The sequence below is a fragment of the Macrobrachium rosenbergii genome, chromosome 43 (genome assembly GCF_040412425.1).
Source record: "Macrobrachium rosenbergii isolate ZJJX-2024 chromosome 43, ASM4041242v1, whole genome shotgun sequence".
NCBI classification, from domain to species: domain Eukaryota; kingdom Metazoa; phylum Arthropoda; class Malacostraca; order Decapoda; family Palaemonidae; genus Macrobrachium; species Macrobrachium rosenbergii.
In genome coordinates, this window is record NC_089783.1 from 28,921,517 (window position 1) to 28,993,605 (window position 72,089).

At 36.3% G+C, this 72,089-nt stretch overlaps 2 protein-coding genes and 1 long non-coding RNA gene across 4 annotated transcripts in view; 1 reads left to right on the top strand and 2 right to left on the bottom strand.

Moving 5' to 3' along the window:
* The first annotated feature begins 1,483 nt into the window (after nt 1-1,483).
* Nucleotides 1,484-25,406, top strand: LOC136828699 (organic cation transporter protein-like). Its single transcript, XM_067086830.1, has 14 exons — nt 1,484-1,642; nt 6,303-6,400; nt 6,751-6,868; nt 11,641-11,866; nt 12,582-12,685; nt 13,701-13,855; nt 14,283-14,454; nt 15,004-15,142; nt 15,707-15,915; nt 17,905-18,065; nt 20,954-21,018; nt 21,473-21,592; nt 23,824-24,059; nt 24,717-25,406. The coding sequence occupies exons 2-14, from the start codon at nt 6,313-6,315 to the stop codon at nt 24,760-24,762; spliced, it is 1,839 nt and encodes a 612-aa protein (XP_066942931.1). The 5' UTR covers nt 1,484-1,642; nt 6,303-6,312; the 3' UTR covers nt 24,763-25,406.
* A 26,877-nt stretch (nt 25,407-52,283) lies between these two features.
* On the bottom strand, nt 52,284-64,623 carry LOC136828700 (uncharacterized). Of its 2 annotated transcripts, none has more exons than XR_010850190.1 (4): nt 61,916-64,623; nt 54,345-54,495; nt 52,837-52,922; nt 52,284-52,637 (listed from the first exon to the last, which is right to left on the bottom strand). It is a non-coding gene; the product is annotated as an uncharacterized lncRNA (long non-coding RNA). The 2 variants fall into 2 exon arrangements; XR_010850188.1 differs by having other exon boundaries at nt 54,350-54,495; nt 61,916-62,166.
* A 4,456-nt stretch (nt 64,624-69,079) lies between these two features.
* Nucleotides 69,080-72,089, bottom strand: part of LOC136828701 (uncharacterized) — a 16,595-nt gene continuing 13,585 nt past the window's right edge. Inside the window, exons 4-5 of the mRNA XM_067086831.1 lie at nt 71,804-71,947; nt 69,080-70,252 (exon numbers count right to left, since the gene is read on the bottom strand). Of these exons, the coding sequence (XP_066942932.1) occupies nt 69,849-70,252; nt 71,804-71,947 (548 nt within the window). The 3' untranslated portion in view covers nt 69,080-69,848. The remainder of the gene's footprint in view (nt 70,253-71,803; nt 71,948-72,089) is intronic.

Here is a 72,089-nt window from a genome sequence, read left to right on the forward strand (position 1 = left end):
CATAACAGGCGAGTCGAGAAGATTCGGAATTTTCCGATGGCTTCTGGGACGAGGAAAAGAATGCAGGCGATTGCAAATACTGTCGAACTCACTAGAAAAGCCCTCCCCACCTTCTCTCTCTCTCTCTCTCTCTCTCTCTCTCTGTTTATATATATATATATATATATATATATATATATATATATATATATATATATATATATATATATATATATATATATATATACAGCATATATTTATATATATGTGCACACACACAAAATATATATATATATATATATATATATATATATATATATATATATATATATATATATATATATTATCTCTACACTTCTTTTCCTCCTGTCTTTATACCGCTATTTCCCCCCACAAAAACTCTCTCTCTCTCTCTCTCTCTCTCTCTCTCTCTCTCTCTCTCTCTCTCTCTCTCTCTCTCTCTCTCTCGCAAAAAATTACAATAAAATGAGGTGGGAAATATTAATTTTAAACTGCTGCCCCACAAGCCACCAACACACGGCTCCCAACAATTATTGTATACACAAAACATGCAAAGACACAGAAAAAAAACTGAATAAAAGATAAACTACATCAAAATAGGAAAACGTGAAGATATTAAGATAACCTAAATGGCTTGAGGGCTATCAAAATCAAGATAAAACAGCTTGGACGTTTTACAGCAGACATCACCATCAAGCATAAACCAGCAAGTGTGCTTGGAACTTGCAGGCAATACGTGGGACTGCCTCACACTGTTCGCCCTTGGTTGTACTGTCCTTTCCTGATTTATTACCTGATTTGAAATCAGCCGGGTGTCTAGGATATATATGTATGTGTGTATATATATATATATATATATATATATATATATATATATATATATATATATATATATATATATATATATATATATATATATATATATATATATAATATAAAATGAGAAGAATCACAAATAAGACTTATTGCATTTATTATTACTTCCATACACACATTATCTATCTAGCTATCTATCTATATATGCATATAATATAAAAGTGTATATATATATGTGTGTATATATATATATATATATATATTAACATATAAATTCATATAATTAATGCATAATTATCAATATATTTAAGCAGACAGGCTCAATTAAAACGAAACTACATATCAAGACGACCTCATCATCTTATTTCACGAGAAAGAAAGAAATCCACATTTCATTTAAAAAGGTTAACACTCATTAAATCATATCACCAACAGCATCAATGAACAAGAGTAACAAAAGAAAAACTTACCTTATTGGTTGACTCACTGATTTTCAGGTGACAGTAAACTTGCTTATTTCTTATTAACAATATTAAGCATGCGCCAGCTAGCCATTTACCTTTCGTCTCTCCTCCCCCCACCATTATCCCTTACCCCCATTTCCCTTCCCCTCCCCCTCTCTACACCAGTGCGAGGTTACCTTGGCAGAAGAAGACCAGTCCCATGTCAGTATTGCAGAGGCTGCGACACGGACCAGTATTGATTTGTGTCTGTGCACGCAGTAGTGAATGGTTTATCTGTGTACAATTTTACAAAATTGTGAATTCGCGAATCTACCTGATCTCACCTTCCAGTTAATTTAACCGCCGACCAATTAAGAGCTAAGGTAAGTGTGTGAGAGGGGGATACTGCCGTGTTTTTCTTTCGTTCTTTCGTGACGCTGTTGTGTCTTCTGGGACCACACGCAACCGGCATTTCCAGGTTAATTGTAATTGCCTCTCGTTGCAAGAATAGGTGCCATATGCATGGAGGGGGTAACGAGTGTTTTTTCCTGGTAGTGGATACTTTTCGTTCTTGATTTTGTTTAGATATTTCATCCGTGTGTAGGCCGTTGGTGTTTGGGAGAATGAAAACTAAGCTGAGAAGTTAAGTTTCTCTTCTGGATCAGAATTTTTTTTTTTATTTTCGTTATGTTATTTCTGTTGTTTTTGCTTTTATTATTAGCGCTATTATTTTGTAGGTATTTTCCTTTAACATTCATTGCATCAAACTAGTTTATAAAATTTTCAGTCTTCGAAAGAGTTTTAAATCATTCAGTTTACTGCTATTATTATTTTTTCCTTCTGTTAAAAACCTATGGCTTTAAGCCAATATGCAAAACTTTCATTTTTCAAAAGTATTTCACTCTTTAGTGAGACAAAAAGTCAAATCCTGGTGCAAATCATTCATGACAGTATCAGTCTGAAGGATCGTGTTAGGTCTTTCAAAACTAACAACTGTGAACGGTTAATTCCTCACATGGTCCAGGAAAAAGTTTTTTTTTAACATAGAAGCTAGTATTCTCTGCTTGTTGACACATACACATGCAGGAAACACAAATTTGCTTTCTGTCCCCCACCCACCAGCGACGTTATGTAGACTCATACATAAAAGAGCCAAACATTCCTTCAGTTATTTCATATAATGAAAATTGAAGTTATTCTCAAAAGTTTTCTGGTTGATTTATTTTCAGAAGAAATGGAACTGAAAGACATAGATATTCAAAAACAAGTTATGACAGGGAAGAACAAGTAAGAAAACTATAAACTGTAAATGACAAATGAACGAGGTTGGTCCGGTGGACCTAAGAGTGGGAGATAGGAGGTCCTCCAAAATATATACAAATGTAGTGATGGAAAAAAAGGGTGGGGGGAGGGGACGCGTTTGTTTTCCAAAATCTTATAGACAATGAAAATTAAAAATAATAAGCTGTTTTATGGCTAGTAGGCTTGTAAGGCAAGTCTTAGCCGGTCGACAGGGGAATTGGCAGCAGGTTCACAAGGAAGTTTAAAAGTTTACAGGAGATTCCATGAAACTTTGCATAGATTGCAAACTTGTGAAAACAAAATTGGATTAATAAAATCCTGTATATCGGCAGATACTACTACAGCCCTGACAACTGGGGAAAGTAGGTGAGTGAGGCCTTATATAGTATAAAAATTGTTGGGAGTAACAATTTTAGCATAACTATAAAGAAACACTCCGATCTGTGAGAAAAGAAGCCTACTGATCTAAACCCCATGATCCTGCGCCAGGCAGGGTCTGATGGACATATTGGTTGTAATTTGCTTAGCAGTAGGTCGTATGATAAACTTGTCTATGTGATCCGAATTCCAACGCCGCCTCGTCAGAATATGCATGAATTTTCACTTGGCTTACCATTATCTTGCCAAGCTGATGGACGAACTGGATTCAGAACGACTGCACGTTTTCTCTATTATAAACCTTAATAAATATTTTTGTCCAGTGTCATTAGTCTAGAGATACTCACTTCAAAGACACTCGGAACGTCTCTAGAAGTTTTTTTTTTTTTTAATGATTGTGGGATGTCTATGAAAAGAACTTTTTAAAAAATCCTTCATTGCCTAGTTTGATAGTTGAGGCTAACGTATCCTTGTTTTGTAATGCGCAATGGTTCTGTCTGGCTTTTACAATATAATTTTCAGTTCTGCCAAACTTAATTGGTAAAGGCAAATAATTGTAAATCTAGTTATTAGCTTATTTGCTTAAATATTTGTGAAAAATTAGTCCCTTGCGCACTTTTTTTACTTTTCTTACGTATTGCTTTGTTTGATAGAGAATTTTTAATCCACATCTGAATTTAAATGTTTTTATTAATGATTGAAAACTGAGCTATATAAGAATATTATGATAAACGTATATGATTATTTACGTTACTGATCGTAAAATTCAGTTACATGTGAAACATGATACATACAAACATTTATCTATAATATTTTGATGGAATAATATTTTTTTCAACCTTGCTCTTAGTAAAGAAAAATGTACCCGATGAGATCAAAGAATATTTATATGTTCATTAGAAATGCAAATAAATTTATCAGCAATTCGGAGCTGCCTGCTCTTTATTTTATGGCCATTGTAAAAGGAGCTATTTACCTCTAGAATTTACAGTAAATCTTGAATAGAAACTTGCAACCGACAAACAGACAAATCAGAAAACGTCTTCTGTTAATTCAGTTGAAAGATTTGGGAACTATTGCACCGATGGTCTGCAGATTCTTAGGGAAGTGTACTTAGAATCTTCAGGTCCAAAGTCCTGTTGACCTTTACACAACTTACGCTACTAAAGGTGATAATGTTTGTAGAAAGATTCAGGATGCAGCAGTTTTTCTGGAATCATTTTCAAATTTGGAGATTTTCTGATGCACCTACCTCAAACCCCCTAGGCCCCATATGGACTACTAATTAAAGACATGAAGTAATGCTAGCACAGGCATACATAGCAAAAATAAGATTAAGGTTTCTTGTGGTGAGTTTCCATAACCCACTCTCAAGTCTCTTTAGCTGTCGTTTTACCAAACAAAGATCCAAGCAGTGCTTGTCAGTTCACCATGATAACTTGAGAAACGGCGTATCAGTGTTATGAGGATACTTCAGTGTTATTATTTTAATTTTCAACATAAAAGCTTCAAATAAGACAAATCAAGGAATTTCAAATCGTCATGGGGAATCAGCCACCATAAAGGACTGACTAGAAACCTTCCATTATATTAATCTGTTTCTTTTGTAGAAGTTAAACTAACAATGTCTGCATGGCGATTAATTTAAAACCATCAATTATTCGCTAACTGTCTCTTATGCTGTGTAACAGTTCTTTAGTTAATCAATGCAGGATGTCAATGTTGCACACACACACACACATACGCATGCGTGCACGCGCATAAACACCAAAACACATACAATAACGCAAACCCATCTGGTGATCTGGCGTTTTACCTCGGGCAAATGACCTCATTCTTGAAAATCAGTTGTTTAGATGCAGAGAAGCACATTTTAAAGCCTTAGCAACGAGGTTACAAAAACTAACTTTTTTTAGAGACGTTAAAATAGAAATACCCTTGTGTTCATAAATATATATATATATATATATATATATATATATATATATATATATATATATATATATATATATGTGTGTGTGTGTGTGTGTGTGTGTGTGTGTATGTGTGTGTAGATATGTGTGTGAGTGAATGTGCTTGTGCATGTGTGTGCCTTATATTATACATTGTTTCTGAATAAATAAACAATGTTTAAAATGGTACTAACAAACATAATTACATTTTTCTTGTTTTCTGTGCTAGTGGAAAATGTATACATGTAAGAACATTTCCAATAATTAATTAATAACACATTAATAGCAATGGGTTTGCATGACAGGGGAGAGAGAGAGAGAGAGAGAGAGAGAGAGAGAGAGAGAGAGAGAGAAAGGAGTTGAGGTGGGGATAATTATCGCATAGCTGCATTATGCAGAAAAGTTTTCGGTCATTGATCTCTTCTTTTTATTACTAATGTGCCTTTCTCGTCAAAAATTATTACAGTATTTCAGTAACTTTCCACTTATTAGTTTAAGGTGCTGTGATAATTAAGTGTGGTGTTTGGTGCCCGTAAACTATCTGCGTTGTACATAAAAATGAATATATGGATACCTTTGGAGTTGTACTGTATATATTATTATTATTATTATTATTATTATTATTATTATTATTATTATTATTATTATTATCATTATTATTATTATTATTATTATTATCGGAAGTAATAGTTATTGTAGAATCATAGTAAACGACCACGTTCGACCAGCTTGGGATCGATCTACGCGGGAAACCTTTTCTAATCTGTTCCTGAAAACTCCCACGTGATCCTGTTACCCTAAACATTGAATTAAGTACTAGTTGGTTGGTAGACTGTGATGGGTTGCAGTCAATTTAGAGAGAGTATGAAGATAGTAACCCTATCCCAGAAATCTTGCTGTGGTACAAAAAACTAAAATCTCCTAGGAGGTATTGCCTCTAATTTATTATTTTTATTAATATTATGATGATGATGATGATTGTTGTTATTGTTATTGCTATTATACTTTCATCGTCCATGCAATAAATTTTCACTGTCAGTTGCATAAGAAATCAAGATTATATAAAAAAGTTTTTCTTTGCTAGCTAACAGTAAGGTGAATATTTATATAATTACGCTTAATTCAGTATCAATACCATACCCTTATTAGTTCCGTGAAAAAGTTTTCCTGGGCTATAAGAATCGAATATATATTTGGTTAATGACACCTTACTATCAATAATGTACATTTCACTGTCAACAATATACTCTTTGCAACACCCTCAGAAAAGATTTCACTAGTTATAATCCGAATGAATATTTGGGCGATTGTACCTTATTAGAAATACGAGATGTCTTTATTAATTATAAACAGATGAAAACGGGGGTAAAATAACACTGGTGACGACTTATTTCTACTTAATATTCTTCAGAATCGCAAAAATGGCATCTGACGCTTGTCTAGACGATATGCTGAGTTCCATTGGCTATGGCCAATGGCAAGTTCCCGTTTTGGTGTTGAATATTCTCAGTAAGTATGCGACTCTTTCTTTTCTGTATAAATTCTGTGACTGTATTCTTAAGAATGTGTGTGACTGTAAGTGCGACGATAGTAGGATAGTAAGTATTCTTTGGTAGGCATTTATATTGATTATAATCATAGTTATAGTAATCACCTCTGACGTCACTCAATTCACTTTAGAAAATGTATACATTGCAATTGAATGGTGCCAATAAAGTGAAAATTTTCTTCATATGTTCCTGATTTTCTCAGAGAGAGAGAGAGAGAGAGAGAGAGAGAGAGAGAGAGAGAGAGAGTTTGCATTATTTTCTGTTATTGTTCCTCAAACTAATTTTCAGCACCCTCTCTTTTTTTTCCAGCTCATTTGGTTATACCCATCCACATGATGGGGTCAGCACTACTAGGCGCTCCTGTTGCATTCAGGTGCGCGCCTGATTTCTCCTTTCTTCAGAACTCGTCAAATTTGTCTTCGTTAAGGTAAGTGCCTTCTGGTGACAAGACATGAAGATTTTGACGTTCATCCCATCCCCCGATTAAAAGGAACATTTATCCTTTTTCCTCTTCCTGGTTCGACTTATAAAATTATATTTTTAAGTGAGTATATGCCAGCACAAGCAAGTATGCCAAAGTAACCATGTTCACGAATAAACGTGTAGCCACACACGCCAACTTGTAATATAGCTGTCATTAACATCGTCATCGCTAATGCTTAGGATACAAACATTACCGCAACTGTTTTTTTTAACCCCTTTCGTTTCTCCACTTGTCTCTTCGTATCATTCCTCATTTTGTCGACGATTTTAATTCCTTTTTTAAAGCAACTTCATGTTTTAATTCCCTCATTTCAATTTAACCACTGCAGTTTCCAGGGTATTCCACAACTGGTCTTATTTGAGTCTGATGAGCATTTGTTTTCATTTCTCTTTTCTAGGCAAAAATTTCCCGTCAAGGACAAGTCAAGGAAGGTCTCTCTCTCTCTCTCTCTCTCTCTCTCTCTCTCTCTCTCTCTCTCTCTCTCTCTCCTTCAGTTTTATTATGCTTGTCTGTTCACCTCTTCGTCAGCCACTGATAACCACCATAGGGTCGCATGACAGAGATCAAGGAATGGCAATGAATTTGGCTCAGCAAAAAAAAAAAAACTTTCGTCCATTCTCTGAGGTTTTCCTAAGTTTGAGTCACCAAGTATCCATTTTTTTAACAAAACGGAGGCATACAAGACAATGCAGTTATTTTCCTTTGATTGCAACTAAAGCATTGACTTAGGAAATACTGCCAAAATTTCAAAAGCGGTAGGATAAGTGACGTGACGGCCTAACACAATAAAAACTCTAATCCTTTGAACGCTGTTGCAATAAAATAGAGTGCCGTATTTGTGTTCGTGACTGCAAACAGCCATTACAGAAATTATTGCGTTCAAGGTCATCACATTCTCTCCTCTTGTGCTTTCCTCTTCTTACCATAAAGAATATTCGTAACCTCTTAGGCGCCGCTTCTTTGTGCAATGATTTCTTGATTGTGTTAACCACATTTGTAAATTGGAAAGCAGAATGAAATCTCAGCAGCGAATCAACATTTCCTTGCGCAAATAGATCCCAGTTATAACAATGCATTTCGGATAAAAACTGGTCAGACTATATAAGACCACTATGATGATAAACTAAGTTACAAAACAACAAACTTATTCAAAATAGGTACAAGAAAATATATATATATATATATATATATATATATATATATATATATATATATATATATATATATATATATATATGTGTGTGTGTGTGTGTGTGTGTGTGTGTGTATATTTATTTATCTTTTTTATGAACGCAAGACTATCGTCATTACGAATCGATCTGTGCAGGGACACAGTAATTATAAATGTATCTATGCAGGGGCACCGGGATCACAAATCAATCCATGCAAAGGCACCACAAAAACAAAAACAAACAAATCTGCATAAGAACGACACAAAAGTAGGGCAGGTGTGTGTACGAACACGAAAATAACAGTTCGCTCTTCACGAGAAATTGATAATGAATGATACCTTGTTCTACTGAACGAATCGGTAACAGCAAATATGGAAACGGAGTAAAATCACATTTTCTGGCGCCCGTCAGCACTTTTGCCAGCATAACTAGCACCAAGTAACCAGAATTAATGAAACAATGGAAGTCTTGCATGGTTTCTTTGTGTGCGCGTGTGTGTATATGTACGAGTATGTGTGTGTCTGTGTGTGTATTTGACCCGCATTGCTGTACACGAGTAGCTTTAATTTTGCACCAGCATAGGACAAAGTAATGGCTAATTTGGTATAAGGTTTGATGGGGGTTTGATTGGAAGACATAGAAGACAAATTTTGTTCTTGTCGTAACTAACAGCATTAGGATTTAAAATCAACATAGAAAAGCCACATATATCATTTGGATATATGAATTTCCTGTTACTTTTATTTGTTGGACCCTTAAAATTCATGCTGAAAATTTCCAGACATTGCCATGTAGCCGAGTGCCTTTGTTACCCTCGACAGATTAACTTAATCGCAAGAAGCTTAAAATAGTTAAACGAGGAGATGCATCTGAGGTATTACAGTTCCCCCTCTTAATGGGTTCTTCGTCTAATGGATAGCAATTGCCTTTAGTGGGTCGGTAAGAATCAATGGTCGTGAAGTATTTTATGGATTAATCGTAAGAATAACCTTATATTAGTTTTGAAAAATCTACGCAGGGGGTGCATAAATTATATTTGTTCAAAGAATTCCTATAGAATTTAACGTATGTTGGCATTTGGAATTTGAACATAATAATATATCTATTGTTATTAGAAATGAAGATAAATTATCATTAAAAAATTATAATTCTTGCCAGTATTTTAGAAAGAACTACCTGGCCAAGCTTATCCTACCTCCTTCAGGTATATTTAGATTCGTCTGCGGGCGACCTATAATTACCTCAGCTGAAAGAAGGAAACTCGATCAATATGAACCAGATTTGCCCTGGAATCTTTTTCCTTTGTCTTGAAGATGAAAAATAAAAAAAATAAATTTTGGAGTTTTCTGAAAGAAAAGGCTGCATTTCAGAGAAGAAGTTAGAGCTTTCCATGCAAGAAATCAATGCCTACGAAAGTTAGCGCATTTCCTTACAAGAAATCAATGCAGACGAAAGGAAAATGCCGAAGAATGGTCTTGGCGAAAACATCGACATGTTATAGAAGGCGCTTGTGTATTTTCTTGTAAGACCTTAATGCATATAAGGGAAGAATTTTGACGAATTCTTTTGGAATAAGTCAATAGAAATTCAAGACTCCTGGGACAAGTAACACGTGTTGAGAGAGAGAGAGAGAGAGAGAGAGAGAGAGAGAGAGAGAGAGAGAGAGAGAGAGAGAGAGAGAGAGTTAAATATCAGAGAATTCACAAAAATAGAATAATTAATGGATGAATACCCCTGGGGAATTTGTTAATGATGGAGTGAACGAATTGGTATAACTCCCGTGAAGAAGCAAAACAATATTGAAATATGTTAATGATTATACAGTGGATCAGAGAAGGCTGTGGTGCTGATGAAGCTAGGCTCATACCATGAACAGTATCTCGATGGAGTCAGAATTAGTTAGATAGCAGTTACAAAGATAGATACTGATGAGTATTTAGATATTATAATGACAACTTCTATAAGATAATTAATGATGACAATAAGTGAGTCGTTATTATTACTATATTATATTTTATTACTCTTACGACTTATGTAACAAAACCATGTAATGATATCAGCATTCCTAATTATCCGAAGATATAGGAAATGCTTAACGAAACCCAAGTGCAGTATTATAAATCAGAGTTACAAAGTGAGTAGATAAAAATATATAAACAAAAATGGCAAATATATTGTAATTACTTATTTACAAACATACATCCCATTAGTAATTCTGTCTTTAACCATTTTGATGACGACCTTGGTTACAAGTTATTTCAATGACAATTACTATTTGTTAGAAATTCTCTCTCTCTCTCTCTCTCTCTCTCTCTCTCTCTCTCTCTCTCTCTCTCTCTCTCAAAGCATAACTGAGTCTTTCCCTCCCTTTCTTGCTACTCAACAGCAGAGGGAGGTCCCCCTGTATTTACATTGCTTGCTTACATTGCAGTCTCGCTAAGCCACGAAAAATCTTTAGAGACTGCTTGCTCCCTCTTCTTGCACATTGCACCCGGGAGAGATGGGTCATTCTTTATTCTATTGTGAGGGATACTTAGAAGTACAAGTGCGTTTTATTAATTATTTTTTGCTGGCATAATACTGAAGCTCTTAAAATAGAAAGAAAGAACGGCTGTACAAATTTATAAAAAAAAAAAAAAATATACAGTACAAGTTAATAAATAAAGTTGAAGTTTTACGTAAGCTAAATAAAAAAGGAAACATTTATTAAAGAGATTTCTATCGGTAGTTATAAATTTTCTTAGGATAACCCCCTACTATTAAAAAAAAGGTGTAAAGGATAAACTATGAAAAAGAATTGTTTCATTACCACGAATAACGTTTATCTTTGCACCAGTGTTATATTTCTTGGAAATGAAAACAAATTCGACAGAGTTTTCTGCTAGGTAATGGATTAAAACAGCTTTAATTTGGTTTTTGGAGAGCGTTCCTCTGAGAAAAATAAAGTCTTTCTGGGTGAATGTAGGTGAATATTTCTAATAGCAAAATATTAATTGAATTTAAAAGTAATCAATAAATCTACATAAAAAAAAGTGAATTGAGAAGTTTGAAAGAAAATACGAGAGTGATATTGGAATTTATTTTAGTTAGAAATTGATATTATATATATATATATATATATATATATATATATATATATATATATATATATATATATATATATATATATATATATATATATATTGGATATATGGAATCTATTTTAGTTAGAGAAATTATATATAAATATATATATATATATATATATATATATATATATATATATATATATATATATATATATATATATATATATATATATATTTCTCTAACTAAAATAGATTTCAGTATCCAAAAATACCCTCCTGTTTCCTTTCAAACTTATAAATTCGTCTTTTTTTTATGTACATTTTTTTATTACTTTTAAATGCTATTACTATTTTGCTACTAGAATTATATATACATACATACATACATCCTCATTAACATTAAATAATTTAATATTTATTTAGTACTACAAATCTTTCCCCGTTGAGAAAATTAATGGCAAATTCTACCCAACAGTTTCTGGCCGTCTAACTTAACATCTACCGACCCTACAATCAACCGGAGCTCCGCAGACCTCCTGTACGACAGCAAATGCTTGGATCCTGGCGCCCCCTCTCATAAAACGATTAGTCTTCCGGTCACTGTAGGGTCATCGGAGGTCACATGGCGTCCCACGGAATTGCCCTCTTGCCCTTGGGTGGCCTATGACGATTCCGTCTTTGTGTCGACTGTGATAACACAGGTAGGCTGTATGTGGGTTTGAGTTAATTACGATTACCTGCTGAGGTTATGGCTTAGATTTCTCTAATTATAGATGGCGTCTTAATTGCTTCCGTTTACTTGGACCTTCATCTTAATTGTTTCTGCTTACCTGGATCACATAATTTTATGCTATCGAATTTTATATTTACGGGTCAAGTCCTGATTGCTGTCGTTTACCTGTATCAGAAATGCTTTTTTATGTTCTAAAAGTTTCAGATTACTTTGTGTCCATTTCCGTTTGCCTGGATCTGATTTATGCTTTCAGTTACTATAGTCATACATTACTTTCAGATTACTTTACATAAATCACAATAATTTTATGCTCTGTGTTTTATTGGCTTCGTTACTTTCTTATTGGTTCGTCTTCCTCCATCAGATTCATGGCATATTTTTTTATAGTTCTGTGTCAATTACTGATTGTTCTATTAACCTAAATAGATATATATCTTATATTTTTTTATAGTTTTATATTTCCTTCAGATATTTTTATCAACTTGTACTAAAGTATTGCATCAGGTGATAACAGAGTCACCTTGGTAAACTTTCCTCTGCAATTACGGGCAACATCAACAATTCTACTTTTTAAAACTCTAAACAAAAACAAAACCTAAAACATATTCAGTCACCTCTGCAACTGTCATATTTTGAAATGTAGTATAAATAGATTTACCATTTTTTCTGTTCTGTATTTCCAGTGGGACTTGATCTGCGAGAAGGAGATGATGAGACCCTTGTTCCAGATGATGTACTCAATCGGGGCTTTGTTTGGGTCCTTGATAGGGGGCCAGATTAGTGACAGGTTTGTTTGTGTGTTTGGTTTTTGTTTCGTAGCTTTTTTCTTTACGATCTGATTTATTTTTGTAGGCACTTGTCGAGCATTAAATGCCAAATTCGAAGTTAACTTTCTGAGAAGACCTTGCTCATTACAGAAGGCGTCGTGTAATAAAAAAATTTGTTCCGTTTTTCCTGTATTTTTAGCTCTACCTTCCATTATTTTTCGAACGATTCATGAAACAGACACTCGCCTTGAGATATGTTGCATGAATTTCCTTTAGTTACTTTGATAGTTTCTTTATGATAAATGTCTAAGACAATGTGTAGCCTAAATTTTTGGTCTGTCTTAGATTTATTTTAATTAGCCTTTATTCGGGGAATAGGACAACCTTTCCTAGAGTGGCGATTCCCTGGATTTCGCTCTCGCTTCGTACAGTGTGCTGTTAAGTCTGAGAAGTTGCTTTTAGTAGCAAGGTTTTGAGTATTCAGAGAGAGAAAAAATAAAAATCCTTAATACAAAGGTAATCAATTCTGTTTTATCTCAGTATGATTTCCATAATTCAGTTATTACTCCTTGTCAAAATTTGGCACCAGCACCCCCGCCCCCTCGCCTTCCCACTCTGATTACACCCACGATCAGACAAATCCAGCTTCAGATTAACTGAATTTTTTTCTTCAGAAATTTTATTTGTTGAATCATACATACTGTATTTACAAAATACCCTACATTTCATCACACATGTATCCTCACCACATATATTTATTACAACGCGACAGTTGTCTTTTAGTACTAAACAAATGATCAAACACTTCTCCAAGAGTTTCAGATAGGAATTTGACATGAGACAAATTTTCTGAAAACTTTAAAATGACCCCAACAGAATCATGCTTCCCATAGCTACTAGCAATCTCAAGAAAACTAATTGACACAAACAGAATGAAGCATCCTATGGCTACTAAAAGACATACGAAACTCTTTTAATGACGTTAACAGAGTCAAGGTTCCTATAGCTCTTAAAAGCCACACGATTCTCCGACAGCTTCGGCCGTAAAATAGCCATCCAGGTGGGAGTGGTATTCAATGTGATTGGAGTCGTCGCCTTGTACACGGTGCCAGTGTACTCTGGAGCCCTCGTTGCCCGAGTTCTTTTAGGGGGCGCCTGCAACTTCATGGTTCTTCCGGCCTTTAGCTTGGGTAAGTGCTTACATCCAAGGGTTTAATCCTCTTCGTTCTAATCCTATCTTTCCTTTTGGGGAAAATCTGCACGTCTTATAGAAGTGGAAATAAATGCGGAAAACATTTGCAGGCATATAACGTAGTGCGTTCATGTATAAGCTTTTGTACATGCGTATATACAATAATTATTTTCAAGTGTATACAAGAGGCGTGTATGAATATGTGTGCTTACGTAAATTAGCACAAGCATTCAAATTCCAGCACGAGATAAATATAGTAACAGCTGATCGACTTTATGTAAACTCTAAGCTATATTTTTGTAAAGTAATTAATTAACCAGCATTTCCTGACTCGTCCATGCCTTATTGTGATATACATATAGTAATATTAACCGGAGAAAATGTCGTACTGAAAAATGCCTCTCTCTTGTCCTCTGTTTCTGCAGCCCTAGAAATCTCGTCTCCGAAGTATCGAACGGTCATTGGCATGTTACTGGGCACCTCCTTCTCCATCGCCATCATCCTCATGGCTGGACTGGGATTCTTCATCAGGATATGGGACCACCTGATGATCCTGACTGCTGGTGTGCCCCTCATCGTCTTGGTTCCTCTTTCGTTGTAAGATTGATGATTTTAATTCTTTGAAGTTTCACTTGGTCATCATCATTATTATCTCCATCCTTATTCATCTTTATTTTTGCGAGTTGTCTAATCGATACCTCATTTGGTCCATCAGAAGGCCCTTTGCATTTGTTAGTTATAGTTCTTGGTTTTCTAAAATAATTAGCTTTAAATGCCTCATATGTTTTTGTATCTTTTTGGCTCCTGGTTAAGCTTTCTGAAACTGTTGTCTTGAAAATTTCATAATCGGGCACTCTAAATCTCTTCGTTTCTGAATTGCTTTCAAAATTTGACCATTTCTGTTTCTTGTGATCATGCTCTCTCTCTCTCTCTCTCTCTCTCTCTCTCTCTCTCTCTCTCTCTCTCTCTCTCTCTCAAGAAGATGAAAAGTCTCAATATTTCTTTAAAAGCTCAGACTCGTGAAGAGCAATTCTGTGCCTCCTGCAGCTAAAAGACAAAAATTGCAAATTTCAGAAAACATCAGTTTTGCTTGAAAAACTCAAAATGACTAAACAAGATCAATGAAGGTTCTCTTTTTCCTTCCAGCTACATCAACGAGTCCCCAAGATGGCTGATTCACCACGGCCGAGGCGCAGAAGCTGCTGACATCATGACCAGAGCCGTGGCTGAAAACAAAGTGGCACTTACAGAGACACTGGCTGCAGACATTGAAGGGCTCAAAGAGGCAGGTTACCATTATATGAATATCCTGTATTTTAACATTTCAACCTTGAATATCCAGTATATTCAGGCTCCTGTAATAATTAATATCGCATATTTTCATAATGAAGACATGCTCTCATTCAATTCAAAGATCAGTAACAGAAATTTTCTATGGGAAAATTAGTTTCGTTTTGCAAATTTATTTTTTATTAAAAGTGATAATTTTATAACCATAATACATTAATTTTTTACATACACATTATATTTATATATAAATATATATATATATATATATATATATATATATATATATATATATATATATATATATATATATATATATATATATATATATCAAATAAAAACTACACAATTCAACACAGCTGAGCCAACATCCACCACAAATAGACAAGAGCTTTCGCGCACCACGTACACATCTCCAGGGTGAAAGTGTGTATAATACATGAACGAACTTGGTGCAAAGCATTTGATTTCAACTTTTTCTGTGCCTGTAACATTGCAAACGACCAGATGCAGTCTATCTAAGATTACTCTCTTGATCTCTCTTTCCCCAATGTACTTCCAGAGGTCAAACGACGACAAGAAGGAACTGAAGGAGGAGCAGCAGCATCCTAAAAAAGGTTTGTCTCTCTGGCTCAAAGAATCGTGTCAGGGGGCATCTGCCTACTGTCGGTCTGGTCCCCTGAGAATCATCTTATTCGTCACTCCACTCATTTGGATCCTGCAGGGATGCTTGTACCTTGGGATCATTCTCAACGCCAATAATTTCACCAGGTAAAGTATTAATAACTATTACAAAGTAGTTAATGAATTGATGTCATCTCTTGGGATCATACTTCATGTCACTACTTCACCAAGCTAAGAATAGTTGTTATAAATTAGTTAAAATAGATCACTGTAACGTAGTTATCTTTAGATTTTCAAAGTGCTCGCATAAAGAATTTCTTTTCAAATTTGGATAATAGAAAACTAAATTAAGGTAGCGTTAGAGAGGCTAAACAGCCGAACGACAAGTAGAAGGCAGCTCGTACGAGAGCATGGAATAAATTATTCTGTTCCCTTTCAAAGTGGTTTTGTTACAAGACCAATTTTACAATTTCAAGTTGATATCATCCATCTAAGAGAAATTAGATATTTTTGTAATCCTCTTACATTTCTAGATATGACTTTAATAACAGGTTATTTACAGTATGCATTCTTGAGAGAACTTTATCCTCTTATTTTACTATTTGGCATGTCGTCTGGCCTCAACATAACTGTCGTTGGTTGTGCTCTGAGCAGTGAATGCTTGTTATAAAATTTTTGAAATACTTAACACTGAATAACATTTCGTTTTGATATTTCGAGTTTTTATAAACATTTAAAAATACTGTCATCACTCCCTGTTCTCTCAAGCCTTGATCATTTTTTTTCACTTCTTACATGTAAATTTATTTGTGACATCAACAGATATTACATTGATAATATTAGTTAGCAGCAGTCAATCAAGGGCTTTCATTTATGTTATGGTCTTTGATGTAACTACTTGTCATTCACTCATTCTATTAATGTGATTGCAACCATGTTATTTCTTGGACAGTAAAGTATTCCTTGACATTAACAATCGTTAGGATTTGGGATTACGGGGTCGCTAGTAACTGCAATGCATAGCATCGAGTAGTCAATGGTCAATTCTCACTAAACAAATGAGAAGGCAAAGAAAAAACATAGTATGGTACGAAATCAAGTTTACATATTTGCCATGTCTTACTAAATGCATTAGGACCCATAAATATGATTTGGCAAATCAGTATAATTTCCACGTTTCACTCTATTCCGATTAAATAAGGAGGAATAGAACAAGGGCAACATGGCACATAAGAGTAGCTTTGCTCTACGTCCATTTAGTAAATAAGAATGAAAATTGTATTACAATACACCTGAAATTTCGTCATACTCGCACTTAATGAATAGTAAACAAAAATGGAAACGTAACATGAAACACCAGTTTTGTTTCCGGCTTTTGACAAACTCCTACTTGATAAATAGTAAGCAAGAAGAAAACGTGGCATGGCACCTTAGTTAAGTTTCCACCCTTTTGCCATGCTCCCACTCAATAAGTAACGAATAAAAGGGAAAATGTGTCATGGAACCTCAATTTAGCTTCCATGTTTTGCCATGTTTCCCCTTCATAAATAATAAGTAAAAGAGGAAAATGGAACATGGTATCCCAATGTAGTTTCCTCATTTTACCATGTTCCCATTTAATAAACAATGAGTAAAAAAGGAAAACAGGATATGACACCCTAATATAGCTTCCACAGTTTGCCATACTACCACTTAATAAATAATAACAAAAGAGGAAAACGTGACATGGCACCTCAATATAGTTTCCATGTTTTGCCAAACTCCCACTTGATAAAACTTAAGTAAAGATGAAAACATGACATGGCATCCCAATATAGTTTCCATGTTTTGCCAAACTCCCACTTCATAAAACTTAAGTAAAGATGAAAACATGACATGGCACCTCAATATAGTTTCCATGTTTTGCCAAACTCCCACTTGATAAAACTTAAGTAAGGATGAAAACATGACATGGCACCTCAATATAGTTTCCATGTTTCGCCAAACTCCCACTTGATAAAACTTAAGTAAGGATGAAAACATGACATGGCACCTCAATACAGTTTCCATGTTTTGCCAAAGTCCCACTTGACAAATCATAAGTAAAGACGAACACATGACATGGCACCTTAATATAGTTTCCACGTTTTTCCACAGCAACGATCCAATCATCTATATCACGATGTCGGGCGTCATGGACATCAGTGCGATTCTGCTGGCCACGCCCTTGAGTATGAGAATAGGGCGTCGTGTGCTCTGCTTATGCTGCTTCTTCTCGAGCGGCGTGTTCCTCATTACAGATCTTCTCGTACCTCAAGGTAAGTCCTTGTTCTCGCAAAGTAAATAGGTAAAAGTAGGTGCATTAGCAGCTGATTTTGACGTAGGGTGTTGATACAAGAAGAATATATGATATTGGTTGTACACAGATTGCATGTGGGGTACACAAACAGACAATGGTAAGATATATGAAGGATAAAGACATATGCTGAATATTGATACAGGTAGTGAAAAGATACAAAAAAGGATAAGTTAAAATGGTAATGATTTTTCAAGTCATGGGAAAGATAGGAATAAAAAGTTAGTTTGGTTAAGATACAAGAGGGGTAAACACGTAGGATTAGTCAAGGCCAGTTAGGGCCAAGATTAAGGGTTACAGACGTAATTTGGTAAACATATAGTTAGGACAAATATAAAAGAAGGATAAAATTATTTAACCGAACAAAGATGTATGGAGAGAAAAGATAGGGGAAGCATTAAAACAAATATGGGTTGTATATTTAGGTAAATACAAGAAAATGAAAACGGAAAATAGAAAATATTGCTAGGCGTAGGATTTTAAAGAAAAAATACAGGGAGTATAAATTTACCATTATAATCCTACATCATGTAAGGTTTGTTATGTTATAGAATTGTAATTTTTTCTCATTTTCTTCCTCCACCATTTATTCTAAAAAGGTTTCATTCATTCCATGAAAAAGCATTACATTTCATTCATAAACTTCTCATGGGTGAAAGCAAATAAAAATGGTTCAGTCGTTCATTCATAATCGATAATTCACGACGCTGGAAGATGACCATACACTCACTCAGTTTTTCGTGAATATACAGAGTATTCTAACTCATTTACAATAGAAAATAATTAGAACAATAACCTTTCGCTTATTAAGCCCCAGATCCAAAAAGATTACCAAGTGTAGCCAGATGCTCACGACAAATAAATACAGTTCCTAGTGCACGGTACATATTGGTGTTGATGCATGGTACGAGATCGCCCGCTCCGTTGCGAGTCTGATCGTGGCCACCGGTCTGATACCCTGCCGACCAAAACCGTTAGCCTGCTCACTCAAAATTTCCATGAAGACTCGTTCCTACTTCGTTACGAGTCAGGAGAGGTCAGGATTAATGAATTCACTAAGAATTGCACCATTTACACACTGCGTCATCTCATTTTCAAGCCAAATATTCGCGTCACAGGTGTGAGCTAATATAAATACAAATACCAAAGCAATATTCCGTTGAACACCAGAAATGGTAGATCTATTCTTAATAAAACCACACAAAAGAAAACTAACTTCAGTTTCAATTATTTATGCAGGTCATTTTAATTAATTATGGATAAGATTAAGGCTATCAGGAAACAAGGGTCTCTTAATTCGAGAATAGGCGACTTCTATACAAGTTGAAAATCAGGTTTTTGTCAGTCATATAATATGATTCTTGATGACCTCACTGAGTCACCGTTTTGGAAATAGTAGAGATTAAGTCAGGTTGAGGAGTAATGGAAAGATGCAAATTTGTCTGTAATTGTTACAGTCTTCACAAATAATAACTTGTGAAACCTGAAGGCTCCATTACTTCTATACTTTGTTGAAATTAAAAATTCTAAAATATACTGTTTGGAATTTTAGAATCCTGGCTGGCAGTTATTTTTTTAAATCTTTCAGTTACCTTTGAAAATGTCTGGAACCTTTAAAAAATTATAATCTCTCAATAATCATACTTATTTCTTCATTTTTTCGTCTGTGGGTATATTTGCCATTAATACTACAACTGCTGCTACAAAAAACAGACATTTTAAACGTTAGCCAAAACCAATCATCTATTCATAAGTAAACGCTGAAGAATATCTCCACCAGTTCATTTATTCACTCTCAATTTTCAGCGATAAAAAGTCCAGTTATTTCTATTTAATTAATTTTTTTTCAGTTTATCAAGAGTGCGTGGACCCATTTTTTTTATTTATTCTTTTACTCATTTGGTATAAATAACGCGTTATTTTTTCAAGTCTGTTAATTGAGTCCAATCATTAACTAATTCGTTAATCAACTCGCCTAAGTTTTGATATCATAATAATATTTAGTTAATAACTAATCCATAAATCCATGCATTCTGTCATGGACATTTATGCACACTATTCGCAAAGCTGCTCATTAATCTCTTCTTATCAGTTTATTTGCTAATTTTTTTTTTTTACATCTCAGTAATTCCCTTTATTCGTTTTTTGCTTATGTTATGAAACAAGATAACTTTCATTCATTTCATTCCAGTTGATCTGCATTTCTAGATAGTTATCCTTCTCCCATTCTGTCTTAAGAATGTACATTTGACAGATTATTGTTTATAGGTTCAGTCATGGAATCACATAGCATACATTTCAGTTTGCTCACTAAAGCGTAATTTTCACTCTACCGTGAATTGTCCTGTGCAAGGCCAAGAGAGACAAAGTCTACCCAGTTGGGTGGAGTCGCCTCCCACCTGGGATAACTACGTAGGCGATGACGTATCTTATAGAGGTACCCACTCATTACCGCAATTCACTTGCTGACGCAGTAAGGAGTCAGACAAAGTTCCGCCTACATGGGGGATTTTGGGGGAAGTGAGCTGACCTTCTCTTTCTCTCTTTCTCTTGGCCTTGGTCCTGTGTTTATCTTTCGTTTACTTAGATCATTCTAATTCTTTCATGCAAGCATTCCCTCATTTTCTGAAAATGAAAGATAACAGGTGATTTTGGATCCTATATTTAATCATTCTTTTAAATCATTCAATTATTACTGATTTTGTTCACATACTTGACAGATCTCAATTAATTATTTACTTTTTTCCTAAGTATGGTAATCATTTTGTTTTTACTGTTGACCTTGTCACTATTGACTGACTGAATAAAGGGAATGATGCTATGAGATTAATTTTTTCTCTACTGTTTCAGACCTTCTCTGGTTAAAGTTTACTTTAGTCATGGCAGCCTTGATGCTTCTTGCAGCCAGTTTTCAGGTACGTAATTAATTTCCCGGAGAGAGAGAGAGAGAGAGAGAGAGAGAGAGAGAGAGAGAGAGAGAGAGATTTTGCATTTTGCACTGTGATTTATGTTTTGAAGTGACAACTGCCAAATTGGCTGCAGACAAATTGTAAGACATTAATAGCTGGCAGGAATGAATCAAAAACATTTATATATTTTACTAATGTTAAGAGCTTGGACCCTTCGATTAATCCTAAATCCTACCCATTAAAAATATTAGTAAACTTTGATGTCCTGTTGTAGTTCTAGACAAAATAGTATATTGCCTTTGTTGTTTTACAAAATAAACTAATAAATAAAAAAAACTTTCATGGACTTTAACCTCACCACTAGCCTCCTGTGACGTCATAATCATATCCTCAATGTTGGACATTCCTTTTATCCTCTTTTATCACTTGTCCCTCTCACTCTTGTGCTTGTCTTTTCCAGGTAATCTTCCTGTACACAACAGAGCTATTTCCAACTGGGATGAGATCGCGAGGCTTTGCCCTGGCAAATCTCGCGGGCAACATAGGATTCTTGGTTGCTCCTATGATCACCGATTTGCTGGTAATTGTCACGTTTATGTTTTTTCGTCGTTATCCTTTAATTCGTTATAGATATTTTACTCTTACAAATGGCCAGGATCGATGGATATTCCGTTTTAAAAATGTCCAGGATGAATGGATATTTTATGAAAAATACTGGGTGGAGTAGTCAAATTAATAAACTGGCCAGGTAGAATAGGTATATTATGAAAATGGACAGGCAGAAGTTAGAATACGTATTTTATAAAAATTCCCATATAGAATAGGTATTTTATTTCAAAATAGCCAGGTAGGATGAATCGTTTATTAAACATGTCCAGTTAAAATAAATATTTTAATTAAAATGACCAGGTAGAAATTCTAATGTCCATTTGTATAGACATGTCTTGAATTTTTCTCATACATTATTTATAACTTCATTACCATACTTTGCTTTGTTTCATTAGTAGAGTTTGTTTAGTTTCAAGTGAAATGTTGTTCGTGAATATTACTGTTATTAGTAGAAATTTCCGTTAGCCTATTTGGCAGTTCATATTTATTAAGTTGTTTTTGCCTCTAAATGAATCTTGAAAACAATTGTTGTGGAAACTATTTAATAAAAAAATATCTGTGAAACTTGGGGATAATTGGTTCACAGAGCCAAAAAAAAAAGTAAATATAAAAATCATGGAAAAATTTAAATTAGACTGAAAAAAAATTTATGGTTTAGGTATTTAAGCACTTGAAAATCAATATGGATTCTAGTTAAAACTATATTTTAATATTTCCTATCGCTGATACGCTAATATGGTGACGTTGATGGAAGGGGGTAGCTAAATAAAAAATAAAAAAATAAAAGCCTATTTGACAGGTTTGGGATTTATTCAATTAATTATTTTTATTAAAAGGCACAGTGAACAAGTGTGAACATATGAACTCTATGGAACAGAGATTTTAAGAAGATTGATAACTTTCTTGTGTTAGTGTTACAGAGATTTAATTATTCGTTGTATGTTTTAATCTATTTTAGGACTTTTGTGCATACTGTTTATATTTTCTATTTGCAAGAATCTTGTAAAGATAAATTTTCCCTTTGTTGTTGTACTGTACAATACAAATTTCATTTTCTGTTTTCCCAGTGTTGTGCTGATTTAAATTTTCATTTTTAAGAGAACTGTGTCAATTTAATTTGTCTTTTGTGAGAGCACTGTACAGCTCCAATTTTCTTTATGGAAAAAACATAACTCGAATCTAATGATTTAATCGTTTTTAAGAGATTCTTCGAGATTAACTTACAAAACATTACTCTAATTTTCTACCCGGCTAACAGCAACTGTACAGATTTAATTTGCGATTTTACAATGCTGTAAACTTTGATTTTATATTTTGATTTAATTTTCCACCCATGATTCCACTGCACGTTTTGTCTTTACTGTTTGTGATAAGGTTCTATGTATTCCTTTGTGAGGACCTTGTCGAGATTATTTTAAGCTTTCGTTCGTAAGAGCATTTTACAAATAAATGAAGTACTCTCTCTCTCTCTCTCTCTCTCTCTCTCTCTCTCTCTCTCTCTCTCTCTCTCTCTCTCTCAAGCACACACATGCACATCCCATCGCTGTCTTAATCTCTCACCCCCTCCTCATCTCCCCCTCACCTCTTTCTCTTACACATTCATATCCTCCCTCTTCCTCCTCTCTTTACACACCATCCTCTCTCTCTCTCTCTCTCTCTCTCTCTCTCTCTCTCTCTCTCTCTCTCTCTCTCTGCGTTCCTTACTCCCTCTTAATCACCATAAATACCCACATGCAAGCAGGTTGTTTAAGCTGCAAACAAGGAGTGAACTCTCTAACCGTGAACTTTAAAACTTCACTTTTATTGCCAAAAGTAAACATCGCCAGGTGGCGTAATTCTTACTTCGCCTGTGAAACAGTTTGTTGACAATGTAAAGAAGGCAGTTTGGCAACTTACGTCAAATCGATAGCATACATTAGATACAACAAAGGAGAGAGAGAGAGAGAGAGAGAGAGAGAGAGAGAGAGAGAGAGAGAGAGAGAGAGAGAGAGAGAGAGAGAGATGTACAAATGCTTTACTATTTTTAATTGTCATTTTTACTCCCCGCTAAACATGCATCTCCTTTGCAAATTTTTACTATTTTCTAATCCTCCTCTTGATTCTTTACAAAGTCTTCATTTCCTAAGAGTATCGTATTTTTATCAAAGATGCTAAACATGTCTAATTATCTTAATGATCACCCTCCTTTCTTTATTTTTACAGTCTCAAATAGCTCCATGGTCAGTGAGTTTAACCTTTGGCGCGGGAGGCATCGCAGCAAGCTCTCTTTTTCTGCTCCTACCGGAGACTCTCCACAGACCACTTCCAGAGACCATCCTGGACGTCGAGAAAAGGCATCGGAGCACCAGGATTTGCCGCATGTGGCGGAAAAGGACCACAGACTCGCTGGACGACGCCTCCGAGATCGAAATTGGGGAATCCGAAGCCCTCAATCCTACGTAAGTGCTGAAAGGAACTACTGTTGAGTTTCATAAAGTCACAACAGGGCCCCGTCGCGTTTATGGTAACTTTTACTATGTCCCCAAAACAGCTTATGCTAACGACTGTGAGACTTGTACGTTTTATGCTGGATCTTAATCTAGTTTTGCAATAATTTGTTACAAGAAGTGAGGCTAATCTAACCTACCAGATATTTTGCTCTTAATCATCCCTCGAAATACAGTGTTTTAATGATTTGGGACTACTATAAGGTGGAAATGTTTATTATGATTTTTCTCCAATTACGCAACGACTGTGATTTTAATCCACTTCAAAGATAATTTAGGTTATGAAAGTGAGGTTAGTCTACCCTCAAAGAAATGCGTTTCCCACATAACCATTTTCTTCCAATCCTCGGAAGGGTTGAGTAAGGAATATGGGAATGGTTTATAGTACTGAAGTTTTATTTTGATTTTTATCCCGAGTTTATATGATAAGTTGAACACCAGTTTCCCTCCGCGACAACCTTAAAAGTTCTCTTTTCGGAATAGTAAACAAATCATTCTTTTTCTTCAAACGTCAGGAAGGAGATAATTTCACTTTAATATAGTGTGTTTCTTGTCATTGCCAGCCATATTTTCTGTTTATTATACATTTCCTCCTTTTTTCCCTTGCAGAGAAATATTATGCACAGAGAAACCAATCACCGGAGATTCTAAATAAGCGTTTTCTAAGGCGTTTGAAGGGTCATCCCAGTGCCTTCTATATATCTAAAGCTCAAGAACTGGCGCGCTGTAAAGGACGAGGTCCCTACATTCTACGATAATTCAGAAATCGAATCCTAATCCTAAACGGTGTCAGTTCTGGCGCTAAGACCGTGTTTGGACGGCTAGCATACGGTTCAGTTTGGAATTCACATCCGTCGATACAGATGAAATGAAAAGGTTTAAACTGTGCGGGAGGAAACGTTACTTATTCCTGCGCACAGGTACGAGTATATCCAGGTGAGTCAAAATGAGGAGGGGACATTTAACTACGATAGCGAGATGTAAAAGACAAAATGTTGTTCCCGTTGTTGCAGTTGTTGCCTTGGGGAATAAAGGAAAATGAACTCTGGGAACACGTAGCGAGGAAGAAGTGTTTGTGATAAACGGGGGGGGGGGGGGGCGAATGGGACCCGAACGATCAGCTCCCAGGCCATTTTCACGACAGTGTCAATAGATGCTCTCTGTATTATGACCGAAATGTTTTTATTAACATTATTGTTATTATTTTTAAGATTATTATAGTAACAGAGGCCGAAAGGTCATTATTTTACCCGTTAAAACCAGATTTTAACAAACTGAAAGTAAAAAAAAAACAGAAAATGGTAATGCACCAATCAAAATATAAGGAATGAAACTAAAAACAAAAAATTTACGTGCATGAATCGACCCTTGCAAAGCTCTTCTCCTGACAGTGCAATAAGACTACTGCATAATGTATATCAATAAGATTTGCCTACATTAAAGCGAAGGGAAGTAAAACTATTTGCATACAACACGATCCGTACAAAAGGGCGTTAAGTGTATTCACTGTAGACAGACTTGACCGAATAAGTTATTTTGACAACATAGTTAAACACTAACACTTCCTGGTTATTTGCACCGAACACGAATTATTTAAGTGCTTCCACTGTTAACTAGACTAGAAATACTGCAAACAGGTTTTTAACGGAGACAATCCATTGCTTTCGCGATGACGGATAACCGACAATCATATAAACTGTTAATTATCACTTATAGAACAAAAGAGTTTTCATTCCATCTTCAGTAGAATAGTTCTTATTTGATATTGTCTCATAGGATGCTTATCAGTCAGCCCGCTTGTGGTGTTCTGCAGATCAAACTTGCAACTTGCAAGTCCAATTTTCTTATTTCATTTTAATGAATCACAGTTTACAAGATGTAAACAAGAGGAAAGAAAGCCTAACAAAATTGCTGATATTCGCCCAAGAATGTTAAAAAAAAAAACTGTTAAAAAAAGCAGCCGTCATGGCTGCTTAAGAATCATTCTTCCATCGGTGTCAAATAGAAATTAAGAGTGAATATGTTTAAAAAAAGAATAAAACTTTGTTACCGTTTGTTTACTGTAAGATATGAAATATGTTTTTGTATATTCTGAACATTTATCGAAAATAAACTTGTGACAAGACCACCTCTTTTATTTACCTTTCCCTTAATTTTGACTGACGAAGAGAACCATCAACTATGTGGAAGAGAATTCTCAAGTCTGTTTCTGCTAGTGTGAGGTAGATGTTATTGGTTAGAAAAGGAGGGCTACGACGAACAAAATGAAGCTTAGTCTAGCTCTTTGGTTAACTACTGAATGGTGGAACTCTGGATACTCTCTCGGGTTCCTATCTCAAATAGTTCAGAACATAGAAATGAGCGAAAGGGGAAGCTTTCAGCTTTGAAGGTGTCAACAAAACGAGGACGGTCCATTTTGCTAAGTCTTGCGCGAAGGATGTGACAGTCGAGGGACCTTATTGGCGACGTTTTTGGGGGCGTAAAGTCTTCGCCTTAATCAAGTTCAAAGTGAGGATCTACCAGCTAGGAAGTACGTGGCGCTAGGGCATCAAGGAACTAAGGTGGGTACTGCCATCAGTGCGCCTCATGCGGTGTAATTTAAGCGTTGCTATAGGGTGTTCGTAGTGTCTCTGTGACCCATTAGCTGCACCAACTTCTTAAACTTTTACTTTACCTACACACCCTCTTCCTTTCTTTGTTCTTGCTGTCCAGTCTCTGTCACTATTATTTCTTAGTGCAACTGTGGGTTTTGTCCCAGTTTCACCTTTAGATCGTTGAATAACATATTTATTTTTTAGACCTCTTTACATTGCTGCCAAACCACTGTAATTCCCTCATTTAGCTGCCTAGAGCAAAGAATGACTGGAAGTGACCCAGTGCTTAGACCCATAGACTAAATTTCGTGATTCATTCATTCACTCATTCATTCAACTTCATTTAGGGAATGAAATAGAGCTCGATGTCAGTTTCTGTTAAATACGCTGGCATTTTCTGCTCTGAGAGCACTGTCTCAGTTACCATCAGCCACACCAGACAATGAGTCACAGTGTCAGAAGCCATTAAAATCTAGACCATTTCCACTTGGCATAAATGCTGTTCTGTTGATGATATATTTTTCCTGCTGACCATTCATTTGACACCGTGTGCTTCTAGTTCCTATGGAAGGGATCTGATTCAGGGAAAGGCTTGGACTATATACAGTAGTTGTGCTCTACAGTCAGTTTTGATTACTTGTTGTGAAATGTTTGAAGTATGCACACGCTCATGCCTGTTATATATATACATATATGTCTATATATGTATGTACATTGTATGTACATTGTATGTACATTGGGTCACCAGTAGGAAACTAGTTTCAGGTGTTGTCCTTGGTCATAATGAATAGGAAATTGAAAAATCTAAAAAATACTATTCTGGGTCACAGATTAAAGGGAGTTCTTGAATCCAAGATTTCTGGGTCATAATATTTACAATATGGATCGATTTTCCTGGGTCGAAAGATGTTCAGGGGACTATTCGGGGCCTTAGGTGATAAAAATGGGTATTGTGAGTGATTACGAAAAGACACAAAAAGTTGAAAATTTGTTAGGTTGAATAATCTTTTTATGGCTGACAGTACAGGTTTGATACATACATACATACATACATACATACATACATACATACATACATACATACATACATACATACATACATACATACATACATAATTAATAAACATACATAAATAAAAAGAAAACGAAGATGAAAGAAGAAATTCAGTGCACAATACACTTTCATTTTCTTCATAACCTCAGGTGTACTGCTCAAGACAAGGTGTTGACATTGTTGATGGTTATTCATTGAGAAAGGTAAGCGTGCTCTGTACAGCATAAGTTTTTCATTTTCATTCAAAGCAACCCGAAAGAAATGGTGGGCGAGAAATCAACGTGTTATGTCTCGGTGTATATGTTTACACAGATAGAGAGAAAAAGAGAGAGAGGAAAAATGTATACATACATAAACACATATATATACATAAATATATGAATGTATATATATGTATGTATATATATATATATATATATATATATATATATATATATATATATATATATATGTGTGTGTGTGTGTGTGTGTGTGTGTGTGTGTGTGTGTGTGTGTGTGTAGGTGGATTGGTGTGGGTGAGAGAGAGAGGAGGGGGTGTTAATTCATTACGTATCAGTTACTTTCTTCCGAAAGACATCCATAATTCATTCCTTGTACAAAGGACCCATCCTCTCCTTCCCGAACAAACGGCACATTCTTTCGAGGATCGTAGGATATTTACCTCCTACATCCTAATCCGTGAGAAACCCAGAGTTCTGGATGAAATAAAAGAAAGATTTATTTGTTTGTTAGTTTGTCTTGTTATTAATTACAATGTATTTATAAAGTTCAAAGTTAGGATGTGCTGTCTCTACATAACCCGTCCGTGGGCGCCGTGAACCGGGCACGGCCCGGGATCCTAAAATACTCCCCGTATTTGAAACTTGAGGTATCAAAGGAGACCTCATGCAGTTATACCTGACATGAGTTTTGAGAGAGAGAGAGAGAGAGAGAGAGAGAGAGAGAGAGAGAGAGAGAGAGAGAGAGAGAGAGAGACTAGTTTTATGTTACACTGTGGTCACCGAGACAGGAAAAGAGAGAATGAAACTGTTCGAGAACGTATTAGGAACGCGCAAATGTTTTTTCTGGTAATGCAAATTTCGTTTTGAGTTTTGACCAAACGTTATGATGACTTTTGACGCAGATCTTTTTTATGCAGAGGTGACAGATATTTGCTTCAGCTCAGTTCGCAAATCCTACTCGACATTTCTAGAAACAGACGCTTAAAATTGTATATGATGATAAATGAAGATCGTAAACTTGAGTAGGGTGAAAGGTATCATAATAAAGCTTATTACATTTGTTATTTCTAGGGAAAGTCCCTTTCTTATTTGCTTTCAGTATTTTACCTTTTTCACCGTCTTTCACTATTTCTTTGTTCTTTAGCATTATTATTGAAATCACTATTATCAGTGTATTAGTATGATTATCAAACGGCTGACAGTTGAAGAGAGGCTTCAACGTTCTGAAAAAAAATTGTCTTTATTAACCGAAACATTTGCCCATACCCACAAAACTGCTACTTACTTCACATTTAACACGATCTGACAGCTTACTTGAATGATACATGTTTTGGGAGTTTTCATTTCATACGCAATTTTCCTTGATTTTGCTGGTAAGCCGGGAAACTTGAAGATTCGACTGGGTATATATTTTAATCTTTCTATCACTTTTCTGTCGGGGAACGTTCAACGTCGAATGTAAATCTCTTACCCGTTAACTTTATTGTAGGTGAACGGTGAGATCCGATTATAAATTTATCATCCTGTTGTTATTATTGATAAACACTAAATTCCGCTGTTAAATTTTTCCATGTCTTTAACTGTACTGTTAGAGCTGTGTGGTTTCAACTATAACTCATTATAATTTCTTAATTTTTATGTTTGGAAACGATAAATTGCAACTATGAAATTATTACTGTTATCTCTAAGTTTTCTGTTGAGAAACTATAAACTTGGACTAATATTTCCCACTAGTTTTAACTCTGCTAAATATCACTTTTGGAAGGCGTTAAATTCTGATTGCACATTCAGTGCTGTTGCCATTCGTTTTAAAATCAACTGTTATTCATAGTGCTAAACTTTACTTATGGAAAAATTCAAATTTTGACTACAGATTAATTATTCTTGTCTTTCATTTGGCAGTTAGAAGACGTTATTCTTAAAAGTAAATGTCCCTTGACTTCAACTGACTGTTAGGAGACAGTGAAATTGGACTGGGTGACTGTGCCCTTTGCTTTAACTTTCGTTACTGGGAAACCTTAAAACTCAGTTAAAATGCTTTTAACCTCGTCATGAGCTTTTGTTTTTTGGAAACTTATAGCACCGACTTAAACCCCACCGTCATTAAAATCCTTCATGAACGCAGCCAGGACAAGAAAGACAGGCAACAGGTAACTTTTACCTTACCTCAGGTTCGTCAGGGAATGCAGCCATGTTCTACATTTGGTGTTTTGTAAACGTGCTTATGCAGTAGCCAAAATTAGGTGGGACTCGTTACACAAGGTGATGCCACTATAGGTCGTCCTTGATTCAGTTACAAGGACGAAGTTCATCGGTGATGGAGTATCATTTGCACGAGAACGATCACGAGTGACTTTTTAGCAACGCATTTGAATCGCTTTTTATATACGCAAACATTGTGTAGATATATGCATGCAATTTATATTTTGATATATTGCGCACACGCTTTATATGTATAATAGTATATATGTATGTTTTTTTTCATCGTTTTAACGTGCTTTTTTCCCATTTTCTATATGGGGTAAGCACGATGCCTTCTTTACGAAGTACTTTGATTTGGTGTTGGGGTAGGCCGTAGCCTCGATCGGCTGCCCTGCCTGACATCGCTTAGACCCCGGTAACGATGTGTACGTGTATCGTGCCAATCCCCAGCTCCCTTTCTCCCAAGCAGCGAGGAGAACTGGGCGGGTAGGTCGACAGTTAGAGACGTGCGAGGTGTAAGTTATGTTTTTTAGATGTTGGAGTGGCTTTGTTTATGTGTGTATTAGTCTGTAACACCCATTTGCTTTTCAGCAAACCTATCCGTTGATTACATACGTAATCCCGGGGTGTCTACACGGATAGCAAATTGTCCGCCTTCACTGACCAGTCGGCTGCGGATTTGAACCCGCGCCACAGACCTCCGCTGCAATACCGACAAAACCACCGAGGCTCTACTAGTATATATGTATGTATGTATATTTTATATATATATATATATATATATATATATATATATATATATATATATATATATATATATATATATATATATATATATATATATATTTATAATATATCTCGTATATATAATCTATTAGTCACTTTTACCAGATACATGTGTAATTGTAATAGCCACAATGCCCTCTTAACTTCTCGAATTATTCGCGCTTTTCGGATGCCCTTGTCACTACAAAGCCTTGTATCCAAGTGGAAGAAACGTGAAGCAATTATGGTGTCCTGTAGCAGGAAACGAACCCTCATCCCATAATCACAGCCAGGTCAGGTCGCCAACGTGACCTCGTTGTGATTATGGGAGGCGGATTCGTTTCCCGCTACCGGACATCATAATTGCTTCATATGTCTTGCACTTGGATCCAAGGCTTTGTAGTGACAAGAGTATCCCAAAAGCGCGAAGAATTCGAGAATTTAAGAGGGCATTGTGGCAATTATAACCACACACACACATATATTATATATATATATATATATATATATATATATATATATATATATATATATATATATATATATATATATATATATATATATATATATATATAATTCCCTCTCTTTCATTTTCTAGTCATCTCTCTGGAAGGGGTTCTGTGCACCGAGGCCTTTCAGAAATTGCATTCAGGAGAAGATATGACTTCAGATAGCATTACACCAGATAAAACTAGTCAGAGAGAGCAGATGCCACGGATGAAAGAGCATTAAACGGAATAATACGTGGCTTATTAATACGATTCTTGATGAGACCACATTCTTGAGATCATGCCAAAAAAGGCGGTAATTTTCCACAGTGGGACTCAGGAGAATGGTATCACCATTTATGGCGAAAAAAAGACGTCCTCAGGTGATGATGATGGGTGTATAAATTAATTATACATTGAATAACACCGAAGAGAGACGTGAGGAAATTGCAGAAAGGTAAGGCGCAATTGATAGCAGCTTCTAGAGATGTCACCTTGGGATTGACTGATGATATCTGTTTATGAAAAAATAAAGACGCAAAAGATTCAAGAGTGACTTCACCGTTTTATCTAGTTCATTATACTCAGCATCGTCTTAGCAGATAACAAATTTCGTCCATTACAACAAAATCATTGGCTGATTAAAAAGTTTTGCTACATTTCGCTGGATTTCTATTTTTTTCCGAAAATGTAATTCCCTAGGTATCCATAAATGTCAAGAGTTCCTATTGAGGATTCAGTTTAAAAGGATATTATTCTGTTATATATATGTACATCTTCCTTTTTTATAACGCTACGCATTTATTACTTCTTCTTCTTCTTCTTTTAACGTGGTTTTATTCCCATTTTTGTATGGGGTAAGCACGATGCCTCCTTTTGAAGGACTTTTTGATTTGGCTTTGGGGTATGGGGTTTTATTTGCTTCTTCGTGTAAAAAAAAACGCTATCAAATCACAGAGTAACGTACTCAAAAACGTTTTTGAGTGAAGTACAAGGAGCTGGAAGAGGGTGGGGGTTGGGGGTGAGTGGGAGCAGGGTTAGTGTCAGACCATTTAGTCTGCTGAACTGGTAAATTATTTGCTTTCGCGTCATTGAACGTCACCACTTTGTTGACGACGTGACTTTTATCATATACCGCAAAGGAACGACAGGGACTCCTATTGGGTTATTAATAACGTCGGTAGTGAACGATCTCTGTCGCAGCATTTTTACATCGTTGAATTTCTACAAAATTGTTCTGCTTACCAAGATCGGGAAGTGAGACACAGTCAGCAGTCTGTTGACTGACTGGTGTAATTTGATCTTTCGAGTTGTCAACCTGAGTACATCATTTGGCAAATGAATGGATTGATACTTAGATTCTATAATGGACAATCAACCTAATCTTTTAAAGCAGAATTACGTTTCCTCTCTCTCTCTCTCTCTCTCTCTCTCTCTCTCTCTCTCTCTCTCTCTCTCTCTCTCTCTCTCATCCACACACATTTACAGCAAATTCACACTCTGCCTCTCACCCCTTGGCTTTCTCCTCAATGATGTATAAACATTGCTAGTGAGTTATGAAAAACTTTAAAAGAATTAAAAATAACTGCCCTTCTTCTCAGCTCTCTCCCTTTCTTTCTTTACTTTCTTTCATAATAAAGTTCTCTTCCATCCACCACTCTCTCTCTCTCTCTCTTTCAAAACGGAATGAGATAGCAATTATTAAATCTTTCGGTAATGGTGTTGTTACTTGATTAATTTCCCAACGTGAAACGCCTTGATCATTCCTAAGATTGTTGTCAAGACGGTGTCAGAAAACACGTTTTCGCAATGAGAACAAAAATAAGCGAATGACTCGAAAAAGCATTTTTTCAACTAAACTACCATTATTAAGTGTTATATTCTAATTTTCTAATAGCTTGTCCTGTGGGTAAAATCTTTGAAAAGAAATAATCACTTGAATAATCTGTTAATAAATTGGGGTATGATCAGGAGATGTATGTTATGTTTCTTTGGAAGTTTTTTCCATTAATTCTGAATTTTTAGCGTATTCTGTTTCAATTTTCCATTGACGGTGTTATACATTTGGACGCCTTTGCGTTGTGTAGAACTGAGTCTCCAGCACTACGACCAAAAGAAGGCTCGGTTTGTTTACTTCTCATTAACCTTCGTTCAAAACGGAACTAATAAGGAACTTTGCATTATGCAGACCAGCGACAGTATCATTAATGTTTCGACAGGTGAGGAATTTTAGCAAAATGACTACTGTAAATGCGATGTAGTCGAATAACAACATTCCTACTATTTACGAAAACATTATTTTTATTTAACCCTGTCATTGGATTCAGGTAGATAGTACTACTATAAAATAAAAGTAATTAAGCTGAATGCGAACGTTCATACTACTTACAAGCACTTAATTTCTTTTTAAGCCTGTCACTGGATTGTTGGGCATTGTGTAAAAACGTCTGGAATACATATCTTTTTTATTAGGCCTGATTTTTTTTCAAAACAGGTCTAAATTGTCTTGCATTACCTGTACATGATTAGAAGTTTTATCGTTTTAATATCTACATACGAAGAACCAGATTTCCATGAAGATGGTAAAAATGAGAATTTTATGTATTTTGCCCGTGAAAAATTTAATTTCTTACGGTAAGTTTCAAATGAAATAAATTCTTATGCGAATCCACCGATTTATTATAAACCGTCTGATTAAACTTCATTTTTACCGAGTACTGAGTAATATATTCACTAAAGATTATAAAACAGCTTTGCTTCTGCATCTCCCAAAAGATTTTCTAGTATTTGATACTCCTTGCATCGTGTCTATTTGATGTATAAGCAACTGACAAGCTTGATTTATCCCAAAAATTTTGCATTGCAGGATTAACGTAAGTGCTTGAAAGTGATATTCCAGCCACATGGTATAACGAGTTATTGTATAGGTTTATTCTGATGTTTAAAAATATCTGTACAGCATTTATTAGTCCTTGATCTCTCTCTCTCTCTCTCTCTCTCTCTCTCTCTCTCTCTCTCTCTCTCTCTCTCTCTCTCCATTAGTTTCCTCTAATGATTTTGCTTCTGCTTCTTGTACTACTACTACTACCAATAATAATAATAATAATAATAATAATAATAATAATAATAATAATAATAATAATAATAATATTGGTCGGGACATTGTAATTACAGAGCGCAAATGCAATAAAAAATATATTGATTTGATTATCAATATTCATGCTAAGCACGCATAAAAATAGCTAGATATGTGCAATATTAATTAGTTATGAATTAAAACTTAATACTTGGTTCTTGGGAATAAAGATAAAAGGGAACGAACTTAAAACAATGTTGAAATTATTGTGGAAAACTAATACACTCTAACTATAAATGTCCATTTCGTATTTCGTGTGGTAATGCCAACCTTGTACAATGTAGCAGCCTTTCATCTTACTTAAATTAATCAAAAGTTTTGTCTCCCTTTTAGGAATTCACCTGCTTTCCGTTTGGCAGAATCTACAAGAACATAAACCCATGAAGATTTTTTAAGACGAATTTTCGATATTGCTAAGTGTTTAGAACGAATTATTTTGATGCTATCTAAGTTTACTGCATTGTCTGATTGACGAATTATAGACGTAACTTGTGTTTTGCTTTTAACCCTGTCAGTTTTGGAGAATCGTCTGCCTCCTGTTTTACCAAAATAAGCTAGCAGAGAACCTTTAAGATTTACGTTTTTATTTACACTAGTTACTAATTTTTTGTTTAACTACTTAACTATTTCAATCAGGGTATTCGATAATATATTTTTTTTTCAGAATGTTCAACTTACGATAATAGTTTTGTTGTTCGAGCGTGATTACACGTGAGTAGTAAGTCATTATATTCATTTGTATTTGTTTCAATAGTTTTCGTCCTAAGAATGGCTCAACTTGAGACTGAAAACAAATTAATCAGTTTTATGCAACTCTGACACTGTCCCGCTTTGACAGAATTTGGTACATTTATGTAATATCGAAGGCAATGTCGCCTTTGCAAACGAAAAAATTGTCAGTTACTATATTTTTGTTTTTATTACAGGCTTTTATTTAACTTGACTTCTGCGTCTGTCTGTCGTAAAATCTTGTAACTCAATTTTCGACCTGTTCCCCTCGTCCGATAGACTTGAAATTTTGCAGTGTTACTCAATCCCGGTGACAATACAACCTTGCATGATCGGTAGGTTAGCAGTGACCTACGGCGACCCTACAATGACCTCTCCCAGTATCTCAGGATTTGTATGAAACTCATCGGATTTTTCACAGCTTCTTTGGCTCACCCTTCCCTCTACCATCCCCTGTCCCCTTCATTTTTCCATCCCCTCCCCAGCACACGATCAAGTGCTAATTTACCAGTGTCCTACCCCTCCCCATTCCCTCTTCCATCCACCCTCCCCCACCCATCACCCTCCCCTCCCCTTCCTTCTTCCAGCCCCTTCCCCTCCCGCCCTCCCTGCTTCCCCCCCCATTCCGGAGCACACAATCAAGTGTTACTTTAGCTGTGTCCTCCCCTCCCCTTTCTTCTTCCCTCCTCCTCCTCCACTTCCCTCTTCCATTCCCCTCCCCCTTTTGGAGCATGCGATCAAATGTTAATTTAGCTGTGTCCTCCTCCTCCCCTTCCGTCCTCCATTCCCTCACCCTTCCCTCTACCATTCCTTCCCCTTCCCCTCCCCTCCCCCTCCCCCTTCCGGAGCATGCGATCAAGTGTTGATTTAGCTGTGTCCTCCCCCCTTCCTTCTTCCATCCCCACACTTCCACCTTCCCTCGCCTTTCCCCTCCTCTCCCCTTCCCCTCCCGTATCTTCCCCTTTCCCTTCCCCTCCCCCTCCCCCTTCCGGAGCACATGATCAAGTGTTAATTTAGCTGTGTCCTCGCCCTCCCCTTCCCTCTTTCCTCCCCTTCTCCCCCCTCCTCTTCCACCCCCTCCACTTCCTCCCCTTCCACCTCCCCTCCCCTCCCCCCCCTCCCTCCTTTCCCCATTTCCCTCCATTACCCCTTCCTCCTCCACCACTCCCCTCCTCTTTCCCCTCAACCCCCTTCTCATTTTCCTCCCCTCCCCTTACCTCCTCCCCTCCCCTTACCTTCTCCCCTCCTTACCTTCTCCCCCCCCCTTACCTTCTCCCCCCTTCCCTTACCTCCTCCCCTCATCTCCCTCTTCCCCCTTCCCCTCTCATTTCTCCTCCCCTCCCCTCACCTTCCATCTTCCTTCCCTCTCCTTCTCCCCTTCCCCTTCCCTTCCCTCTTCCTTTCCCCTCACCTTCCCCTTCCCCGTCCCCATCCTCCCATATCCCCTTCCCTCCCATATCCCTTCCCTCCCATATCCCCTTCCTCCCATATCCCCTTCCCCTCCCCTTTCCCTCTTCCAATAAATAAACTGAATAATCGATATCTTCAAGTTAGATATATTTATATTGTTTAATATCTCATAAATTAAAAATTTAGGGTCATAAACTGCTATTCAACTAAATACCTTATTGAATGCAACTGTTTTTTTTTTAGCTCGGTTCCCGTTCAGAACTGAATCTGCTTTCTTGTTTTATCAGCAAAACACCTTAAAGATTTCTCATTTTTAAGCAAAATTAACATTGTTTAGTCTAAATACGAATTGAATAGCTATTGTAATATCCTTTAAACTTAATTTTGCAGAATGTTTTTGTGTAAAATCTGAAACTCGAGACAGTTATTTTTTCGCTAAGTTTGTCATACAAATTTGGTAGTAGTTATTTTTATTTTTATCAATAACCTCTTACCAGAAAATGTATCTATTTTTTAAATTTATATTTCTTACTAAATTGATAAATTCTAGTTTGCAAAATCGAAGATAATGTGTTCTGTGAAAGAAAAAGTTGCCAATTACTATTTACGCTTGCCTCTGCTTTTGGAGTCACTCTCGCTGTCACTAGATGAGCATAGCATAGCGGAGACCAAAATTATATACGAATTAGGAAGCCATCTCAGTAGAAGTATATAAATACCAAGTTAAAGGAAATTTTCCTTCAATAGTAAAAAGGGCAAATTTAATCGGATAAAAGAGTTGAATAGGTTTGATATCATATATCCCAAATATTGATTACTAGGCTGGTTCAAGTCTTTAGTCATTAATATTTAGATAGGTATAGTGAAAGTGTTGTTCCTTGCATAAAAGTAAAACATTCATTCAGCAACTGATCTTATATAGTAAATATTACATTTCAAATATATATATATATATATATATATATATATATATATATATATATATATATATATATATATATATATATATATGTATATATGTATATATATGTATATATATACTTATTTATTTATTCATATTAGAAATAAGGAATCAATTGTTGGGCTCTTTTCGAGATACGACTGATCATACTTCCGTGCTTGTAGCATTGCCCAGTTCAGGGGTACCAGCACAACAGATTTCCGAGGATATGACGTATTTTAAAATTTCTAAATAACATATTTATCTAATGATTTGATTGAAATATGATAAACCCATATATATTGTATGTCTAACCACTTAGTGGTTAGATAGTATTTCTTATAATTTACGGTTGGCTATTCTGACAGGAAAATTTACCGATTACCGTCCGTCACCTCTCGCCTGCTCCTTCGATCACCCCGGGCCCTAATCCGCATAGGAGGGCGGAATTTATTGTTTTTCCTCGTAGTATGCAGATTACGGCGATTTATCTGTATACAGCAATAAATGTCTTGCTAGAGTAATACATCAACCTACAAAAGGTAAGGAAAACAACTGTTTATATACATGTATTCCTCATAAATAGGCCTAGACCTAATGGAATGTGACCATGTTTTATTGCAGGTAGGGTACCGTTACTCTACATTTCTGGGTAAAAATTAAAAACTCTTTGATTTTAGGTTACTATCATAATATTTGTAAACTTGCTTATTAATCTTCATCTAGGCTGTCTTGAAAAAACAATTGTAAATTTTAGTTATGTCACAAGCTACCTGTTACTTGGCCTCACTGAAAACTAGTTTTTGGTCAGTGTTATCTTAGGCTAAGAGCTGCCTTGATATTTTAACTCAAAGCAAGTGAAACAGTTGGTTTGCTTAGTATGACAGTGGTAATTAGGAACTATATACCTTAAGTAAAGTTAGTAATGCTTTGTTGGTAATATTTTGTGAACAGTGGCCTATAGTTTGATTTAGTATGATATATGATATATGATGTATGAGTGCTCATAAAGAGAACAGGCTTTCATACATGTTCATGCGTATTAATGAATATATATAAATGGGCTTCAGCCTAGACCAATGTAGCCTCATCTTTGCATCACCCCTTTGTAGGTGTATTACCCTTTATCAGGGACTGAGATGGTTCCATCTGTGCATTTATTTTTGTAACTACATTTCCCTAGTTCAGCGAGGATGAAACACCATAGGTCATGTTAGGAGGGCCAAATGTCATCTCTTGGCACCCATGCCTTTGCTAAAGGCCAAGTTATGGGTTGTACCTGTCACTTAAGACATAGTGCATTGCATTAGGTTAGGAAAAAGGAAAGATAAGGTGGGATGCAACCTTGTGAAATTGTCATTCAAAGACCTTTAGTTCCTTATTTACATAAATTACTAGGAACTTGCAAAATTCTATATTTTGCAATATTGTATTTGAAAAAAAATATATAAGTTTAGACTTGTCTATCTACATTGCATATTGTCATTTGCATCATTCTCAGGATAATTAAGCCATATTATTCATGCTGATTTTCAGTTATGGTGAAATAGCCATCATTCGTAAGAAACTATACCCAGTGTATAAACAAACTCTGATGATAACAGGAGAACCATTTTATACTAATATCACAGTAACTATTCACTTGTGTCAGAGTGGCGTATTACAAAGGTTGTTCAGATTTATGAAGTTCAAAGAAATACAGAAGTAAGTCCTTATGGCACTTGTTACAAGTGGACCATTTTTGTAAAAGGCATTCAAGTTGCATTTCAGTAGATGGCATTTTTTGCAGTAGTCTAGCGTGGGCTTATTAAATGATTAAAGAACTGGCTACCAACTTATTCTGTTGGAAGTGGATATCTCAGTATGAAACATTTCAAAATTTATCCAGATGTTGCTGTAGTGTCTGTCCCATTTATCCAGGTATTACTGTAGTGACTGTCCCTTTTATCCAGGTATTACTGATGTGACTGTCCCTTCTATCCAGGTATTACTGTACTGACTGTCCCATTTATCCAGGTATTACTGTAGTGACTGCCCCTTTTATCCAGGTATTACTGTAGTGACTGTCCCATTTAACCAGGTATTACTGTAGTGACTGCCCCTTTAATCCAGGTATTGCTGTACTGTCTGTCCCATTTATCCAGGTATTACTGTTCTGACAGTCCTTTTTATCCAGATATTACTGCAGTGACAGTCCCATTTATCCATTTATTACTGATGTGACCATCCTTTTATCCAGGTATTACTGTGCTGACTGTCCCTTTTATCCAGGTATTACTGTGCTGACAATCCCTTTTATCCAAGTATTACTGTGGTGACTGTCCCTTTTATCCAGATATTACCAGGAATTACTTTGGTGACTGTCCCTTTTATCCAAAAATTACGACACTGTCAATTTTATCCGAATATTACTTTTCTGACTGTCCCATTTATACAGATGTTACTGTGGTGACTGTCCCATTTATCCAGATATGACTGAACTGACTGTCCATTTTATTCAGGTATTACTGTAGTGACTGTCCCATTCCTCCAGATGTTACTGTGGTGTCTGTCCCTTTTATCCAGGTATTACTCTGCTGACTTTTCCATTTATCCAGGTAATACTGTAGTGACTGCCCCTTTTATCCAGGTATTACAGTGGTAACTGTCCCATTTACCCATCTACTGTATTACTGTGGTAACTGTTCCGGTTATCCAGGTATTACTGTGTTGACTGTGCCTTTTATCCAGACATTACTGTGGTGACTGTCCCATTTATCCAGGTATTGCTGTAGTGATTATCCATTTTATCCAGACTTTACTGTAGTGACTGTCCACAAGGTATTACTGTGGTGACTGTCCCATTTATCCAGGCATTGCTGTTGCTGTTCTGTCTGCCCCTTTTATCCAGGTATTACTATGCTCACTGTCCTTTTTATCCAGGTATTACTCTGGTGACTGTCCCATTTATCCAGGTACTACTGTGCTGCCTGTCCCTTTTATCCAGTTATTACTGTGCTGGCTTTCCATTTTATCCAGATATTACTGTAGTGACTGTCCCCAAGGTATTACCGTGGTGACTGCCCCATTTATCCAGGCACTGCTGTTCTGTCTGTTCCTTTTATCCAGGTATTACTGTGCTGACTGTCTTTTTTATCAGGTATTACTCTGCTGACTGTCCCTTTTATCCAGGTATTACTCTGGTGACTGTCCCATTTATCCAGGTATTACTGTGCTGCCTGTCACTTTTATCCAGGTATTACTATGTTGACTGTCACTTTTACCCAGGTATTACTGTGCTACCAGTCCCTTTTATCTAGGTATTACTGTGCTGACTGTCCCTTTTATCCAGGTATTACTGTGGTGACTGTCCATTTAATCCAGATATTACTGTGCTGACTGCCCCATATATCCAGATATTACTGTAGTGACTGTCCATTTATCAAGTTATTATTGTACTCTCTGTCCCTTTTATCCAAGAATTACTGTGGTGACAGTCCCTTTTATCCGGATATTACTATAGTGACTGTCCATTTTATCCAGGTATTACTGTGGTGACTATTTTATCCAGACATTACTGTGCTGACTCTCCCTTTTATCCAGGTATTACTGTGCTGACTATCCATTTTATCCAGAGATTACTTATCCACATAAGTTACCAAGCGAAGGGGGACTGGGGAAGGAGAAGGGGAAGAAGATGCAGGTTTGAAATCTACCCTAGTATCAAAGTTCGGTCAATAATGGCCACCTGCCAAATTTTGTCTAGGTCGGTCAACTGGTTACCACATAAGTTACAGGGAGAAGGGAAAGGGTGGTGGGGGAAGGGGAAGGGGTTACAGGCCTGAAACCTAACCTACTATCTAAGTTGGGTCAAATGATGGCCACATGCCAAATTTTGTCTAGATCGGTCAAGCAGATGACACACAAGTTACAAAGGGAAGGGGAAAGGGTGGTGGGGGAAGGGGAAGGGGTTACGGGTCTTAAACCTAATCTACTATCTAAGTTGGGTCAAATGATGGCCACATGCCAAATTTTGTCTAGATCGGTCAAAAGGTTACCACATAACTTACAAAGGGAATGGGGAAGGGGGATTGGGGTAGGGGAAGTGGGTACAGATTTGAAACCTACCCTATTATAAGAGACATTATTGTTGTCTTTCAGTTTTATATCAGTTGAAATATTACTCCTGTTGCTTTAGCAATAGTTTCCCAGAGTACTCGTTTCTCTCGTACCTACATTGACCACTGAATTGGATAAATTTATGGCAGTTGTGGTTATGTACCTTTACAAGAGACATTATTGTTGTCTTTTAGTTTTATATCTGTTGAAATATTCCTCCTGTTGCTTTAGCAATAGTTAATCAGAGTACTCGTTTCTCTCGTACCTACAGTACATTGACCACTGAATTGGATAAATCTGTGGCAGTTCCATTAGAGGGGGAAACATTTTCCTGACTCCTGCAACATTGTCTAAGATGGTCTAACTAACAAATTCCTGTAATATTCTTGAAATACAGGGTTTAGAGAAAAGATTTTATATAATTGAGAATCGAATTGAGGGCAACCCTCAGTTAAGTGTATATCTCTGCTTTAGAGTAGTGCATTCTAAATATTTGTATTTTAGAATGCAGGTCATCACCAGTCTGGTTTTACAGAACAAAGTTGTGGTAACATATCAAGATGGTGTGCGCGGGTGTATGCTCTTGCAACAATAACAGATATGAACGTTTTTTTTTTTTATTCAATGTTGGCCATTTAATGTGTTGATAATCAGAATGATCTCATTAAAGACAGTAATTAGAAATGTTTATATCTTTAAGCGTGCAGTTTTGGCAACATTATATTAACCACTGTTGCAGACAAGGGAAGCAATATAGTACTGCACGGTGCACGAGGAAGTAATATTTAAACAAAGTCTGAAAGTTTGTTAGTCCTCATGAAGTTGGTAATGTAGTTTGTTCCCTATTACCTATTTGTGGTTCTGAAAGATGGCAATAAAAGACACTTAAAATTTTTTTCCCATCCTACCTTGTTTCCATGAGAAATCAAATGATTGATTACTAGCACATCTACCTAATGAACTTGAAATAACTTGAAGAATATTGTTGTAAGGCAGTATTTAACATAATATGATGGTTTATTATATAGAAACACTTCATTTTAGGTGAAAACTGTATCTTCAATATGGTAAGTCATTAGCTGAAGTAAGGGAAGAAATGTTTTGGATATTCAAGTTGATGCCAGTCCAGTATTTAGTTGGTATTTCGTGATAAAGTGTAGCCAGCAAAAGCAATTGCCGCAGCCTTGGCTATTGCCAAAGTATGATAATAGCAAAATTCCATATCCCCATAACACCTTTAGTGTAGTTTAGTTTTTATTTTAACATCTACAAGCAAGGTGTACTTACGATCTTCCCTTCATTCCCTGCCAACTGCATTTATAGTTTATATATCATTCATAGCTACAAGAGCTCGGTTTTAGCCTCTTCACCACATGGACTGGTTTCTTGAGGTACCTCTAAAGGAACTACTAATTGCTTTGGACACAATTTAGAAGCAGGGTGAGAGAGAGAGCATGAAATTATGCATTGGTAATACAGCTAGTTATGTTTCTTGGATGGAGGCCCCCTATTTAAGTGCAGTTCAGTTCTCATCAGGCTATAAAAGGCCTTTTGTCCTTGGCTTACAGATTCTAGCATTAGCAATTAGCTAAATAAAAAATAATATCTTGAAAGTCTTTTTCAGATAGACACACACTGAAGTAGAAATGAAGGTAGCAAGGAAAAATGTTTGCACGTGCCACTGTGTTTTGGTTAGTAAGTAAACAAAATGGAAATACAGGAAAGTTCTTTTCACCTTGGCATCTCTTAAATAGTTGGACATTTTCTCAAACTGTCTGATAAATTTAGATCTGCTGGAGTAAGCTTTTTCAACTCACAGGTTCGAGTGAGAATTAAAACTAATCATCAAATTAGTAATCGCTTAAGGCATTTTATGATTTTATTAATATTTTCCAACATGAAGTGATACACAGTATGTATTTCTTCATTGACAGCTTAATTGTACTGTGCATACTGGACAGGAAGCATCATGCAAAATTTTTGCTTAGATACTTTTCGTTGGTGAAGATCGTCATTTAACATGGCACTGTCAAACATTTGTCTATACAAGGAAAGCTGAACCCTATTCATTTGTGTGCACTTGCTGTATTACACAGTATCTACTATTTGGCTTGTATCTTTCCTTAGAAGATATTCTACTTTTTTTTTTTTTTTTTTTGAAGGAGAATTCCTGTGAAATTTTCCATTTTGTCATACATTCCAAGGCAATGTTGGCAGTTTTGCATAGCACTTTCCTGATCTTACTATTTAAATGCCATTGTTGCATGAAGTTGTATGTTCGAGAACTGGAAGGAGAGCGGTGTTTTCCTCATACCAATATCAGACACTTGGTTTATATAAGCCTATAAAAAAGAGGCCCTACAATGTTTTTGTGTCCTCTTGTAAATGGTTTCGTACGGAGGCTTCTCTTTATGTGATAGCTTGCTTTAGTTAGTCATGCCTCTTTCCAGCTCACCATTATTAGGACAATAATCAAGGAGCAACTTTTTATTCCATTTAATAGTCATTGTGACTGGGAGAGGTCACAAAGGTCCATGATCACTGTCAAGTTAGTGTTACTCACTGGACTGATTAAGGAAACTGGCACATGACACACTTGCAAACCTGCTCTCATCTTGTGTTGAGATGGCCTGCTGCATCTGCCATGTAGATAAAGGTACTGGAGGTTCGTCGTCATTCTGCAGTGTGTTGCAGTCAATATGTTTTAAACTGCCGTTTCGAAGCAACAAGTCAAGACTTTTTAAAAAGAAATAATAAAGTCAGTGCGCTGGAGAAACAGACTTCTCTGGCCCTAAGCTAAGGACTACTAGATAATAACATTTGGGTGGCAGGTTGCTTTTGCCTCCCTTTATGGCCATCTTATTTTTCTCTATTCAAATTTCAAAGAACGACTGTATATGGCTTTTTCACATTCATTAGTTTGGAAGAGGTATCAAAATGTTGTGTAGCTGCCTTTCTTGAGATTGTTATATCTTCAGTAAAGTCTTCTTCAATGGGTAATGGAATTGGAAGTTATGTTAAGTTTTGAGATATAAATAGCTTGTCCCTTCCCACTGACAGGTTACCCAGTTTACAATCTCTTGCATACCTGTGCAGTCTGTGATCTACCACTGTCACCTTGAGGCAGTGGCGTGGCTGGCATTCCATCAGTGGGGGCCCCCTAGGTGGGGCAAAGATATTTTTTTGGGGGGCCAAAGGAAATCACACAAAACTAATGTGCCAATTCTGTAACTGGTAAAATATACTATTCTCGAATGTATATATCCACGTGAATGAAGGAAAATAATAGTATTAGTAATTAGTAAACCTGTAGAGCCCAATTTTCAATTAATTTTCAACTCTTACTATATGCAAATGTATCAGATGCTGTAATGTAAATTTCCTCTCAACCTTATATTCAATACTAGCCTAATTTCTATTATCAAGTTTTAATTTTCAACAATAGTATAATATCCTTGTCATGTAAATATATTAAAATAGTGCATATCATCAGTAACACAAGACTTATGACCCTCCAAAATCTCTTCAAAATTTTAACCTATCCCATTCCCTCTTCCTCTTCGCCTCCTCTACTTGGAAAAGTTTAGCTACAAAGGGAATTTCAACTGGGGCGGGTCAGTGGTTGGGGGCCAAGCCACTGTCTTGAGGTTCCTTTTTCGCTGGTAAGGACTGGTTTCGTTTTGAGTGGGCATACGGACTTTAGTGGCATGTAACAACCACTTGTGATTCCTGAAGTCCGATAATTGTATAATAGAGCAACCCTTCAAATTAACAGCCCGAAACTTATCAAACTTCTTATCTTCATAATGATGATGTTTTTATGAGGATACCTCATTCGATATGTGCATTTTGTTGAATGGAATTATATATGAATTGTTTAACCACAGTTTAATTTAGTATGTTAGTATAAGAGCATTTTTTTACCAGAATTTTCAGACGAAAGCACTTTAGCATTGAAGGATTCATTTTTTAAATTGACATAGTTTTTTTTTTTTTAGTTATTTCATCATTACCGTTCACTTATGTTTGTATATTGTCTTCAATATTTACAGAGTGTATTTCTATTTTTTCTTTCTAAGGTCATTATAAAGGTACTGCATGTCTGCAGTTGATAATGGCTTTTCATCAGGATTATTTACGGCTTACTCTTTGACTGCTACAGTTGGCATACAAGTAGGCTATGTATGAGTGACTGCCATTAAGCAACTCAACTCGTGGCTATCTTCAGTTAATAGAAACTAGGCTGACATCACCTCGAAAATGACAAAGCAACTTGACTTACTGGTATCTTCAGTTAAAACAAACTGGGCTGACATCACTCCCTCAGTGACAGTCCACTTCCTGTCATGGAAGTTGTATGTATGCATGTAGCTGTTATTTTTGTGGTTAGTCTCTCTTAGATTCCCTAATTATTAGTACTGTATTAGCATTATCAGTGGTGAAAGTAGCGTCTTGGAACAACTTGGTTTTGATTAGACTTTGTAACTAACAAGATTTTTAATTTGGATGTGACTTAAAATTGTAGAATTGAAACTCAAAATTATTAATATATTACTTTGTACAAGATTTACACTTCATATTGTACATGATTTATTTGAGGATAACTATTGTATACTGTAAGAACGGTATATAATTCCTTTCAAGGCAGTTACCAATAACTCATAGATTTCACTTCAGGGTTCTTCTTATTTCACTGACTAGGTGGTCAGTTGAATTACCAATAATCACTGTCATTGTTACCAGTTTGGTAATAATGGCAATGATTACTGGTGCACCATAATCACTGCTGAATATACTGGTGCACTTTGTGCACAGTGCACTCAGGAAGTCAGATGGCAACCTTTAAATTGAAATATGGCATATTTTATATTAGGCAAGAGAAAAATGTTATGTGAATGTATGGACAGCTTTCTTTTAGGGAGTACATAGCAGTTAGCATTACTAGTGATTGTGCTGGAATTAAAACTGAATGTCAAATCTAATTCTTTGTATAATACAACAATCTCTTGATTATCTGGATGCACATTATCCAGACAACATTATCCAGAAACAACTGGACTCCAGGGACAAAAGATATACATATTACACAAATTTAAACTTTAAAAAAAAAACACTCCCCAATCGTTGGTACTTCTGCACACTCTAAGTAAATGTTGGTAACACTGCTTACACTCATAGAGACTGAGAAAGGGTTTGAGAGGTGTGGGAGGAAAAGTTTCCAATGTGTATGTGTGTGTTGGGGGGGGGGAGCTTGGAAGGCTGGGCGCCACCAGAGGGGAGCAGCAGTTATTATTATTATTATTATTATTATTATTATTATTATTATTATTATTATTATTATTATTTCAGTAGATGAAACCTATTCACACGGAACAAGCACACAGGGGCCATTGACTTGAGCTTCAAGCTTCCAAATAATGTAAGTGTCAACCTCCCACTGCAGAACCCACACCGCAGCAGTAACTGATCATGATACAGAGCCAGCGGTTGTTTATCGCCCTGGGCGAGCCGCAAACTTGTGACATCTCAGTGGTGTTCCACAACACCAACCACTATACCAGCGGACCAGGCTGTTTATAGGAAGATACACAGAGAAAGAGTTCTTTTGGAAGGTGGATGGCCAGGGAGAGTTTTTCATGGTTGGGGGGGGGGGGTGAGAATGCAGTGTGGGGTGAGTTGAGAGGGGGGCAAGTGTTTGACTTCATTAGAGCTTATTTTGTTGTATGTTTTTTATGTTTATATTTTTTCCAAATTTTATTAAAGGATATTACAGTACTGTACTGTAACTTGTAATGAAAGGAGCCAGCACAACCCCAAAGGAGAGCGAGGGAGAGAACAACTCATACCTCTTACGTTTTATTTATACAAAATATTTTCTCATTTTTCATTATGTCTTTTGTCATAAGTTTCACTGTATACAAGATGGAAAAAAAAAACAATCAAATTTACAGCCCAAACGAGACTGAGAAATCCATTCGGTATCCCTTAGCGTGTGCCTGTATAGTTAGTTATACACACACACATACATACACACACACGCACACTTTTTCCTTCCATTTGAGGGAAGGGAAAAGTGTTAAAAACAGTTCATCGTGTTGCCAACATCTATGATGAAATTCATGACGAATTTGGATTAGTTTAAATACTTCTTAATAATATTTTACTGTGAATGTGAACATTATATTTGAGATGAAATATCAACAGTGATAAAATATTCTCTTGTGTACTGTTATGGTATGTGTGTAATCATATTTATGATATGCATGATAATCATATTTATGATATGCGTGATAATCATATTTATGATATGCATGATAATCATATTTGAGTCAACTAAGGAAAACAAAAAACAAAGAAACACAGCTGGATGGTGTCATGAACATTGGTGAAAATCCACTTGTGGATGTAAGCGCACACACACACACACACACACACACACACAGGCATACTATACAAGTAAAGCTTCCTTGATATTATGAGGTGATATAAAAAATAATTAATTCCAATAAAACAGAAAATTACTAATTACTTTTTAGTATGAAGTTTTCTAAAAATGAATTTGCTTTGGACACGTCATCATTGAGAAATACCATATTTACTAAAGATGTAAACACAGTGCTTTACACACACACACACACATACACATACACACACACACACACACTGTTTTGGGATATTACATATTGAGAAATGAGTGACTATAATAAGATAGAAAAAAATGGTAAATTTTTAAATAATGTTCCTAGAAATAACATACTAAAGAGCCCAGTCTACAGCGCAATATGAAAGTTGCAATACTCGGTGTAATTCACGGTAAACAAACACTAAATAAAAAAGGCAAATTTATCAAATGAACCGCACATACTGTAGGCCTACCCGTGTATCATCCGATCTCACATATCACGTGGCGCTTGGTTTTATCATATATCTCGCGTATCATGTGAGCTGCATTTTTGATAGCCCAGATAACGTCAGGCTAACCTCTTTTCCTCTGCAATCCCATCTTCTTCTTCTTCTTCTTTTAACGTGCTTGCAATCCCATCTCCTTGTTAAATAAATAAAAGTAAAAACACAAAACTAGTCTTTGTACCGAGCGAACTTCATTTTCGGCAGATCCTACTGTACAAAGTTATACGTGCAGAGGGAAATTTTATTTTCGGTTGATTACATTATCTAGGCTTTCAAATAAGATTACCAGATTTATGGCTTATGTGACAATCCATAACCATCTTCTATATAAATTAACAACCACGTACTATTGCATGGTCATCACATACCGGATAACTGGTATAAACAACGTCTAAGTACGGACATAAACAACCGAATTGAGAAACCGCTGTTTTGCGATTTGAAGGATTTTAGTTTAACATATATTAGTTTATCTTTTCTGTTTTACACTTGGTTTATGTACAAAAATAAAAATAGTAATTCCAGTAATAATCCGTTTCTTATAGTAACAACAAAATTATTCTCCGAATTATTCTCCTAATTATTTCGGTTCCAGCCCGAGAAGAACCCTAAAAGAGTTTAGAGGTCTGGTTAAACAAATAATTTATAACTAACTAACTAACTAATTATTTCGGTGGTAGGCCTCAGCAAGCTGATTTTGAGAACGTACCATTAGCCTAGCCCACCGAAATGCATGTGGTGGATGATTAGTTTTTTTTATATTGTGATGATGATATATAACAAGACGATAATACAGTATAAATGGATTCCATAAATAAAATATCAGTTTCATTACCATTGCCTTTATCTTAAATACAGTGATAAGCCAAGTTGACTAACGTAAATGGATACTGTGTAAGTGGAACATCTAGTCTGGGCCAATAGTTCATACACATTTTGTATCATGTATATAATACAATGTAGTAACAGCTGATGAGGAAGTTGCTGTATAAAAATACAGTGGTGATAAAACCATAGTAGACTGTGTGTAACATAGATAGCTTACGAATTGTGTGTCATTTACAAGAGAAAAAAGAAGGGGTATGTTTTTTTTTTTTTTCAAACAGTATTGTTCGGTATATTTTGTTACAAATACGGGAAAACGGGTAGGTAATTACCTTCCGCATATTTTTTTTTCAGTTTAAAGTGTGATGGCTGTTGTTTATAAGCATATTGAATGTTTATAGTTGTGGTTTGACAAGTTCGGGGGAGTAAGGATACTTCACCCTTTTCTGACAGGGCCTTTGCTCTATTTAGTCTATTAATAGGGATAATCGAGATTTTACTGTACAGTAGTTTTTTGTAAGTCACTAACCTTTATCCTGTCAACTATTTGGACTACTACTGACAAGTCGTTCAAAATCTGTCACTAATGCACACTTTACGTAATACTTGGCAATTTTCAACTTGTCATTTTCACCTTGTGATTATTTCTAGTTTACTGTATACAAATTCTGCTTTAAAGTTACACTAGAATGGGTATCACCACATTAGTGGTAACTAAACAGGTAGTGTACTAATCACTATTCAGAACCCAGGGACAGACTGTACTTTGTAAAGGCCTGACGACAACATTTGTGTATCGTAAAGTGTTTTAAAATTTTGAGGGTGACAGGAAAGTTTTGTGTTTATTTAGATTATTATGCATATATGGAGTAATTATCATTATCATCAGGCAAATGGTTTCTGTTTATTAAGCTATTATTAGCCACACAGGCAACATTTTATCGCTGGGGATGTCCTTAGTGTGTGAATCGGTTTTGAAATTTTGCATTTTACATAGCTAACACGAATTCAGGGTAGGCTAAATGCTTCCAAGTCATTTTCTGCAGTTCCTTGTAGACAAATAAAGTCTCAAATAGTTTATGCTGGGTAAAGTGATACCTGTTAACATGGCTAGTAAGATAGTTTGGGAGCTGTTGTCAGTAAAAGTGCAATAAATAGGGTTGTGTTTTTATTGGTGAGACGAGCCTCATTCGTTTTAAATTGTATGTCACTGCTTGTGAAAAGCCATTTGCCTGGCTCTTAGCATTAGATTAAGCTAGCCTGAGAGCCTCATTCGTTTTAGATTGTGTCACTGCTGGTGAAAAACCATTTCATTTACCTGACTAGCACGGGCTCTTGCTCTTGCTCTTACTCTAGGTTAGTCTGTAACTGAAAGACTCAAGATTTCAGATGAATGTGTTGTGTTGTGTGCCAGGACCAAGAACCAATTTTGTGTACCAAGACCAAGCCCCAATACTGCTGTTGCTTGTCTTCAACTGTACTCGAGGATCACTGGTCTCGACATAACCAAGGACCCATTTTATGTGCCAGGACAAAGGACCAATACTGAAGCTTGTCTTCACCTGTACTCTAGGATCACTGGTCTTGACAATCTGATAAGGTAAAATTAAAAACTTAATGAATTAAACTCCATAATGCTGCTTGAATTTAGGATTTTCATCAAGAAATTTTTATTTCTCACAATTTTTATTTCATCAGGGAACAAGCAGAAATCTGGTGAAAGCAGCAGACATACGAGAGCTCCTGTCATTTAACACAGCGTACAGAAGATAATGGATCCTACTCAGTAACTCTTGTGTTGCACCTGGATAGGAACGCTAACTCCGTAAGTGCAATCTGCCGCTGGGAGAATGGTAGCGTTACCTAGGAGTTGCAAGATTTCTTGGAGAAAGCTGCGCTGCACTGCTCAGGGCTGGATTTTTTCCTCTGCTACTACTAAACGTTGTGCTTGCCTTTCATTTATGGAGTGCCCGTCGCCAGAACTTGATGATCAGAAAAGGTATTACTTTATATATACTGTATTGAGCAAATTATTGTCCAAATTTATATATACTGTATTGTGCAAATTATTATTGTCCAAAAGAAAATTCATACCAAATGGATTAATTCATTAACTTTTTTATTATAATAAACACCATATACAGTACCAGCATATTTATTCATACATCTTTTCTCTCTTTTTTTAGGAACAAGCGAAGTAGGGTGATCTGTTTGAGAACTCTGCAGAATGTTTGTAAGCAGCTGCTGCTGTGAAATAAATTGGGTTGTCAAGACAACCTCAAGAATATACATGTGCTTATAAAAACAGCACAAAATCCTTGTAACCGGCTGGAGGAGGATGGTTGTGACTTGACTGCAGTTCCATTGCTTCCAGCAGAGAAGGAGGATGGTTGTGACTTGACTGCATGCAGTTCCATTGCAACGAGCTGAGAGATATAATGTTCTTTGGGGAAGAGGGGCTGGCTGGTCCAACTCATAACATGGCTGAGTACTCGACAGCATGGTCTAACCAGGATTAATAGAGTACAGGGTTATACCGTCCATGTTTGTGACGCCGCTAGGAGCTTAACATAAAAGAAAACCAGGAAACGAAGGGTCACTGTCAAATTTCACGTTCGGATTTCCCTTTCGCCTCCCATTAGAGCTGCATCCATACGTGGAACAAGAAGCCATGGTCGCAGTCGGGTCGTCGAGATTAGGACAGATCAGGTGAAGAGCCCCTTAATCACAGTTAAGAGAGCTTCCTTGTTCTCTTTACTCTGGTAAGGCCAATACTGACTGAAGACGAATGATCTTAACCTCGACAAAAAGCAGCCAGACGATGACGTGCGAGGTTGTCCTTATTTTGGTCAGAGGCGACTGATTCTGTACTCTTGTTACTGCATAACTATGTACTCTTGTTATTGCTTTACCATGTACTATCAATAACGAATACACCTTAGTCTTCATATTGTTATTCAACCTGACTAATGCTATTCGGGCCGGCACTTCAGGAGGGCGTTAACTACACTACCAGCTGTATGAAAGACGACGATTTTTGGAGGGCTAGCCTTGCTCAATAGTGTTGTTCTTGATAAAGGCTTGAGGGCAGTGAAGAGCTACATACACTCCTTCCCAGGTGTTAGTAACGTGCGATGACAGTGCACCCTGCTCTCCTTCCTGAATTAAACAAGCATTAATTAGTTTAATTCCTTTAAACAAGCATTAATTTGCTTAATTCCATACAAACTAATTTAGAGCACGTTGTACAAAATCAATTTGCATATCAATTACTTAATGTCAAACTACGAATTTCATTTAGAAATAAGTGGAATTTACTGAAATAAAACTTAATTGAAAATTTTCGTGTTAAAATTACCTTTTTATTCAGAACTGCAATATCCCTTTCATGAAATGTCGAAGTCAATGTAGCAGCGAGTTAAGTACCCTCACAAGGTTAGAATCCTGAAAAAAAAATTTTTTTGTTGTATAATATTCCTGAAAGGTGATACAGAAAGAAGTCAAAATCCACCCTACTATCTTTCTGTGAATTATTGTTTACACGTTAATACCTGTAAAAAAAATGAGAGTTCAGCATGATGACAAATATTGATTCCACATACGATACTTTAAAATACAAATGCCTCCTCTTGTGGTCTAGTTTCAGCAAGAAATAGAACTAATTTAGTCATGCCATCCCTCAATGAGGAATCACAATTATAACCAAGAAAGGTCATCATAAAATGATGTTGGTAAAATACTGTAAACTAATCTTCAGTTTCAGGATATGACAAGCTCCAGAAATGCTTCCTTGAGAATTCGAAAATTGGCATTTATAGTGTTGAAAAGATCTCCGAGGTTGAGTAGTAATTTTCTCGCCTTGATTTAAAGGAACTGACCGAATCCAACTAATCTCAATAGAGAAAACTCATGTGGGGATTCCAGTCACCTTGGATTCCCTCTGAACTTGGCAAACTTGTGGGCAGTCACAGAACGATGATGAAGAATGAAAGAGGCGAAACCCAATAAAAACAAAGAAAGTGGTAACAAAGTCCGCATGTACGAAAAATCCAAGAAATTTAGGCAACATAATTAAGAAGACAGAATTGCTAGTTCACCAAACGGGAAGACCATCAAACTCGTACATTATCCTGGCTAGTTCAGAATGCTGAATACTCGTAAATGGTAGTATCTGACGTGACTGCCTGCCTCAGTGGTCATATGTAAGGGTATCTCAGTATACCTTGTACCATACACACACCACAATACTTAACACTGGCTGCAATAGCCAATGCAACGTAACAGCCCACGGGTATCAAACACCTGCTCACTCAAGGGGCACCACCCAACAATGCTGAATACCATATACTTGAAGTATCCTCAATCTGTTTCCTAAATTTTGCTGTCAAAATAAATACCTTCTTCGATTAAGAAATAAAGGCACACTAATATAGGCATGGTTCAGTAGGCTGGACGTTACAGTGCTCCTCTTAGGACCTATGAATTGGGGCTTTCATCTAGTATCACAATATTCAAATAAGAATAAAACTCATTACAGAGCACCTTCACTGGTTGGATAAAAATTCCACAGCAAGGTATCTGATGCTGACGTGGAATAAGTTTGATAACTGATATTTCCGTGCAGGTTCTGTGCACTTTTTTGTAAAATAGATAAAAGCTGATTATCTGTCCTCTTTCAATAACGAAAAAATTACTTCTAAGGATATAAGATCGTGCTCTCTAACTTAAAGCATGCACCAGAGCCAAACAAGATCAGAATGCTCCTCTGCACATACCTGAGATAACACTGTAGCATTAGAGCAACAAACAAAATTCAAAAGAATAAGTGAATTATGCCTCCTAATGAACGATGCAATGTTAACGTACTTTACCTGATGCAGGAGCAGAAGGACATCTTTCTTGGGGCACTCGATTAACATACACTTCATCATTTTAGCAGCACATACAGTCCTATTTGCTGCTCGCCGATAGCCTTTCCTCATTCTCATCTACTTCGTGCCTACAATTCGCCGTCATGCTGAAACTGGATTCCAAGCAAATCAGAATGATATATATCGATAACTTGGGGACTTAACTGATTGAAAGTTTTATGTTCAGGGAATAAAACATGTATGACAAGGAGGTTGAACTAGCTGATTAGGTAACAGAGCCAACCAAATTTCAAATAAGGGAAAATATTTGAAAGGCATTTCAGTTTTAATGCTTACACTAAAAACGAGATTCTAATTTTAAGGTTAGAATGAAAAATGGGAACTATTTACCAAAGCCACATCTAGAAATTTACCACTCTAAGATTTTAAAAAGTCACATAAACCTCATTTCTTCTTGTTATTTCAATCAGTGACGAAAAAAAAAGCAATTTTCACAAAAAATTCTAAGCTTTTGAAAAGGGAATTTTTAATGACTTAAAATTACTAGTGATGAAAGCAATACGATATTACTGTTATTTTATCCTCTTCTGAAGCAAAGCAATACGTAGTTCCCTTAGAAACCTCTAACTGGAAGCAAAATGACCAGCACAATATAGGCAAAGTGGCAGGCAATTAATGCACCTAAACCCAAATGTACGAACGCTCAACGTGGTACGAAACTGAGTGAAATCGATAACTATTCCACAAACTACCAAGAATGACGGACCAACCAGCATGTGAAAAAATGGGAAAAAGGAGACCAACATCGTGGGTTCTTGTCATGAAATACCAGCTGGCTTGCGTGGGGAAAGCAATATGAACAAAACTCATATTTCGATGTTTGAACATCTTGATATAAAAGACACTAAGTATAAATATGGTGCTTTTAAGCCATAACAGTTGGAAACTCGTTATTGCATAGTACTAGGTATACCAATATGATTCTCCCTAGCTTGAAACTCCTTTTAGCTCTGAAGCATGAGAATTACTTACTCATTAGTTTAGATCATGGCCAGAAGCAGCAGCAGTGGCAAGACTAACAGAACCAGAAAAGTGAGCAGCCTTCATGTACATATACAATAAGAAAACTATGGACAGGTGGATGAGTAAGAAGACTGCCAATTTTAAGCAAATAAATTATTCTCGAGACTTTAATTCCCCTTTATAGAACACAGTGAGTCAGAACCAAAGGTAACCAAGTATATCGTGTAAAATATTTAGGCAAGAAAACTGTTCATGACAAAAATATACAATTTTTTTACATTTTGCACTGATTATGCATAACCAAACGCCACAGTGAAAGTGCACCTTAGGAGGTCACAGAACCCATCATCTTGACAGAGTCTGGCCCAGCTGTCAGGTAAACCAGGGACCCTCTATAATTGTTCAAAATGAATGAGAGGGGCTGTCCTTGATAAACATATCTTACAAAAAATGGGTATGTCCCTGAAAACTGTATACTTAAGCCTTGACAAAGTCACTGAAAAAATAAAAATGGCTGAATTTGATCAAGCCAGCGCACATGTAACTTCTGCTTTGGATGGCATCCTCATTTCCTCTCATACGTATACGAGTATGAGCAAGAGCCAAAATACTTCCAAATTATATTTCTTATAATAAATTAGGTATCAGCTCCTAAGTACTGTATATCATAAAACTTTTAGGAAACTGTTTCGTGATTTTTATGAAGCTTTTAGTCAGTGAAAATTTATGCGGTGTACCAATACAAATGAAGACTTTCTTTAAAACAACAGTGCAGCAAGGTGTAACAACAGAGACTTATTACATATGACTATTGAATCCTCCACTAATAAGGTGCTGAACCATTAGTATGAAGTGTATGGTGTAATACTTTAGCCCATAACTTGTTCTTGTGCATTCGCTTATTTGGTGTTTGCAAATGCAGGTAACAACTTTGTGTGATATACAGTTCTACTTCGTTTAAATGGATACAGACTAGGCCTTTACAATACATAATTCAAACATGAGGCGGATTTGGTGTTAAAGGAATAGCTGTTTACAATTCCCGTCTTTTTTGAGAAACTGCCAATGGAATGAGCAACCTAATGCCATTTTCTAGTCTAAGGAAGAAAGGCTACAAGTCAAAGTAACCAGAAGCAGCAATTGAAAGCAAAATGTAAATACAGTAACTGAATCACATGATCCGAGGGCTTTACATTAGCACGGATGCAAATGTTGGAAAAGGTGACCTAATAGGAGCAACAAGGCCACTTGAGAGAAGTAATTCTCACCCGACACTCAGCAAAACAGAACCTCAAGCTAGACCTATTAAAATACCTTTGATATACCGAGAGCTATAGAAAATGTTTTTCCAGTGTCCCACAGAGGTGACCTTGGATTGAAGGGGTTTACAAAAAAGCAGAAGTTTAGCAAAGTTTTAATTACTTCAGGAATGATAGGTCAAACAAACAGATGGCAATATGAAGGATCAACGCAGCCACCCTTCTTAGGGAAGGCTGAATGAATGTAGGATTTAACAGTTTGGCAGAACTGAAGCAAAGCACAGGGACCATTTTGCGTGCAAACTCTTTGAAGTATCGGGAGGGATTGAAGTATCAGGAGGGAATATGATCTGGGACAAAACCCTCGAGTGTCTTTAAAAGATGCAAGAACCATGATCAAAATGTATAAGGGAGTACAAAAGATATGGGAAGGTGAGTAAGATAAACAGAAGAGTAAGCTAACAAATAAAAGCCTAAGTGTGGCCTCTTAATTAAGAGAGCTGTCTGCAGAGCCATCAGGATTAACTATGAAAACCTGCATCCGGTTAGTCTCTCTTAACAAAGGACCAAGAATCTTTTTCAGTTGAGAGATGAGAGCAGGATTCAGGTTTCTTCATACTTTGAGGAAATAAAGTCTCCCACATTAGCCTTAAATATATCAAGGACAAATTCCCAAGATCTGGTCGTCCGTATCAGAAGCTTATTAAAAAATTATTACCACAACCTCACCTCTTAAAGAAAGTAGCGCAGTATGAAAATCAAAATACAAAAGTTAAGAGTAAACGTTGCAAGAAACAAGTAAATTATCAATTGTGACAAATATGAGCCTAAAAAACAAAAATGTTCACTTGGTTTGAGCTTCTGAAGTTCCAACACAACTATGCGACTCTGCTAGTTATAATACAAGATAATTTACAATCAATCTTTTCAAGCCTAACACAATGCATTCATATTTAATATAAATAATAAGTATACCTTAGTTTAACCAGACCACTAAGCTGATTAACAGCTCCCCTAGGGCTGGCCCGAAGGATTAGACTTATTTTACGTGGCTAAGAACCAATTGGTTACCTAGCAAGGGACCTACAGCTTATTGTGGAATCCGAACCACATTATACCGAGAACCGAGAAATGAATTTCTATCACCAGAATTAAATTCCTCTAATTCTTCATTGGCCGGCCGGAGACTCGAATGCGGGCCCTGCAGAGTGCTAGACCGACCCGTCCAACGAGGAACTTAATATAAATAATAATGAGGCAAAAACACTACTCTGGGTAACGACACTTATCACATTTCTGTGGTCAGTATAATCCACAACGATCCCATCTGTTAAAAACAGCCCTAGGCAAAAAAAAAAAAAAAAAAAAATCTTACGAATTTCATGACCAGAATCTGGACAACTCTGTAAAACACTAGAAATGAAAAAAAAAAAAAAAGTGAATCACAAGGGCCTAATGAAATAACTTTTGCCAACATTAAAAAACAGCTAACTTAAGAGAGACAACTAGGTGCTAAGCAATTTCAAGTCTTAACAAAATACAAATGAAAAATACCTTTTTGGACCTATACCACCATAAGCACCTACGGTAAGCAAGATATTCATTTTATAGGAGAGATGGCCAAAGAAAGCAGTTTAGCTTCGGGAAAACAGAAATGAGGCAAAAGAATTTAATTACTTTACTGAGTAGGTCTGTTTAAACCAAAATTTCCCTCTCCCGCTTCTGCTGGACACAGGCTGATACCGGATTACTGGTACACACAACTGTAGATCAATCTGAAATATTCAATGTCTCTGTGTCAAGTTCAAAGGGCCTAAGAGCCCTCTAATATGCTTAAGTTTTGGGTACTGTTAGGTACCTTGCCTCACTATCTCAAAATTTCCCATCTACTCGTCATTATCAATGTCATTTGTTGTAATAGTTGTCAATGTCAGAACTTAATTTTCTAATTGTTGTTTGGTGTGTTGACATGGAAAATCTGAATATGATTACTTAGGCCTAATCATGTACAGTATCCTTGAATTAGAGTTCTCACTTTGAGGCTGACTGCAAAATTCGTTTATTACTGGATGAATCACTTGTGTAACACTAAGCACACGCACACACACATACATTAATTATATATATATATATATATATATATATATATATATATATATATATATATATATATATATATATATATATATATATATATATATATATAAGTGAAAGTACTGTCAGTAAATTTGTAACTTTGTGCGATATAGAAATCCAAGCCGCTTGACCGATCTAGTCAAAATTTAGCACATGGCCATCATTTGACCAAACTTAGATAACAGAGTAGGTTTCAAACCCGTACCCACTTCCCCTTCCCCAATCCTCCTTCCCTTTGTAACTTATGAGGTAACTGGATGAATAATCTGGACAAAATTTGGCACTTGGCCATCATTTGACCCAAATTAAATAATAGGGTAGGTTTCAAACCCATACTGCCTTCCCTTAGTAACTTATATGGTAACTGCTTGACCAATATAGGCAAAATTTGGCATGTGGCCATCATTTGACCCAACTTAGATAATAGGGTAGGTTCCAAATCCTTCCCTTTGTAACTTATGTGGTAACCGCTTGACCAATCTAGACAAAATTTGGCATGTGGCCATCATTTGACATAACTTAAATAATAGGGTAGGTTTTAGTCTGAACCTCTTCCCCTTCCCACTTTCCCTTTGTAATTTATGTGGCAAATAAACTCTATGGGTTTATCATACCTCATTTCATGTACTCGATACCATAGAAATATATTATGGAAAATATTTTCCTTTCCTGCGATTAATTAGTAATTCTGTATCAAGGTTTGTGTTTAGGTTTAGTGAGAAGTGTGTTTAGGTTTAGTGAGGGTGTGTGTGTCGAGGTTTAGTGGGGTGTGTGTTTAGGTTTAGTGGGGTGTGTGTTTTGTATTTAGGTTTAGTGGGGGGTAAATGGGATAGTCACCACAGTAATATTTGGATAAAATGGACAGGCAGCACGGTAATACCTGGATAAATGGGTCAGTCAGCACGGTAATAGCTGGATAAATGGGACAGTCAGCACAGTAATTCTTGGATAAAAGAGACAGACAGTACAATAATATCTGGATAAATGGGACAGTCACCACAGTAATACCACCTGGATAAAAGGGACAGTCAGAACAGTAATACGTGGATAAAATGGACAGATAGAACAGTAATGCCTGGATAAATGGGACAGTCACTATGGTAATACATGGGGGAGAGTCACCACAGTAATGTCTGGATAAAATGCGATTTCCTGCATTCTATTTCATTTTAGGGTGACCTGCAGGACATTGATTCATAGCCTACATTTTCAGTTGCAGGGCCTGCACAAGACAATACTGTTTAATGGAAAGAAACAATCACCACTTAACTACTGACTTCTAGAGATTTTTATGTTAACTACAATGGCAAAATTGAGACTTATAAATGTGAGACTAACTTGCAGTAGATTCAAAGTAGGATTGCAGAGGTGGATTGTTTGAGTAATATGTCAAACATGGATATATTTTTTACCTCTTGGATTTTCAAAATATGCCATGGACCTCAAGTTTCAACTTGAGGTAACATTTTTAGGTAACAAACAATACTGTAAAATATGCTGAGACAGAGAATCAGAAAACGGATTTCTGACATTTCAAACAACGCTGGTGATCTGTTTTGTGTGGGGGAAGGAATTATCATAGCAGCCTAGCCTAGCTAACTGATGATGGCTATTTGGCTTCCAGCACTACTGCTCCTGGTTATTGCTGCTGTGCTAACCCAATGTAACTTTGAATTCACTGACCTGAAACATGTGACAGGTCATTGACTGAGGCTAATGCTGCTGCTGCTACGGTATCACTGGATGCTGTTTTTTTACAGAAATTTCTAATGTCCATGGTTAAACACCCTGAGGCTACTTGAACAAGGCTGCTGTTCTGCCAGACGTCAATGCTTAGAACACTGAGTGCACAACGTAACTGTTGGCGGAATTATATTTTTCTAGTTGTGGCGCATTATAATAATAGCATTTTAAAATTGAGAAATGAAGGTTGCTGTTGTAGACTATTTGCCCAGTAATAAGTTTTAATGTAATTTATAGGGAACATGGTGTCAGGGTTGTCAATTTTTAAAAGCTTAAAAAGATCACGGGCTTTTGAAGTGAGATTCAGGGCTTCAGTCCCAGGAGCCATCCCCCAACTCTGCCGCTGGTAGCCAGCTTCATGGGTCATATACACTATTATAGTCTAAGTTAGTTGTGGTTTTGGGCCTTCATTCGTTTTACATCATGGCCTATTTTGATCAGTATTTTGTTAAAGTGCTCTCCTTCTAAATATGTTGATTTTACAGGGGCATTTCAAAGATTGTTTTATGAAGAGGGGAAGCAATGACTGACCTCAAAGGAGATAATTTCCTAAAGTATCTAAGGCCCTTATATCAAATTTGTACAGTGTCCCTTATGGCAATAGGCTACTCCAAAATACCGCCTAAATATAAAAAATTTTCTTGAATGTAGTGTAATCCTAGCCATATCCAATTTAGAAGCGTAAAAGTTTGATTAAATAACTGAGAAATTACAAAATATCACAATACCATTCATTACTACTAACACAAACACAAATGCTGCCATTTTGATCTAAGTTAGGCCTATTTGGTTAAGCATGTCTACAACAACATAGTCTAATCTATCCCAGCAAAATTTTACTTTAAACTATAGTATTTTGGACTTAAAAATATCCTTTTCCTATGTTTCAGTGAGTACTTTGAACGTTATTAATGACGTTCGTTTTGTTAGCAAATGACCTAACCAACCACACCTTAACTAACCTAACCTAAGGTACCATGTTCCTACCCTACTGCATGACATTAGTTGGAAAATACTACCATCCACCAACTTACCTTAACCTGAACTAGAATTATCTGTGGGTTTAAGGTCTTTGTATTTCACCTGTTCTGTGTTTTCTACCGCCCAAAAACTAAGCATTCCCACCGAGGGCCCCCAAATTGTAGGGTTTAAGGGTGAGGTCCACCATCACTCAAAGTACTCATTAGCTGAAGAAAAGAATCTCAAAAACGTTCAAAGCACACAATAAAATACAGAAAAATATTATTATCGGGTCCCAGATGCAATAAAGCTGTGTTTACAATAGGCCTAACAACATGAACGGACAGATCAGTGGATGATTTACACCACAAAGTTTCCACAATTTAAGTAAGGCGTATTATAAGAATTATTTCTTGCAAATTAAACCACAAAAATAAAAAGTTACCCGACAAACGATGTTAAAGCGATTTTGTTAGGACAACCGTCACCGTGTACAACTTCTTCCAACCAAAGACCGTCCACAAGTGACGGCCTCGTCACAGGACCTATGCATTCTTGTTCCAGTAATGTAAAACACTTAATGACTCATTTAAAAGTAAAGTTAAACATAACATTTATTTCCAGTCGGATAACTTAAATCTGGTATTTTTGGGCAATGGAAATAAATTTAAGTTAAGAGTATTCACCTTCTGATGTAATTTTATAAAGTCATAAATATAAATACAAAAATGTTTGGCTAAGCAATGTTTTCATATTTCTCATTTACATTTAGCTGCAAATGATATCTTGTTTATTTAAAAATGTTGCATACTTGTATTAGCACAAATTCCATACAAATTTTATCAGCCTTTTATCTGCCAGTGACATTGTTAAGGGAATAGACACCAGTTTTTCACGGCACCAGGAGTTCAGTGATGTCATAACTTATCTTTATGAAGCCTGAAAATTTGTAGCAGTGCAAGCCAGAGACTTACCTATTTAAAATGACGAAATCCATAATTTTAGATTGTAAAAGCTTAACTTTTGAACATTGTAAGGAAAATTATATGCTATGAAAAGTCTCGTGTAGCGAGTCCAGTAGGTAAAAAAAATTATACGCAAATTGAAAAAATGGACCGGGTTTTGTTACCTTCGGTATTTTAACATTCTCGAGATAATTCACACTTCATTGATAGGTGGCAAATGTATTCGTGCAAAATCAACTCTGGCAAAAGACAAGAAGAGAAGTTGTTGGCCCAAGGAAGCGAAAATTTTAAATGATCGCATCGTAAATTTCGTAATACAGTGCATGTCTCCTGCTGTATAAAAATCTACACGAATCACTTCTCCAGTTTTTATTTCACCGGAAGTATAAATAAAAACTCTTAAAAGATAACATTTTCAAAGTAGTTCAGTTACTTACAATAATATGGAAAAACTTCAGTAATGCAAATTCTGCAATCATAGGTAAACAGCACGTCTCTGAAGAAAACAATTACGGCTCAGTGGTTTTGTTGGTGAGGAAGAGACTAATTAAATGAGTTAATGTCATGACATTTTTCTTGAATTGGATTACTGCCGGATAAACGCTTCACGTTTGGAACAATGTTTCCATAAGTGAATCCTCAATATTTTTTTTAATCCATTTTAACGTTAAGTTTGTTGCATAATGGCTCCAGTAGGACTATGGGCATTGCTATGTTGCCATTTTTTTCGGCAATGTGTTTTCTTATAAATGTGCTCATCATATATTAATTACACTTTTAATATAATGTGTCTGGGCATCAGCCAATAAAAAGTTTTCCTTCTACTAGTTCTCCTTTAGTGGAATTGCTTAAAAATCCATATTCTTTGCGATCTCGTCTCCCAAAATGCAGAATTCCTTGAGTACTACTTACTTTTGTCATTCTACTTTATACTCCTTTCATGACTAAAACGACAGCAATATTTAATTATTTTTGCATTTGGTTCACAAATAGGATATATTAAGTACATTTGTTGCTCTACATACATTTTTTTTAGATTTTGCAATTTTTTCATTAAAAAGGGAGTCATTACCCATTATGCACGAAAATTCTAATGTTTACTTTCATGTTGCATTTTATGTATGATAATGTCGAATAAAAATTACTGGGTTACTCTTTAAGATACTCTTACTGGAATGCAGTTGATTGATCTCGTGTGTTATTCAAAAGAGCCTTAATATCCCATCACCCATCTTCTTCTTCTTTCAACCTTATTAATCCCACTGTATAGCAGGGTCGGCCGCTCAAGTCAACTTTCTCCATCTATTTCTATTCCTTGCATCTTCCTCCCCCCGTCCCACCTCACCCATATCCCTTCTCATCACATCCATCTGATCCAATTACTGGCACGTTCTTAGCTCTCTTGATTGGTTCCACCTCCTCTCTTTTCATTACATGGCCATAGTATCTCGGACGAGTTTCACTAGCCTTCTCCTTTACATTACATATACCAAACATTCTTCTTAAATCTTGACTCTCCCTCCTTTCCAGTAGTGATATTCCAGCAACCCACTTCACCACCCTCATCTCAGTTCTTTCCAAGTCCCTCCTCTTTCCTCTAAGTGCCCAAATTTCTGCCCCATATAATAGTACAGGTCTGATAACTGTCTTATAAATTTTCATTTTGAGCCTTAATGGCATTTTCTTGTCTAAAACAACTCCAGTTACTTCCCTTCATTTTCGCCTTGCTTCTTTCACTCTCTGTCTCATTGCTTTCTTAGTACCTCCCTCCTCTGCTGTTATTGATCCCAAGTAGTTAAACTCATCGTTCTGGTTTAGCACTGTACCATCTTCCACTTGAATGTTTACTTCTTTATGTCCTTTACTACTAATCATTAGTTTTGTCTTTCCAATGTTCACTTTCAATCCTTTTTTTTCTTGGGCTCCTTTCCATGCTAAAAACCTTTCTTGTAGTTCCTCTGTCTGGTACGCCATCATCCATAGGCTATATTATTTGTTCTTTCGTCTATACCTGCCCAACTTCTTTGACTTTTGCTTGTTCCAATTTTCACTGTTCAGTTAGCAAATCTTGTGGGACAACCCATAATTTATCTACATAAGACCTATTATAAAACAATAAGTGTCTGGATTTTGAAAATGGACATCCTACACTCACGTGTAATTGAGCTCTAGAACTATTTTATATTCAGTAAGAGGCATGCTACTGACTGATTGATTGAATAATTGTTACAGTGTTACAGTTGTAGCCTACCATCTGTTGACTGATGTACCGAAAGTATTGTTTTCATAAATATAAAATAGTATCACTTCTGATACTATTTATCGTACAGTGTAACCTGTTTAGAAGTTGCTTGCGCAACCATCTTTTGAATCTTTAATAAAGCTCAGCTGGAAAGTATAAAGTTAGAAAAAAGGCCTACAAATTCATTCAAGAAACTGAGTCACATCATTAGAATAAAATGAAGCACTAATTGCTTTAAACATTCTGAATAGTAACAATAAAGCCCTTGCCGTCTTTCCACAAACTTTGGTTAGGACAAATTTAACCTGGTACATACCTGGTTTGTATGGTTTGCAAATTGTCTTTCTCAGACAGGAGGATACAAAGCTCTTGGAACTGTTCTGTGATGGGTAAAAATTTATGTGAAAAGCTTCTAACAGCTGGTCTACATAGCCTTGTTCCACCGAGATACTACTTGAGCAGTCTCACTGGTCAAACAATGATTTTTAGATTGTCTCCTTTTATGAAGTCAATCATTGCTATGATGGTAAATGGTCACATGACTAACTGTTGAACAAAACTTGTCATGGAGTTGACCCCATCCCCAAAGCACTTAGGCTTTAGTGAAGAGATCACAACCAACTACTTTCAGTCAATGCAAAGTGCCTAGGCAATGACACAAACCAGCACGGGCACCCATATGTTTCCATTCTGCTGCCATCACTAGCTGTTTTTCAAAATACGTTCAGTGCCCCATGCCAGACCAGCCTGCCAAGGCTGCCATAGGTATCAAAATCAGGGTGAAGACTTCCGGAGCTGTGGCCAGGGTGAAGCACTCAAAATACCTTTTCTGTCCAAATATTGAAAATATATTATTTGAATGACAGCTGAAACCAGCGAGATTATGTACCAAGAAGGCCATTCACCACTTGCTTTTGCTAACACATTTGTCATTCCTGATGATCTAGGGCTTCACTTTTCATCTTTCCAAGAGCTCTCCTAACCTCTTCAGATATTACCTTCTCCATTGGTCCTCTGTCATGACCTTATTCATTTCTATTCACATTTATTTTCTCCCTTTATATGCTTTACTTCTTTCCTTATCCACTCGACTATCCTGAACATTTACTTTTTTCTCTCTGTTGTGCTAAACTGGTGATTCCATTCTTTCCAAATCATGTTTTTGTCACATACCTTTTATTCTTTCTTCCTTAGAAAGCGTTGACTTATATATAGAAATAATAAGAAGTACCTAAAGTAGATCCCACGGCTAGAAACTGGAACTAAAGGTTCAACACAAACCACTGTGGGAACTGTCCATTTGGGACAGATTACCAGCTGAGGTTGTGAACAGTCTTACTGCCAAATAGTTGTCACTGAGGCACCTCAATCCATGTCAACTCCCTGTATAATTCTATATCTTTTCAACTGCTTGTCTCTGACAGAGCTTGAGGCTCTCTTCCCTAGATATCAGATGTCTTTAAGCAGTTTCCAATGTTTTATTTGCTGATAATTTTGTTTATCTCATGATGTTTTAACTATTTTTCTTCCATGTTTGAACTTTTGTGATTCCCTCACAATCATCTTAGCTTGCAATAGTCCCAATTACATATGCCTTATCTGGTACAGGTATTGTAAAATGAGATAAACTAAGGATTGCAAAATATAAATGGAACAAGGGATTTCCGATGTCCAAATTGTATAGAACAAAATGACAAATTTTTAATCAATTGTATTTTTCATAACTAACAAACCTGCGGTCTTAATGTACGGAAAATTTCTCTAGTGCCTGCTGGAGTTTGGTTAAAAAAGCACAAGGATTTGGTGGCAATGGGATACAGACAATGGGGGTGAAGGAGGAGGGCACAGCCCGACCTGGCTTACCCCGCAACAACGCTGTGTTGTATCAGTTTTCCTTCCAGCCCAGGTAATTGAATGAGGGGTGGCTTGAGGTGGGCCATACAGTATATGTTAAGATAGCAGGTTTGTTAGCTATAAAAAATATAAATTGATTAAAAATTTGTCATTTTTTCATACACAAAACAAACCTTTGGTCTTAACACAGGGGAGACTTACTCTTGGAGGAAGGATCTAGTCAGCCTCAGAACTGACTGGAGGTTTGGCTCATCTGGGGTCACTTCCTGGCCAAAGACCAAAGATAGGACACAGGAAGGAGTCGTATGCCTCTAAGCTGTTAAGCAAAAGATTACTTTACAGCCAGACATCCAGGCTAAGAGACAATGTGAACTGCCTACACTTTGTCTTGGAGGAAAGTAAAGAACCTGAATTTGTCAGAGACAACAAAACTTACTGTACATTTGCCACCAACCTTGACTGTTGCCAGTTCCTCTCCCCCCTTGTAAGAGAGAGGAAGGGATTCATTTCTATTAAGGAATTTGTATTGTGCAGGAACAATCAAATACTGTATAGCAAAATAGAATGGGAGCTCACTCACCTTTATCTAACCAGTTCCAGCACATGATGGATCAAATCTCTCCACTGCCTGCCACTAGAAGAGAAAGGAAGAAGACCAATCATCCCATTCACTCTCACTTTCATAACCAACATCTTAGGTAAGATACAAACTGTCCTGCTAGGGGGACTAGATGAGCTTCACAACTTGTTGAGCTGCTATGGCTAGACCCAAGGAAAAAGTGTCCAAGGACCTGTGGGCAACATCCTGCAGATAGAAGGATGTGAATGAGGTCTGGCGAAGTCATGTACCGGCCTTCAAAATCCTGTGAACTGACAAGTTCTTTTTGAAAGTGATGGAATGGCCTAGGCCCCTAACATTATGCACCTCTTGCATACACTGTATTAATATATGTATGTGAAGAAGTATTGTAAGCTTGTCTAAACACTTCACGTAGCCAAAAGGAGACGGTATTCTTGGACACTACTTGTTGATTAGTAGTTCCAACCGGAGAGAAACCCGTTGATGACATCAATCACAGTAGACGGCCCATTTTTCCTGGTACAAGGCTGCAGATGATCTTCTGAGATAACCAGATATCTCTGTCACTGCTCTGTGAGAAAAGTCTCTGGCTCACAGGAGATACTGGACAGTCCAGCCGTGAAGAGATAGGGACCCTACCGATCGGTGAAACCCCTCGATGTGTGGCTGGCAAAGGTTACGCTGGGGGGGAATCTCCCTCGGTGCATCAGTCAGCAATGCTAGGAGATCAGGGTATCATTCTGCGTGTAGCCACAAGGGAGCCACCAGGGCCATCCTGAGGTTCTAAGAGATCATCACTCTGTTGATTACTTGTCAGATTAGGTAAAAGGGCAAAAAGACGTAACCATCCAGGTTGTTCCAAGGGTGTTTTAGAGCGTCTTCTGCCACAGCCCAGGCTGAGAGATCCATTGAATGAGTAACCTTCCACTGGTGTAATTGTACTGTCCATTTGTGAAGCTAACGGGATCCATACTGTGGTGGATGCTCAAACTTTGCAAAAGAAAAACAACCTAGTTGAGGTTGAATGATAGTGCAAGACTTCAAGTATATAATAACAAACCAGTAATGAGAGAAGCTTTAATCTTTGGTAATGCTGAAGACAAATACAGTAGTCTCTATACTGTGGAAGTTGCAATGAGATGTGGGATCCACAGGCTGGAAAACAGACAGAGCTCAAAGATTAAAATAGTTTGGACATGTGATCAAGAGGGAAGAGAAGTTACTCAGAAAAGCAAATGGCTCTATCAAGCACTACTGCTCAGTGTGCACACAATTTGGTCACAGAAAGATACTAACAGGTTGCTATAGTTCCTCTTCCAAACCAATGAGCATCACTTTGAGGTCTTTGGCATGCAGATTTAGGCAAATCATATTGGTATAGGTAATTGTCTTAAACTAACCAGTTCCCCTGCTTGTGGAACTTCTTTCAACTACAGATAAACTGTGACAGCTATAGACTGGGGCCACTGAAGCTTCTGCCAAGACAGATTTAGAACCTTCTTCTTAAAAATAGATATGTAGAAAGAAAGCTTAGAAAACCATGGGGATAGTGCATACATAAAAACCTTGACCACATGTGGAGTGTGGTATAAAGTGCCAAAGTTAGCTGCACGAACTACTCACATGAGCCACAGTACTGCATTTTTAAGTACATGATTAAAACTTATCCTGATGATGCCAATGCAAGAGGTAGGGCTCCTGGTGTGATCTGTTTTGGTCAGGGGGACCACAGAACGAACCAACTTGAATCTATACTACATGAGGAACCCTTCAAGTACTTTTAGCCAGTTATGGCTCTAGTTCTTGAGATGATTTTTGGACATGACCACCTACCTTCACCTTTTTTAATTATTTCCAAATGAAAGGGGGCCTTTGAACAAACTTGAATCCCCTTTAACAATGGGGGCTTCATGCAAAGCTTGTTGACAGTGATCCAGTGGTTCTGGAGATGGCATTAAAATGTAAGAATTACAAACAAATCCAGACAGACTTTAATTCAGAGAAGCTTTCTAGATTTTTTGGTTCAGGTGAGTTTGCTATAACAATGATAATGAAAAATACTTATGACATTCACATTAAATGCAAGGTAATCAATGTCTGTAAACACAGATATGCTAGTACTTCAATATACAACAACACAAGTTGAAGACGTTATGAAATTCAGTATTTACATTATAATCGAAAAAAAGTAACAATGATAAACATACACAGCCACTACAGTGTCTCTTATAATAATATGAAGTTGAACTGAGATCAATTTTTTCAATTTTTTTTTCTTATCCAATATCCAGTTTTTGAAAAAAAATAAGTGCGTTTATACTGTTTATGAATAATAGAGCAATAAAAATTACTTCAATAAACCATCTTTACAGAGTTAGTTAGTTAGTTAGTTATAAATGATTTTACAGAGAGTAAAGCTATCTTTGCAGACTAGAAAAAGATAAGGAAAGGCATAACTTTATTTTGACAGCATTTAAAAGCTGACTGGTAATTGAGAGGCATCTGATTAATAATCTGGAGCACTGCCATGTATAAAGAGTCTGCAGTAAGAACCCCAAGCAATGAAGGTAGAGTGAAATTCAAATAATTTACCATCTTCATATACAAAATATCAAACTGACAGCAAAAACATCCTGAATTACGTCAATAACAAATAATATCAATAAACTCAAAAGACTTTATAGTAAAAATTAAATAAATACAGCCGGCATACATGTTATGCTGTTGCTACAAGCTGCTAAAATTCTTTTTCTTTTTTAATTTTAATATTTGGAGAAATTCCAAGAGGGGAAAATTCCTCAAAGCTCTTAGATTTCCTTTTTTTCTTTGGAGTCATTACTTCTTTTTTAATTTTGATTTCCATTGCAAGTTCATTTTCTCCATCTGAAAGGTTACTGAAAGAGTGACCTTTTTGAAGGCAAGGAGAGGCTGCTTTAAATGGGCTTTCTGTACCAATTTCCTTTTTCAACTTTCCAAGTTTCTTATCCGCTTTTTTAAATGGACTCCTTAAAATATCTTTTTCATATACTGCAGGAACTATTAACTCACTCTCCATCATACTTTTTCTCTTTTTACTTTTGGGTGTTTTCTCTTTGGAATGTTTAGGTCCCTTGGAGTAGTCTGCATGGCTCGTCGGAGTTCCTGAAAAAGTTAAACTTATCATAAGAGACAAATCATGATTTCCATAACTATGATTTATGGCATACTTGGTAAAGTATTTGATTTTAATTTTGGTTTTGGCAAACCCTATGAAATTTACCATTTCTAGCTCAATATATAATTATTACTAAATACAGTAAGGATTTATCTGATGGACAAGTTTCTGATCATAACTTTAGATACATTTAATATTATGTCAAGTCTTAAATACTAACCATATCATATACTTTGCAGCCAACAATGTCAGAAACAGAATTAAGTTTATGGTATTGCAGAATGATCACATATGAAGGCACCAATAGATAAACCATATAATACTGGAGGACTAAAGAACAAGACTATTTTCTGATACTGTACTATCTGTTTTCATCTTTGTCAACTGTAAAGAATGTTTGATACAATCAATGCAGGATCTACTGAAGTACTATTAAAAGCACCAAGTTACTATTTTCTTAAAAAACAAATTTCTTTTACTTAAAATGAAAATGACACGTGAAACTTAGTTTTTAATATACTGTAAATGAACTCACTCAGTTAAGGGGTATAACTAATGAACAAAACAATGATCATGTTAACTGAGATCAACAATACCTGGTAAACTTTTACAAGCTTTCATCAACTATGGTGCAGGAACATCACCTCATTTGAAGTTAAACTCCCCTCTCTTCCCTCATATTTCTTTCTCGTACTTTCTCTAGCCCTTAGTTGGACAAGGACATTGGGTTGTATAAATCAATACCGTTTGCCTTAAGAAAAGTGAATAAGCAGCTCATTTCAATCACTGCTAGGACTTGGATAAAGACAATGTGTGACAATAATACGTAATTTGAAAGAAAAACTTCCATGAATACATTTACTTATGATTTGCCTTACCTTATGAACACAAAATCATCCAGGCACATCAGTCCCTCTTAAACAGAAAGCCGAAGTCAGTGAGTAGTACTGCACAAGCCTGGGCAGATCTCAAGGTCTGTGGTCCGCCCCTTCCATACCAACTGACCTACAGTTTCTCATCTGATCTCATAATATGTCCAAACTACTTGAACCTTTGAGATTTCAAGTCTATTTTCCAGTCTCTTGATATCACATCTCTCCATCAATTCCTCATTTTTACTAAATCTTCCCAACATACTCCAATAGTGAGTCTTATCATTTTATGATCATACCTTTTTCAAATCTACAGTTGCCTTGCCAATGTACATGTTTCTGCTGCACTGAGTAGTATAGGCCTTACATGCCTATTGAAAGTTTTCCTCTTCTCTACTGATGAGACATTTTTATTTACCTGTAGTCTATGTATTTCTCCATTTCATATGGCCACTTACCTTTCTAAATTTTTGCCTTTGCCTCCTTTCTGGCTACCACAAGAATACCGACAACAATAAAAATTCAAAACTAATGTCCAAACGAAGGTAAACAAGAATGTAAGTCGTGTGTGCTGTGGGATGAACACTATACCTATTCTTCATAAGACACCACCTTTTACTTTACTAATACCTTTATGTACATAATTAACAAATATCACATAATTACCTGGATCTCCAAAGAAACTCCTTTGCCTTATTTCTGGAGGCCTGTGGCTTCTAGAACGTAAATCATCTATGTCTATCTGTTGAGCACCAGCACAGGCAAGGGGAATTTTCTTCATTGTGATGTGACCACTAATTTTCAAATCAGCTAAAAATAAGAAACAATATAATCAAGTCTTAAAGGTTTCACAAATAATTTACAAATTACATATTAAAATGACTGAACAATAACCATAAAGTTAGTTTTATAAAACTTATAATGTGGTAACCTAATTTTTTTTTTGTTTAGT

What these genes read in the sequence shown, in the direction of transcription:
- LOC136828699 (XM_067086830.1), top strand. Translation starts at nt 6,313, where the DNA reads ATGGCATCTGACGCTTGTCTAGACGATATGCTGAGTTCCATTGGCTAT. An exon ending in GGGGGCCAGATTAGTGACAG is followed by an intron (nt 12,686 to 13,700) that starts GTTTGTTTGTGT and finishes ATTCTCCGACAG; the next exon opens with CTTCGGCCGTAAAATAGCCA. An exon ending in AACGCCAATAATTTCACCAG is followed by an intron (nt 15,916 to 17,904) that starts GTAAAGTATTAA and finishes GTTTTTCCACAG; the next exon opens with CAACGATCCAATCATCTATA.